General features: G+C 32.1%; 5 protein-coding genes and 1 pseudogene across 6 annotated transcripts; 4 read left to right on the plus strand and 2 right to left on the minus strand.

Moving 5' to 3' along the window:
• The first annotated feature begins 2,361 nt into the window (after positions 1-2,361).
• Positions 2,362-4,075, plus strand: LOC107629602 (uncharacterized). The gene is made up of 2 exons (XM_016332421.3): positions 2,362-3,173; positions 3,262-4,075. Exons 1-2 carry the CDS (start codon positions 3,035-3,037, stop codon positions 3,744-3,746), a joined length of 624 nt encoding a protein of 207 aa, XP_016187907.1. The 5' UTR covers positions 2,362-3,034; the 3' UTR covers positions 3,747-4,075.
• A 4,705-nt stretch (positions 4,076-8,780) lies between these two features.
• BHLH121 (basic helix-loop-helix (bHLH) DNA-binding superfamily protein) lies at positions 8,781-11,775 on the plus strand. Of its 2 annotated transcripts, none has more exons than XM_016332420.3 (5): positions 8,781-8,953; positions 9,952-10,067; positions 10,665-10,792; positions 10,873-11,346; positions 11,449-11,775. In XM_016332420.3, the coding sequence occupies exons 2-5, from the start codon at positions 9,968-9,970 to the stop codon at positions 11,584-11,586; spliced, it is 840 nt and encodes a 279-aa protein (XP_016187906.1). In that variant the 5' UTR covers positions 8,781-8,953; positions 9,952-9,967; the 3' UTR covers positions 11,587-11,775. The 2 variants fall into 2 exon arrangements, with proteins under 2 accessions (XP_016187906.1, XP_020973768.1); XM_021118109.2 differs by having other exon boundaries at positions 8,794-8,953; positions 9,952-10,071; positions 10,675-10,792.
• Positions 11,776-13,075: 1,300 nt separating this feature from the next.
• LOC110269358 (aquaporin NIP6-1-like) lies at positions 13,076-36,693 on the plus strand (annotated as a pseudogene).
• Positions 36,694-37,818: 1,125 nt separating this feature from the next.
• LOC148569819 (uncharacterized) lies at positions 37,819-39,531 on the plus strand. Its single transcript, XM_088506658.1, has 4 exons — positions 37,819-37,932; positions 38,331-38,562; positions 38,636-39,030; positions 39,103-39,531. Exons 1-4 carry the CDS (start codon positions 37,819-37,821, stop codon positions 39,529-39,531), a joined length of 1,170 nt encoding a protein of 389 aa, XP_088362784.1.
• A 4,334-nt stretch (positions 39,532-43,865) lies between these two features.
• LOC107632501 (uncharacterized) lies at positions 43,866-45,281 on the minus strand. The gene has a single exon (XM_016336172.1). The coding sequence runs from the start codon at positions 45,279-45,281 to the stop codon at positions 43,866-43,868; it is 1,416 nt and encodes a 471-aa protein (XP_016191658.1).
• Positions 45,282-63,838: 18,557 nt separating this feature from the next.
• Positions 63,839-64,662, minus strand: LOC107629604 (uncharacterized). Its single transcript, XM_016332423.3, has 2 exons — positions 64,522-64,662; positions 63,839-64,403 (listed from the first exon to the last, which is right to left on the minus strand). The coding sequence occupies exon 2, from the start codon at positions 64,333-64,335 to the stop codon at positions 63,952-63,954; it is 384 nt and encodes a 127-aa protein (XP_016187909.1). The 5' UTR covers positions 64,336-64,403; positions 64,522-64,662; the 3' UTR covers positions 63,839-63,951.
• Positions 64,663-72,089: the final 7,427 nt, after the last annotated feature.

Raw genomic sequence — 72,089 nt, forward strand, 5'->3', positions numbered from 1 at the left:
GAATATAATTCAATTGTTTAAGAAGAACAAATGCTGGTTTTAGCACTAAATCCAACGAATGAGTATAGAAAATGTCACGTGATACGATAAATCTTAAGGAACGTTAAATGCTCACTGTCACACAAATACACAACAAAATTCTTTGGTACATTCTGAATATGTTTATGTGGACTTTTATAAAATCATCATAGATAATTTAAACTTTCAAAGCCTTTATAAATATTTAAGATAGCTAACTAATAAATAGGTTATGTAAATACCATGGTGTTAGGAACTTTTATGATAGTTTATTATACTGTATTTGACATATATTTCTACTTAGTGATATAAATAAGTGACACAATTTGGCCATAAAATTAAAGTGTTACAAGATGATGCATTCTTAAATATAAATTCTAATTTTGTTTTATTTTTCTAAGTTACTTTTTTGTAAATAGTTTTGAGTGAAGCGAGTTTGGTTTAGGACAAGTACAACACAGTGCATTGGAGAGTGTTTAGCTTATGACAGCGAATTATGACTTATTTACTATATCAGTGACTCATCTTAATTTTAAAATGGCACTATTCGTGGTAATCATAATAGTAAATATACTTAATAAAAACCATAGTTTTAAATAGGGAATAAGTATTGTTTTGGTCCCAACGTTGAGGCTCCGAATCGAAACCGTTCCCATCGTAATTTTCGATTTAGAATCATTCTTAACGTTTTTTTTCGTATTAAAATCGTCCTTTTAATTTTTTTTTGGACAAAAATACCCTCACTACTACCAACACAATTACCTCCTCCACCACCATCACCAACACCAACAGCACCACCACAACCAACACTAACACCAACACCACAACCACCACCACCACCACCACCACAACCTCAACCACAACCACAACCACAACCACAACCACAACCACCACCACCAAACAGAAACAGAAACAACACCAAACAGAAACAGAAAGAACACCAAACAGAAGCAAGAAAGCAGAGGCGAGGCAGAGGCGGCGAGGCGGTGAGCAGAGACAGCGGCGAGCAGAGACGGCGAGACAGAGGCGGCGAGGCGACGAAGCAGAGGCGGCGATCTCCAACGACGACGGGACCACCACAGCGACGGCGGCTCCAAGCTTCGCCGTCGCCGTCCCCCTCCCCCTTTCCCCTTCCCCCTCCTCCTCCCCCTCTCCCCTTCCCCCCACCCCCACCCCACGTCCTTTCCCCTTCCCCCCACCTCGAACCTGCGTCCCCTTCATTTTCTTCCTCTTCTTCTCCAGCTTCTTCCACTTCCCCTCCTCTCTCTCTTCGACGCCGGAGCTGTTCCTCCTCCCCCTTCCCCTTCCCCCTTCCTCCTTTCCCTCCCCTCCCCCTTTGAATACCCTCCCTCCACCCCCACGCGTTTTCTTTTATTTTTTTAAAAATTTTATAATTTTTTTATAGGGGTAGTTTAGGAATAAATTAAAAAAATTTATTAGAAATGACGATTTTAAATTTAAATACGACTTTAAGGATGATTTTAAATAAAAATATACACCAGAGACAGTTTCGATTCTGACCCTCAATGTGAGAGACCAAAACAATACTTATCCCCTTTAAATAATTGCCTTTTATGTTTATTGATAATTTAATTTAATTAATTGAATGGAACCGTGTTAAATAGATAAATTAAGCCTAACTTTTCATGTATAAACTATATTAATATACTTATCTATATATAAAAAATAAGTCAAATCCGTTAAATAATAAAAAAAATTGTTTTAAATAAAAAAAGTTTTATAATAGAATAAAATTATATTAATATACTTATCTATATTATATATAAATTATAATTTATTAATATATTTAAATTATTTTTAAGAGAAAAAAAATCATTTAAATTAATTTTTAAAATTTTAATATATATCTTTATTAACAAAAATATTTTTTTTGAAACTAAAAAATAAGAGAGATGTGTTTTGAGATTTTAAAAAGAATAAATTTAAAAATTTTACAATCTCTATTAAATAAAGAGTAAAGATGTAATTTTGATATTATTGGTACATTTTCACTCTGTTTTCATGTATGTAGAAAAAACATTTAAATGTGCCACCATGAGGAACCACGGCAGCAAAATGATGAAACTAGATGAATGAGTCTGGGTTTCTGAGTGTATTCAGGTGTTTCTCGATCTGGGCCAGCCCATGGTCCCAGGTTTGACAGGAAAAAAAAAAAAGAAAACAAAATACAGATCATTGAATACAGCCCATGGTCCCAGGTTTCCAATTTTTCGTATGGGATTTCAGAGCATTGAATACGATCACTTTTTTTCTTTTCCTTTCTATTTTCCCTCCTAAAACCCAAACATGAAGTTGTAAGGACTCTTTCCCCAACACTCCAACAGTCCAACTACATGTACCACACTCCCTCCTAAGAAAGATGCATAGAAATATCTTCAATCTTTGCTTCTTTTTCAGCCAGGTTGTTACATTTCTCAAATCCAATCCTACTGCGTACTCCCTTCTAAAATCATTCTTCGTCTCCCAGCTTCGCTATCCTCATTCCCCCTCTCCGTTCCGAAAATTTTGGTACTAAGTGGGACTGGGTGGACCCTCAAGTCTTAAACACACAGTCCTCCAACCTCAACCCTTTCAACTTCCTTCAACCCACACTTGATCCCTCTACTGTTTCATTTCTACCTTGCACTCCCTCTGAGCGCGTTTGTTTCTCAACCCTTCATCTCCATGATCATAACCATGATTTCTTCTACCTCTATGAGATCATCTTCACCCACTTCGGTCTCAGACTTCCTTTCTCCGATTTCCAACTTCAATGTCGCTCCCACTCAACTTCACCCCGAAGCTTCGAGAATCTCTGTCAATCCTTTCGTCTTGCTCCCAGTGTTGCCGCTTTCTTCTACTTCTTTCAGGTAGTTAAAGATAAGGAAAAGATGAGTTGGGTTTCCATTCGTGCGCATGAAGGACAAACCAAAATCCTTGTTTTCGAACCAGTTCTTCCGAGTTGAAGGTAGAAGGTGAAAACAAGAAGCCAAAGTTTCCACTGTACTGGACTCGGATGATACAGTCTCCCAAACCACCTCAATGTTCAAGCTTGTCTCCTTGGGAGAAAGACTTGGTTGATAAACTCCAAAGATTGAAAGAACCACTCCAATGTGCCTTTTACTTTTCCCTTAACACCAAAATAAGCCCTTTGCGTAAGCGCATTTAAGTATTTCCGGTTCAAACTGTGATTATAACTTTATCTGCTTCGCTACCATATGGTCTAAGTGCTGTTTGTTGCAGATGTCCCTAACTCAAAACAGGTAGTTGAAGTGGCAGGGGGAGTTGAAAAGAGGAAGCAGTTTGTCACATCTACCCCTGAGCAGAGGAAAAATCAACGGGTGTTGGTGGAGAATAGTCCTACTCCTACTCCTCCTCATTTGTGTGGTTTTGAAGGGGACGGAGCAGGGCTTCCCTCCTGCGTCCAGGGTCACGCATTGGATTCCAATGGTCTCATCAGCCACAGCATGGGACACATGGATCTCTGTAGCTTTCTGCAGGGACTATTTCAGCAAGGCATCATGGGTGTTAAGTTATTCGTTGAGAAAATGGAAGTGATTCGGAAACAGGTGTCCGAACTTGAATCTGAGCTGAATGAGGAGAGAAGCGTCAGAAAGAAAGCTGAGGGGAAGGTAGCAGAAATGGAAAAGGAGCTTGCTCGGTGTGAAGGGGAGCCTGCCTCCGCAAGAAGAGATTGTGAAGCACTGATGAAATCCAGCAAGTCTTGACAAGATGGACTCCTACTACCACCACCAGTCAAAGAGATTAGAGGCCTAATGAAAAGCCTTATATCGTTATTTTGTAGAAAGACCATGGTTTTACTTATTTATTTTTGAAAGAAAGAATTGTTCAAAAATGATTTGATGGCAAGTATGGCCTGTCTGAATATGTAATATGTTAGTTGCCACATTCTAGTTGAGACATCTAATGCTGTTACTATGGAGGATTTGTATCATCTGTGGCATCTCGTGCTGGACAATGATGACAAATCGCTCCTAATATGTCGAGTTTTATTCCCTGCTTCGTTTTCAAATTGACATGCTCTGATGCAATTGAAGTTTGTGTCAATATAAGGTCTTGTGTTTTCTTGCAACTTATCACTTCAGATAGATAACATAACATCTCCTGCCCAGTCAAGTTTGCAGTACAATATCTGCACATACAAAACTTGCAAGATTTGGATATGCCTAATCCTTCAGCAAAAAACTTGTGTGAGCCTGTATATACCTTGACTTTGTGCAGTTTTTGTTCCTTCGTTTATCATGTTCTTGGTTAAATCAAGTTCCAAACTTGTCAATTTTTGGTCAACAATTGAGTTTCCAAGCTAAATGGCATTTGCCCAAATCTTAGTACCCATTCGTTTCGAGAGTACATATCATATTGTGCTACTTATCAAAGTCAAGTTTGCTGAGGTAATTGGCAAAATAATTTAAACAAAATGAAATTTTAAATCATCATTAAGGATATAGGCCAACAAGAGAATGTCACGTGATATGACAAATCTTAAGGAACATTAGATGCTCACTGTCACACAAATACACAACAAAATTCTTTGGTACATTCTGAATGTTTATGGTGGAATTTTATAAAATTATCATAGATAATTCAAAGCTTTTGTAAATATTTAAGATAGCTAACTACTAAAGAGGCTATGTAAATATCATGGTGTTAAACTGTTAGGAATTTCTATGATAGTTTATTATACTGCATTTGCATTTGGACATATATTTCTACTTAGTGATATAAATAAGTGACACAATTTGGCTATAAAATTAAAGTCTTAGAGCAACTCCAATGCTAAAAAATAGAGTTCCTCTTCTGACATATGGGGACTCAATTATCATTGGAGTGAAAAGAGAAGGAGGACTCTTCATGGGATCAAGGTTGAGAGTCCCTCTAAGCAGGGACTTGCAACAACCAATAAATAGTTCCTATTTATTAGTTATGATGCAAAATCTGATGTGGAGTCACTTTTTATGACAGGTGAAGGTGAGTCATAAATAGGGACTGAAATGAGCCATAAATAGAGACTGAAATGAGTCATTTACCAGTTACCACATGGCATGATTTTATTGGTTGTTAATAAAAAATATATATTAAATAAAAAATATATTAAATATATATATTAAATACTTATATATCTATTTAATTAATTATTTATATTAATTATTTAATAATTAGTTATATTAAATTATAATTAATATAAATAATTATTTTAAATCAATATCAAATATTATTTATATTGTTATATTAAATCATAATTAATTAAATTTATTTTACATAAAAAATAAATTTAATTTTTATATATTATAAAATAATTTTTAGTTGGATTATTTATTTTTATTTATAAAATTTAAAATACTAATCAAATTTAAGTTATTTATTTTAATATTTTATAATATTAAATTATTTTGAATTTATAAATTTAAATAATATTATTATAAAAAATAATAATTATATTAATTTTAATTATTTTAATTAATTAATTAAGTGAGACCACAATAGGGATTAAAGTTAGTTACTTCTAATGGAGAAGAGAGAGATTCTTTGAGTTTTTATTTATTGGTTATGACGCAAAATTTGATGTGGAGTTACTTTTTATGACAGGTGGACCATAAATAGGGATTGAAATAAGTTCTTTACTGGAGATGGTCTTAGAGCATCTCCAATGGAGAAGCCCAATTACTATTTTAGTAAGAGAAAAAAGGAATTGAACCGTTAGAGGAACTAAAGTGAGTTCCTTCACTTTTTTCAAGAAGAGAGAGAGAAGAGGGAGTCCCGACTCCCATTAACCAATATATAATTGCCAAGTGGCAAGTAAAATAAAAAATAAATAATTATATAAAATATTAATTAATTAAATAATTATATTAATTAATTAAATAATTATATTATATAATTAAATAATAAATAATTTAATAATAATTATAATGACTAATTAAATTAAATATTAATATTTTTATTTAATTAATAATTTCTATTAATTAATTAACTAATAATTAATTAAGTAATTAAGTTATAATTAATTTATTAATAATTATAATAATTAAATAATTAAATTTTTATTTAATTAATACTTTATATTAATTATTTATATCATAATTAATATTAAATATTATTTATATTTATATTATTATATTAATTTAGCCGTTGCAAAACTAGCTGTTGTAAAAATAGTCATTAGAAACTAGCCGTTACTATGTTACCGTTATTGTTAATAAATTAATATTTTGTTACTCTATATATACTACTTAGATATACTTCTATTCTCACATTATCTACTACTCTTCTTTATCTTCTTCCAAGTTTACGAAATCAAAGTTCTGCTACTATTATTTTTCTTCCAAGTTTAATTATATTTTTTTTTGTATTAAGTAATTTTACAAATTAGTGTAATCCCGAATTATTTATTGTGTATTATTGTTATATATGAATTTATTTAATATTAATATCTTTTAATAATGAATTATTTTTAAATTTAAATATTTAAATTACATTATTAAAAAAATTAATTACATTAATTACAAGTATTTTAATTAATTAATTAAGTGGGACCACAACAGGGACTAAAGTTAGTTCCTCCTAATGGAGAAGAGAGAGATGCTTTGAGTTCCTATTTACTGTTTATGACGCAAAAGCTGATGTGGAGTTACTTTTTATGACATGTGGACCATAAATAGAAATTGGGATAAGTTCTCTACTGGATTCAGACTTTGTATCTATGTTTGGAGGTACAGCAACAGTGTTACTTTCTTGATCAATCTTATCTGCTCCTCTGAAGGTAGTTCCATTATGAAATTGTCAAGGGAGACTTGCCCATCTCTATTTGGTTTCAACAACCAGTTTTGGGACCGGCTACTTCTGCCGCCGGTGACGACGAATTCAGAGAAGACGTGCAAGCACGACTGAGTGCGAGACGGTGACGATTGATGACACGAAAGTGACGGAGACCTTGGGTGCGAGACCCAAGGTGAGAGATGGAGAAAACTTGACATTGCAAGAGCTAATGAGCAAAGAGATGAGGAGCTCGAGCTTCCGCTAGAAAGGGAGAAGAAAGAGACGCTAGAGCTAGGACAGTTTTTTTTTTTTTTTTTTGTGAAAACTCAGGTGGTCGACTTCATGTGAAGTTATCTGAGAGCTATTAGATAAAAATTTAATCAAATCAGTCAAATTATCTAATGGCTCTCAGGTATCAACTTCACGTGAAGTCGACCGCACCTAAGTTTCCACTATTTTTTTTCTAGAGACCTAATTATATTTTTAATTTTTTAGAGATTTAAATGTCTGCAAAACAAAAGTTATGGATATATTTATCTTTTTATCAAAAAATTTAAACATAATTCGATTTAAATTGTATAAATTGATTATTGTTGCTATAATAAATTAATTTTGTTCTGATTTATTAAAAAATAAATTATTAACTGATTTAATAAAAATGTCTAATAATATTATAACATATGTAAACGACTAAAAAAAATATCTTTAGTGTTTTTATCAAAATAGTCACCTTATTCAAATAGTATAGTAAAATTGTAATTCTATTAGTTCATTTTTTTTGGGTCAAACATAGTTTCAATCAAACATGCATGGCAACTCAACTTGAAACAAAGAATATATATGTATAAAGTATTAAGCATATTAATAATCGAAAAATAAAAATAAAAGAAAAGAAAACTTGATGCTTATCATTCATCCTGTACTTTAATATATAACCATCATGGCATCAATCCATCAACTTACAAATAAAGAAAAAAGAACGAATAGAATAACTCATGCTGGAATCTAATGACACAAGATCTTCCCTTCTATACATTTAGAAAGTACCAATAATGAAACAAGATTATCATTTTCTTTGAAAAAGGAACCTTATCACTATCAATGTATATATCATCACAATTCCAAAGTCAAATACTTCGTTTACCATTTCACAATATAATATATACTACAAAAATACAAGTGATAAGACTTCTTTTTTAAGTTTGTTGTCAACATGCAAATTATTTTAGTGTGTCGTTTATAAAATAATGTACCTTTACAAATACAACGATAATATATAATAAAAGCATACTCTAAATCGCTAATTATATTTTAGAGAACCGATATTAAATCTATATAAATCATGTGTATAAACAAAATTTACATTTTTATCATATAGGAAGCAAGCTAAGTTCACTAGTCACAACAAATTTTAGACGAGTAATCGTTCATATATCCTTTTAGCAATTATTTAAAAAATATTAATTAAAATAAATAAACAATGTGAAAAAAGAAAACAGTTCTATACACTTTGTAGAGTAATAATATTTCAAAATAAGAATAAAAGATAAATAAGTAATATAAGAAAAAGTTTCTCAATCAAAAATTTCTTTTATAATCAAGTACGTGAAATTATTTGAAAATTTTTAATTATATAGTCAACTAGTTGAAAAATAAGCTAGTTATATATAAAAAAAATTAAAACAACTTTCTATTACTCTAATTTTTCAAATTTTAAAATTAAAAAAAAATTAACTGAGTTGGTTTATATTATATTTAATTTTCTAAAATTTTTTATAATTATTAACACAATTAATATAAAAATAATTATTTTTACTCACATAATATTATATAATTAGATACATTTATAAAATTATTTATACGGAAAATACATTAAAATTAAATTTTTATTTTTATCTGAATACATCCTATTAATAAACACCTAATTGAAATTATTAATGGTTCTTTTTTCTATATACGACGTCACAAAACCGTCGTTTGTTCCTATCCACTCACAAAACGACCTACCGTTTCACTCTTCTCTCTCTCTCTCTTTCTTTGAAGGTCACAACTCACAACTCGGACCAACAAAAGACCAGAATACGACGATTTCATTTTGGGCAAAAAATTGTAGATAAGAATCCCAACACACCGTAGCACCCTCTTCCCTGTAATCCAGGTAAATTCTCTCAGCAACACCTTTTCTTATTCATGCTGCTTCTATATTTGTTGTTCCTTCATCAACAAGACATTCTTTTTTACCATTTGATCACGAAAATTTTCTAAACACTTGAATAGTTTTGATTCCATCCAATACCCAATTCTGCATGCAAAATTATTGTCTTACTGTTTCAAGTTCCAATCTTTATGGATTAATTGAAATGGGTTTTGGTGCTGTTCCTATGTTAATTTTCATTTTTGCTTGATCCTAGCTCATTGTTAGTTCGGCAAATTGGTTCTGGGTTTGAAAATTTGAGCTTTGTGCTTTAAAAATACTAGAGTTGAAGCCCTAGAGTCGCTTAAATTCCATGTAAGTTAGGTTTTGTGTGTGACCCATTGGTCAATGGAGTAAAATTGATGATCTATTTAATCCTAAATTTGTATTGTGATTAGCTACTTGATTTTACATTGTTAGACATATTGAAGCTTTGCAAGTAACTGCATGAATGTGCTTTGTTGTAAAGGGTTTTTGAATTGATGACATGGTATTCGAGATTGAAATCAAATAAGTTTTTAACTCAGGAGTCAGAAAAATTAGATCTTGACCTTTTCCTGCTTGATAGCTTTAGTAGATTATCTTGTTACTAGAAATTGTTGATTTTTTGTGGCCCTCACCAGTAATAGATTTCATTGAGATGTTCCTGTGTCTATTGCTTAAAAATCATAGACCAGAACACTGCAAACGGTTTTAAATGGGAGAAAAAAAAAATCTTGAGAGGGTTGTAAATACAGCTGATTATAACTGAATAAACTGATAAGCGCCACATGACCGAGTTACTTTGAGTTTAGGTTATAATTCTGTGAAACTAAATTTTGTTATCTAGAATGTGTTCAGATGTGGCTAAAATTGATGCTTGAACTGTAATTTGATTATTATGGTTTGTCTCCTCCAAAGTAGAACCAAATAATGTAACCTTTGGTTAATTTACTTCATTTTTCAATCTTATGTATCTGCAGCATCTAATTTGAACCAATGGATGGTACAGCTGCAAGAAAGTCTCAAAAGGCTGACCGAGAAAAAATAAGGAGGGATCGACTCAATGAACAATTTGTAGAACTCGGCAGCATTTTGGGTAGGTACCTCCACCATCTTACTTCTGAAAATAAGAAAAATTGAGTAGACTACCAAAACTTCCATGGCTTCTTGGCATATTCTGTTAATTTGTTGCTATTCTTCCTGACTTTCTAATGATTTACATAGGGACTCCTTCATTAAATAATCTACTAATAGCGAAAGCCTCACATTAGTTTGGATTTTGTTGAAAGCACTCGCAATTATTCACTTGTTCAGAATTCTCCACGTATTTTTTTCTATAAAATACTTTCCTTCTTTGAACCCTGCTTTCTGTATATGAATTAGAAATTTAGTTGTTTTGTTTTACTTTTCTCTCGGTACTGGTTTTCCCATGAAGAACTTTAGTGTACCTGTTGTATGTTTTAGGAACAATGAATTTTGCTTGTGTTTTCAAATTTGTATAATGTTAGTAATACTTTGTAAAGAAATAAGTTGGAATTTATTATTTTCAACTTGACATCACAGAAATTATATGCTGATGAATGGATCAGAATTTGTTGCACGTGGTTTCTTTATAATTTATTCATATGCTAGTCATTTGATGCTAAGAACAGATGAGACGGCACTTCTCTTAAAATCACTATCTAAATTTCAGACCCTGATAGGCCTAAAAATGACAAAGCAACCATTCTTGGTGATACAATTCAATTGCTGAAGGATCTTACTTCTCAAGTTGGTAAACTCAAAGATGAATATGCTGCACTAAATGAAGAATCTCGTGAAGTAATATTTCCTCTTCTAGATTTGATGCATTCATTACCTGAAAACAATAAAGGAATAATTTTATCATATTCAATTTTCAGTTGGCTCAAGAGAAAAACGATCTCAGGGAAGAGAAGGCTTCTCTTAAAACAGATATTGAAAACTTGAATAATCAGTATCAGCAGCGACTGAGGAACATGTTTCCTTGGACTGCAATGGATCATTCAGTTATGATGGCTCCACCATCATACCCATACCCAATGCCAATGGCTGTCCCTCCGGGTTCAATTCCCTTGCAACCATACCCATTCTTTGCTAATCAAAATCCGTCTGTCATCCCTAACCCCTGTTCAACATTTGTTCCTTATTTAGCACCAAATACCCTTGTTGAACAACAATCTGCCCAGTATGTATCTCCACCGTCTCATCCAGGTACTCGGTCCCATTTGTCAAGTAAACATGACACCAGAAACAAACCACCCAGGGATAGGGAGAGCAAAGCAGAAAAAAGTGAGGCTTCAAATGATGTCACCACAAACCTTGAGTTGAAGACTCCTGGATCTTCTGCAGATCAGGTTAGCGTTGTTTTCTCAATATGGTAACTATTAACTAATGGCTGTTATTGAACAAGTACTGTATTCAAGTGGTGTTTTGTGCTTGAATTTCGGGTTTTGCAGGATTTATCGTCAGGAAAAAGGAAATGCAGCAAGCCATTGAGGTCAGAAGGGAGTTCATTAGGTAGGTGTTCATCGTCACATAGTGTTCAGGACAGCTCATCAAGTAGTGTCGATGGTAGCAGAAAGGCTAACGAATGAGAACGGACTTATTTATGCCTCCCTATAATCCCTTTGGAATTTTTCATTGTTCACCTGCTGGAACAACCCTGAGTTGGTTTTTGTTCTCAGCAGGGTGTAATGTAAATGTAAATACTACCTAATTGATGTACCAAGAGAACATATATTACCCAATTCAATGAATCTTAAAGTTTCTCTTGTTGGAGAAAAGAGATTGGCAGGTCTTGTTGCTGTGTTTCTATTTTATTGTTGTTGTATGAGGAAATTTACCACTGGTTAATCCCAATAGCAAGAGAAGGAGACTCCATCTATTTCAAAACGTTTAAGGGAATAATTTATATAATTGTAAAATGGTGGCCTATGGTCATAAAAAGGACCAACTGAACAAGCAAAAGAATGGTGGGTCATAAAGCCAAAGACACACTTGTTCAGGCATCTTGCAAGGGTTGTGAGCTCTTAGTTATACAAGAAATTATGCATATATAATAAGCCTAATTTTGGATGATGTTTAAATGATCATTTATATATATATAATAAGCTAGATCAAGATAGGCCTAAGTATTGGTGGTTGTGCTTTTGTGTTACCCTTTCTAATTCACTATTCAAAATTTCTTGGGAGTATAAAGCCTCAATCTTGAAGGTAACTGAAGAGTCCCTTTTTTGACCTCCAAGTGTGTGATTGTTCTCATCCTTCTCAATCAAGAAACTACTCTTGGAAGATGCAACCATTGTACAAAGCAAAACCCTGTTGGTAGGACACAACAGAAGTTACACTCAAAGAATATATGCCAAATCCAACCATCAGAAGCAAACTAAAAGTCCAATCACCTCTTATATAATAAACCTCAGATTACATGCACTGGTGTGCTTATGAGTGAGTGACAAAAAAGAAAAAAATGGGGTGGTTCTACACAAAGAAGAAAAAGCACAAGAGTGCAGAATGGAAGCAGGAACGCACTGTTTCTTTTTCTCCAACTCTCCATTTGCTCATGCTACTTGCCATTGTCATTAGCTTGTTATGGCTTTCCCATTTCAGGGATTTCATTTTCAACCAGTAGAATAACAAGCTGCAATGTCTCCGTTGAATGCAGGCATTTTGCACATATGTTGCTTTTGTTGATTTATTATCGTAAATGCTTTGAAGTTTGAACCACTCTTGACCCCAGAAAAGTATAAATCTTTCTGAGTATCACTAAATATAATAATACAATAACACTAAATTCATGTAATTTAATCCAGTATTACTATAATTCAAGGAGATTATCCCATATATCAAGCACACTCTAATTATTTTATTAGAATATTCAAAAATTTCTCTTGAAAGGGTAACTTCCTATTTAGTATATGAGGCCTACATTCATGCATAACTCATAAATTGCAATCAGACTGTTTTTTATCAATTCAGAGAGAAGGCTCTATTCACACCAAAGAACAGAACAAGAACTACTTGAATAATCAGCTAAAGAACAGAACAAAACAATTATTAAAGAGATTGAGAGGAGTAATAATAATGGAGAATTATAATAATGAGGAAATCCCATCAGCGCCATCAACACGAGCCACACGAGGGACTCCAGGTGCACCTCTCTTCGGAGGTTTCAGATCCATCAACAATAATGGTGGGGTCTTAGTAAAAAATCACTCCTTTCATAACTAACTTTTCTTGTAACTGTTTCCTCAACTAATTTCAAATTTGTATGATTAGGTAGGAGCAGACTTCGTTGGCACATTTATGCTGATGTTCGCCGGAACAACGGCGGCAATAACAAACGAGAAGACCAATGGATTGGAAAGTCTGATGGGCTGCGCTGTCGTCTTGCGGTGACGGTGATCATCCTGTCCACCGGACACATATCCGGTGCTCATCTGAACCCCGCTGTCACCGTATCATTTGCTGCCTTAAAGCACTTCCCTTGGAAGAAGGTAAGAACTCAGTGATCTATCTATATATGGAATGCATGTGAATGTTCACTAAAATATATATGGCATGCATGCAGGCACAGATATTGGCATCAGTGTGTGCCGCATTTGCACTGAAGGGAGTGTATCATCCATTCATTGGGGGGTGGAGGATATGGCCAAGCTTTTGCTTTAGAATTCATCATCATTCATCAGCTTTAATCTCATGTTTGTTGTCACTGCTTTCAATATTATATATCACGAGTTCTTACATTCTTTCATGGGAAGTGCTTCAAAGCAGCAAAGGAAATGGTGACAGCAGGGTTGAGATGAGCACCGGATATGTGTCCGGTGGAGAGGATGATCACCGCCACTGCAAGCCGGTGATGACAGCGCAGCCCATCAGACTTTCCAATCCATTGGTCTTCTCGTTAATTATTGCCACCGCTGTTCTGGCGAACATCAGCATAAAGGTGCGAACCAACTCTGCTCCTACCTAATCATACAAATTTGAAATTAGTTAAGCGAGGAAACAGTTACAAGAAAAGTTAGTTATAAAAGGAGTTGAGAGATAGTTAGAGATGTGGCTTATATCTTTTTGGCAAGAGGAACAGAAGGAAATGGCAAATAACAAGAGACTTTGAGTAAGAACACTTCATTATAATTACTCTTCTTGCTCTCTTTAATAATTGTTTTGAGAGAGAGATAAAGAACTTGAGATATACGGAGAAGTGTAAATGAATGGAGAAGATATATGGAGAAGTGTGAATGATTGGAGAAAGAAGGGTAAAGAATTATAGGGAAGTGTGAAGTCTTAGCCTTTATATAGACTTATAGAGAAAGGGGAAGGAGTGATGAAATAGTACATACTTTATTTCTTATTATATGTACGCTTTTTTTTTTTTTTATCAATTTTTCCTCGGCAAGACCTTTAATTTGCTATTATGAGAGCAACAGTGAGAAAGAACAACAAAAAAGGATTTTAAAATGGATTTAACTATATAAATTTTGTTTATAAGATGATCCTTATCCTTTTTAATGTTATAATTGTTGTTGTATTTAGATGATAAGGTTGATCAAATAATTATTTTAGTTGTTTTAAAAGTAAGCTAAAATTTATATTTAAGCATATCTTAACAAAAAAAATTAAAATATTGATTCAGGTAACATTTGCAAGAAGGGTGTTAACAGATTCAGATTTAAGAATAGCTTATAATTAAGCCTTTTTTCTTTTCAGTTATGTTAGTAGTTGGTAGCGTTAAGGATATAGATATTATGGTTTAGATTTATGTATATTTTAGCTTTCTTTTTACCTTATTGGCAATAATATTCAGTTCCTTCAGCTATTTAGCATTTATTCAAGTAATTATTATAAACTTTAGGTATATTTTAATTTGTTTGATAATTCTCAAATAGTATATATCTCAATAGCATATAACGAATGAAATTTGTTTGATGGAAAGATTTTGAAATTTTGAAAAAGAAAGTGAAAGGATGGAAGGTCAAGGTGTTAGGACTCATCAAGAAGGTATTTTTTTTATTTGAATACCAATCTATTGTTATTTTATTTTATTGTGATTGTCTACTTACAAAATTAGTTAAGTGAGGAAACAGTTACAAGAAAAGTTAGTCATAAAAAGAGTGATTTTTTACTAAGATTCCCACCATTATTGTTGGTGGATCTGAAACCTCCGAAAAGAGGTGCACCTGAAGTTCCTCGTGTGGGTCGTGTTGATGGTGCTGATGGTGTAGAATAAGTAGACTATCTTATAACAATAAATTCAATATATACATGCTTTGTTTATTTGGGTAAGGAATAATATCAGGACAATGAAATTATGAACATCACATGGGTCAAGGGACCCTGTTTCTGACTACATATTACACAGAGAAAAAAAAAGACATTGTTAAAGTACATGTATAGCAATTTCCTCGCAAAGCAAATGGAATGACCTTTCATTGAATGCGTTATGAATATTCAAGGATACAGCTAACTTTCAACCTACTTTAATGGTCTCTAATAAATGCATTTCGTCACTTGTTTAGTAAATAGTGTTCAATGGGTTGATTATGCTTTCTTGTACTATTCACAAGTGAAAAAGGCTGATTTATTTTACTCTCAACTGGAAACATAGTAAGAAATTAATTAAGACGGCAAACACTTTATCTTTTAAATAAAAGTGCTTTTGTTTATAAGCACGGATATTCAGATAAGGACAGAAGAGATATAGTTGTATTTAAGTAAGTGATATATAGGCTAATATATTATATTTTGAAATACTTAATTAAACATTACTAAAAGAGATAACTACTTTTTTTTTTCATTGTTTTTTAATTAATTTTTTACAATTATATTTTTTATCATTATATCTTTTTCTTCTAAATTTTGTACGAAGAAAAATGATAATAAATTGAATGTTTCATAAATTATTCTATCTTAAAACCTAAAATAAAAATTACATTTAACTATTATTGGGTACTTTGACTTGAGTTTATATTTAATAATGGAAATGTTTAGTACAAAAAAAATTAATAAAATATTATAAAAAATTGTCTTATTTAAAACGGAAAGAGATGACAAAGAGCAAGAGAGTTTCATATCCTAATTATAAAAGAAAGAGAAGTTACAGAAAGAGAGGTTACAATAATGCTTGAGTAGTTGAGCTTGGATAATGATATATCCCTAGAGCTTGAGCAGTTGAGCTTGAGCAGTTCTTTAAATATGCAGAGGGCGTACAACCCGTACCTCTTTCTTATGCTTGATTTCATACATGATTTATAAAAATAAAATACACCATAATTAAATTAATTAATTAATAATGCAACATAGGATATATTAGTATGACACCATATGAAATTCTTTGTGTTTCAAAAGAAGTAGAACTTACTGTCAAATATTATTAATTTTTTTTATTATGAACTTTTTTACTACTACCTACATGATAGTTGTAGAGTAGTAGAGTACCATCAAATATAGGAAAGTGAAATCCTATACATTATTATCCTTGTCACATTGTGTCTATTCACATGGTTTTTGGAACAATATATATAGACAGTCATTATTAGTTATTTTTTAGTTGACATCAATTAAATCACAACATTCAATTTTAAAAATTATATTGGTTATATTAATTAGTCATTATAATGTCATGATATTATTTAATTATTATTATATAAAAATTGTGAATAAAAATTCACCTAAAATTCACTTAAATATTAATTAATATGGATCACATTATTTTAAAGTATGGATCTTATTAATGAATTATTTTTTAATTAAATTGACTTATCCACTAATTTTAAAACCTAAAATAAAAATTACATTTAATTATTATTGGATACTTTGACTTGAGCTTATATTTAATAATGGAAATGTTTAGTACAAAAAAAATTAATAAAATATTATCAAAAATTGTCTTATTTAAAACGGAAGGAGATGACAAAGAGCAAGAGAGTTTCATATTCTAATTGTAAAAGAAATAGAAGTTACAGAAAGAGAGGTTACAATAATGCTTGAGTAGTTGAGCTTGGGTAATGATATATCCCTAGAGCTTGCGCAGTTGAGCTTGAGTAGTTCTTTAAATATGAAGAGGGGGTACAATCCGTACCTCTTTCTTATGCTTTATTTCATACATGATTTATAAAAATAAAATACGCCATAATTGAATTAATTAATTAATAATGCAACATATGATATATTAGTATGACACCATATGAGATTCTTTGTGTTTCAAAAGAAGTAGAACTTCCTGTCAAATCTTATTAATTTTTTTTTATTATGAACTTTTTTACTACTACCTACATGATAGTTGTAGAGTAGTAGAGTACCATCAAATATAGGAAAGTGTAATCCTATACATTATTATCCTTGTCACATTGTGTCTATTCACATGGTTTTTGGAACAATATATATAGACAGCCTTTATTAGTTATTTTTTAGTTCACATCAATTAAATCACAACATTCAATTTTAAAAATTATATTGATTATATTAATTAGTCATTATAATGTCATGATGTTATTTAATTATTATTATATAAAAATCGTGAATAAAAATTCACCTAAAATTCACTTAAATATTAATTAATATGGGTCACATTATTTTAAAGTAGAAATTTTATTAATAAATTATTTTTTAATTAAATTGACTTATCCACTAATTTTAAAACCTAAAATAAAAATGACATTTAACTATTATTGGGTGCTTTGACTTGAATTTATATTTAATATTGAAAATGTTTAGTACGAAAAAAATAATAAAAAATTATAAAAAATTGTGTTATTTAAAACGGAAGGAGATCACAAAGAGCAAGAGAGTTTCATATTCTAATATTTAAAAAGAAAGAGAAGTTACAGAAAGAGAGGTTACAATAATGCTTGAGTAGTTGAGCTTGGGTAATAATATATCCATAGAGCTTGAGCAGTTCTTTAAATATGCAGAGGGGGTACAATCCGTACGTCTTTCTTATGCTTTATTTCATACATGATTTATAAAAATAAAATACACCATAATTGAATTAATTAATTAATAATGCAACATAGGATATACTAGTATGACACCATATGAAATTCTTTGTGTGGTGAATGCTATGGTGCCTAAGTCATGTTGCCTAACTTACTAAAAAAGCAAAGAAATAACATTTAATAAATTTTAAATATTTTATTTTTATTTTATACATTTTATTTTTTACTTATAAAAGCAAGTTAGGCAATTTAGGCACAATAATAAAAGGCACCATAGAATTCACCTCTTTGTGTTTCAAAAGAAGTAGAACTTCCTGTCAAATCTTATTAATTTTTTTTTATTATGAACTTTTTTACTACTACCTACATTATAGTTGTAGTCTTGTAGAGTAGTAGAGTACCATCAAATATAGGAAAGTGGAATCCTATACATTATTATCCTTGTTACATTGGTAGCGTTTAGTGGAGAGACAGAAATGGAAAGACTGAGATTGAGAGATAGAGATTAAGAGATAGAGATTGAAATAAATCTCATTATTCTGTTTGGTGCAAAGTGAGTGACAAAAATTGAAACAAAAATAAAACTCTAATTTAATTTATACAAAAGGTAAAATTGGAATTAATTAATTGAAATGAGGATATTTTAAGTATAAAATGTTATAAAAGTTTCAGTCTCTATTTCTAAAAATTTTAGTCTCCTGTGTCCCTGCTTTTTGGAGGTACTAAAATACTAAAATTTTAGAGACAGAGACACAAATTTTAGTACCAGTCTCTCAACCAACAAACATAATATTGAGTTTCAGTCTCTCAATCTCTGTCTTAATACCTCAAAACAAACACTACCATTGTGTCTATTCACATGATTTTTGGAACAATATATATAGACGGACTTTATTAGTTATTTTTTAGTTGACATCAATTAAATCACAACATTCAATTTTAAAAATTTTATTGATTATGTTAATTAGTCATTATAATGTCATGATATTATTTAATTATTATTATATAAAAATCGTGAATAAAAATTCACCTAAAATTCACTTAAATATTAATTAATATGGGTCACATTATTTTAAAGTTGAGATCTTATTAATGAATCGTTTTTTAATTAAATTGACTTATTCACTAATTTTAAAACCTAAAATAAAAATTACATTTAAGTATTATTGGGTGCTTTGACTTGAGCTTATATTAATAATGAAAATATTTAGTACAAAAAAAATTAATAAAATATTATCAAAAATTGTGTCAAATCTTATTATTTTTTTTATTATGAATTTTTTGAATATTACCTATACGAAAGTTGTAGAGTAGTAGAGTACTATCAATTACTGGACAGTGGAATCCTATTCATTATTATCCTTGTAATTTTTATTCCCATTCTGTCTATTCACATGGTTTTTGAAACAATATATAGAAAGAGCGTTCATTAATTATTTTTCAGTTGACACTAATTAAATCACAAGATTCAATTTTGAAAATTATATCGACTATGTCAATTAGCCATTATAATGTCATGATGTTATTTAATTATTATTATTATATAAAAATCGTGAATAAAAATTCACCTAAAATTCACTTAAATATTAATATGGCTCACATTATTTTAAAGTTGAGATCTTAATGAATATTTTTTAATCAAATTGATTTGTCCACTAATTTTAAAACCTAAAATGAAAATTACATCTAACTATTATTGGGTGCTTTAATTTGAGCTTATATTTAATAACGGAAATGTTTAATAATAAAAAAATTAATAAAATATTATAAAAAATTGTCTTATTTAATATTTATTAATTGTAATAAATACTAAATAAGATCGTTTTTGTTTTTCTTCCTAACATTACCGATTTAATAAATGTCGTTCATAATAGGAGAGTTGAACTACTTAATAAATTAATTTAAGACTATAAATAGCATAAACAAATTTAAATTATTTATTAAAAAGTGATCGCCACTTCCATAGAATTATTCACTGAAAATTAGTAACACGATATAATTTTATTTCTATAATTGATAAAGCTCTACTACCTTATAACTATCATATAAGTATTCAAAAAAGTTCATAATAAAAAGATGGATCATAATTATCGCAACTGCAAATATCTACTAAATATCTAAATTGATGTACTTAGCAACTGAAAATAAGTATTAAATAAAAAAATTTCCATCGTTAACAACACCACATATTCTTTTCATTCTGTGTTTTCACTAATAACCATAAAAACGCGTAACCTCTTCTTCAATTTTTTATTTCAATAATTTATCCTTTTCAATTTTTTTTAATTCTCTTCATTGAATGTTCTTCTCTATATATAACAATTATTTGGATGAATTTTTATGGTTTTATGAACTAAACAACGATAATGCCAAATGTTGATTTTTGATGCCAAATATAAAAAGAGGAAAAGAATAATTAGCAGTGATCAATATTTTTTTATAGATCTTATCATTTTATTTTGGATATATTCTATATGTGAGTACTTTATACCAAGAGTTTGATCTCATTCTTCTGTTATTAATTTTTTTTATCTCATTATTGGATTCGTAGTTCTTTTACTCTCACCACAAGATGCACTTTTCTATATTTTTACTATTTCCATCATTCTCCTTCTTTTAACATCGTGATTGTATTGCCTCCATTCACTACAATTACAAATTATTACCTTTATTTTAGTTAAATCTCAATTTTTAAATTTTTTTTGTATTGAATGATATTATTTTTTTATTTTTAAAATTATTGATTATGTAAAGTATTGTGATTAAAATTTGAGTACATAAATATTTATTTTTAAATTAAATTAAATAAATTATATAACAAAAAATTTAATGATTTTGTATTCCATAATATTGTTTGGTATATAACCCTGATTATTTGATGAGTTTAATTTTGATAGCGTTGTGTAATTAGATTCATGTCAAACTATTTTACACTAATAGAATATCAAAATTAAATTCTTATTTGATTAACATTGAAAAGAGGCAAAAAAAAAAATTACACCTACCAATAATTTGTTAAAATATTAATATGTTTATTTCCTAAACAATTAATGATGTAGAGTACTGATATTCAAGTACATGCAAATTCGTTCATAATTAAATTAAAATAAATAACTTATATTGCAAAAAAAAAATTATTAATTTAATATTATTCATTTGACATATGGTACTAATTATTTGATTGGCATATAAAAGACGCAAAAAAAATATGTACCTATATGGTAAAGTAAAAAAATTCTCATGGATATTTTGTTAATTCTTTTTTGAATTTTTAATCAATTTTATGTTAGTTAATATTATTTTTTTTTACTGAATATTAGATAACATATAACATTGAACATGTGGTAGGATAAAAATATTTATTAATTAATTTTTTATAATAACCTGATAACACAATAAACATCGATCTAAATTTTCTATTATATATTTTTTAACGTTTCAACTTTTACGATATTATACAGCCTAATCTAGATAGCCAAAACACAGTAAAATGAGTAACAAAAAGATATAAAATTTTACTTTTTGTTATGTGGTACAAAGATGATATAATAATATAATAAATTGTAATAAAAATAAAATAAAATAAATAAAAACAAGAAGATATAAAATTTTATTTTTTGTTATGTGGTATAAAGATAAAATAATAATATAATAAACTGTAATATTCTAATACAAAAGAATATATCAAGAGCCTTTTATTTTTTTATTTTAATTTTGTTAAAAATACTAATATCATTTACTTTTAACTTTTAACTTTTAAAATAAATGCAAAGATGTGACCTTTTGTATATTAGATAATTTAAAAAATTTATTATAGAAGAAGTTAAGAATACGAGTGAGAGACAGAGGGAATTTTTTAACATATTAAATTTGCGTTATATCAAGTGATGATTAAGAAACAAATTAAAACTCTAGATTCAAAAAAATGTCTCTCTTTTTACAATGTTTCACCTTAAGTAATTATTTTTTTATAGATAGTATTTAAGTAACAAACAAAATAATAAAAAGGTTCGTATTAGACTATGAAAACTAATGTCATCTTTATACTATGAAAACTAATGTCATCTTTAGAGTATGATCGCATTATTTCAAAACATGCAAAATATTATAATAAAATATAGTTTAATTAATATAGTTTAAACAAACGTACAACTTATATAAAAGTAGTCAAATATAAGAAATAATAACTTTCTTTTATTCTAAGGGCTTATATTAAATTGCAACTTAAATTTATAATTATTAGTTAAAAATTTACAATAATGTACTATTTTTATTAAATTAGTTAAAAATAATATATTTTGATATTATTTTTATAAATTATTAACATCAAATTTTAATAATTTGAGCAAAAATTTTGAATATTTTATGTCGTACATCTTTTTTAATAGAATAATAAGACAATTTAAAATACACATCAAGAAAAAACTATTATTTTTATACATCTAGATATTCAAAAGACACAAAAATAAATTCTTTTAACAACACTTTAACGACTGATAAAAGTTAACACACTAAATGATTATAGATCAAAGTGATAGACAATATTAAAAGTTGCGATAATAGTACTTGATGATCATTAATTACGATCGGGTGAAGAGAATGTGGGAAGAGACAAAGAAAATGAGAAGGAGAACAAGACAATAATAGTGTGTGATATAAAAAATAATAGTAAGAGAGAATAATTGTGTGTGATACAATAAGAATATATAATAAAAGTATAAATTAATAATTAAAAAATAATAAAATTAAAGATAATTTAATAAATTAAAAATAAAATTTAAAAAATAAAATATTTTTTATCTATTAGAATTATAAATATAAAATTAAAAAAATACTTTAAATATAAATTTTTATCTTTACTTCAAATTAAACACTTTTAAAAAAATAAATAAATAAATTTTATAATATTTATAAATAATTACTTTATAAATATTTATCTTAATTTTATTTCACATAATAACAACATGATAAATTTTTTAATATCTTATTTAATTTAAATTTTTAAATTTTAACGTCCTAAAAGTTAAATAACTTATAAAATTTTTATATTTATTTTTAAATATTTTTTATTTTTAATTTTAAATTATTTTATCAAATCTATAATTAATTGAATTCATCCCTATAATAAGAAATCAATTTAATTGAATAATCTTGGAGCATTTATATAGTTATTTCTATGGTCAATAAATCCGACAGTTTTTCAAGATTCAAAAAGTTATTGATAAGAAAATGTAGGATGAATTACGAAAATTTTTCTCAAGTACATAATTTTTATATTCTTTTATTTTGTTTATTAATTATTTTTATAGTTTGATATTTAAAAACGAAAAAAATAAGCATTTTATTTCTTCTGTTTTTTTATTATTTATAGAAAAATGAAGGCCTCTTTAGATTTAGATCCATATTTTGGCCTATCACTTAAAAAAGATAGAGTCAAATATAAATATCTATAAAATTTAAATAAAAATGGTCTTTTGTAAATAATTAATATGTATTTTGGTTTATATATAATCTTTTTGAATTAGGATAATATTATTATTATCATTATTCGTTGAACTATGTTGTTTCTGATGTTTTATATATATATATATATATATATATATATATATATATATATATATATATATATATATATATATATTTTATTGTGTGTTTTTATAATTTAATATTTTAAAGATTTTTTTATAATAATTTTAATTTTAACAAAATATAATATAAATAAAGTCACGTTAATATTAAAATAATAAAAAAATATTTATTTAATAAATTTTAAAAATAAATAATATATTAATAAAAAATTAAAAATAATTTCTTAAAAAACAATAAAAAAGCGGCTGAACAGTCGTGCCTGTTGAGCCGTTAGTTAATTATAACGAGAAAAAACATCTTATAGATTAATCTTTATTTTTTATTTAATTTCACTCTTCAAAATAAAAAGTTTTGTATATTATTTCTTATATATATATATATGAATTAATTTTTGTAAGATAATTTGTCTATTCTATTTAACTACTTTTAGTATTTAGTTTTTTATAAGAGTAATTAATCAATAATTTAATTGTTTTCGATGATTTAAAATTCAGTGTTATTATTGCTAACTGTTGACATATAATAGAGAATCAGCATATTTGATGTATAAACAATTTAAATTAAAATGATTTTTATTATATGATAAAAATTTTAAAATTTAAAATTATTGTCATTAATTAAATTTTGATATTGGTCAAGTGAAATTTAAAATTATTTTATATAAGATAATAATAAAAATAAAATAAAAATTTTATATTTATTTAATTATAAATTAAATATAAGATAGAATAATTTATAAAACATTCAATTTATTATATTTTTCCGTACAAAGTTTAGAAAAAAAGATATAATGATAAAAAAAATATAATTGTAAAAAATTAATAATGCACCGTTTCATTTTTATTAAAAAGCTGCTGATTCATATATCATAATTCATAACACAATAACAATATTATCAAATTGAAAGGAGTGGTATGACACCATGCATACGCTACTATATTATTATTATTATTATTATTATTATTATTATTATTATTATTATCTATCATTGCAACTATCTAGCTTAATGAAATAAAAATATGTGGTTAATGTGTTTTTCATGAGAATTCTTAATTATTAGTTCTCTCAAACTTGAAAAAATCTAATTAAGTGAGATTCCTTGTGTTTCGGAAGATATATAATTCTTTGACAAATTTTATTAATTTTTTAATTTTATTATGAACTTTTTGAATACCACCTATATGATAGTTATAGAATAGTAGAATGTTATAGAATATTAGAACATTATCAATTTTAGAATAATAGAGTCTTATTTATTATTGTCTATTCACATCATTTTTGCTATTATATATACTTAAAATAAATAAGTTTTCAAATTAATTATTCTTAAAAGATATATATTAAAATACATATATACAAATTAAATATGCCAATAAAACTTATAAATTTATGTGCTTATAAAATACGGCTTAATCCATCTCTTTTTATTATTATTATTTTTTTAATATTTTTAGGTTATGTTAACAAAATTAAGATAACACAACTTTCTTTATATAAATTTACATGTGTCCTATGTAAAAAAGACTAAAAGTGTGTTTAGTTTGTATTTACTTTTAGTGTTTTATTTTTTTAAAATTTTATGAAAAAGATATATATAAAAAATACAAACCACAAGCACAATAAATGTTTAAAATATTTTCATATAATTCATGCGAATTTATGCATAATTGATTGTGTAAAATAACTTATAAATTCTTACCTTATTACAAATATTTTAAAGTAATATATATTATAAGTTGAAACTCTAAATTATTATAAGTTCATTTTATTATTTTGTGGGGATCAGATTGAATAATATATCATTTTTGGTTTTATTTATTGATTATTATATGATTGGGTGCATTTATTAGTAGTCAGACATCCGAAGTTGTACATGTTTAATCTGCAAACTGCAAAGGACAAGAGTGAATGAAAAAAAATATATTAAAAATGGGTGCATATGCGTCTGCAATAATTATAGTTTCCAATGAAGTGAAGTATATATTATATAAAACACAATAAAATTTTCAAGTTGCCTCTGCAAATGGATCGGATACTCTGATTTGAAAATTTTTCATGGGATTATTATGTATGTGATAAATTTTATAATTAATTAGTTATTTTTGTAAGTTTTATATTTGATCTCACTTTTTTAAACTTTAGTAAACATGAATACTATTCTATTCATTTGTTCTTTATTATCTTCTAATTAGTTTAAATTTTTTAAAAAAATTTAATATTACTCAATAATAATGCTTATTTACTAGATACATTTAGAAAAAATTAAATATATCTTGAATAAAGGGCATTAATTTGCTGTGTGTTGCACTATTAATCAGATAAATAAAATAAAATATTTTTTTTCAGTATGTATATGGCCATATGGGTAATTAAGAAACTTTGTGAATAAGTGAGCCAAATAATTGGTTGTATATATCTCTTTATTATTATTGAAAAAGAGTTAACCCAGAGAAGCAGGCTTGGTGGTAAGGCGGTGCCAATAAAATCCAAGTTAAAATGCTATGGACTATGGTTGCTATATTTGAGTCAATGAATATAGAAATAATAATGTTTGAAAATATATCCATCTATATTAGAAGAATTTGTACCTGGTCCCAATAATTCAACTTGCATGAATATAGGTTTGTTTATATGTGTGACATGAATATGTTTTGGCAGTGAGATATACCGCTGTAAAATCTTACATTTTTTAAATAATAATAATAATAATAATAATAATTGAGATGAGATTTTGGAATTTTTGTTTGTTTATTATTGCACCATGAACGTAAGCTTGCTTATAATATTGATGAAGTTGTTTATGGTGATAAATAAAGGCTATTGGAGAGTTAGCGGGAATCGCGGTGAGAGCCACTGTCATGCGCAACATTCTCATAGTCCGGTATATCCTTCTATCAAATCTACCTTCACTTTTATATTATTATATAAATAATTAATTTTTAATTTATTATAATAGGATCTATTTATGAAATTTGGTAAATATAACTATTTATATTGTCTTTTTTTATCAATTTAAATTTATAGAACGAGTAATTTTATGATATGATATTAGAATTTTATACTCTAAAAATCTAAAATTCAATTCTGGATAAATAGGTTTCCAAATTTCGTAAAGTGCCCTTGAGGTTTAAAGTGCTCTGCTAGGGTTTAGCAGAGAAATTTTACTATCTATAATTTTCTGTGATCAATCGATCATTTCGAGTAATCTAGTGTCATTGTGTCAACTTGATCAACATGGCAGCAAACGCTGCTACCGCTGCTAGCAATCCGAGACTGCAACCTGAAGAAGAAAACACAATAATCAGTTTTGATGAGAAAGACGTGCAAGTTGGGATTGAACGTTGTGCAAGAAGTTTAGTTGGGAGACTTTTGGCGGATAAACCATTCTCAAGCGGTACTGTGGAGGCTGCTATGTACTCTATATGGAGGCAACCGGAGGGTTTTAAAGTGGTAGATCATGGAGGAAACATATTTCAATTCTTCTTTGGAGATGAGAAGGATATGCTTCGTATTGAGAGGGGTGCCCCTTGGCTATTCAAAAACTACATCCTGAATCTTAGGAGATAGAAGGAGGGTGAGAATAATGTAGAAATATATTTCACTCACGTGCCAATATGGATACAAATTTGGGGTTTGCCAGAACAATTCAAGACTAAAGAACTAGGAAGGAAGATAGGAGGCTCATTTGGAGAGGTGCTGGATGTGATATCTTCCACGTTCAAGGCAAGGAGCATAGCATTGTTAAAATATAGGTAAACTTGGATGTAACAAAACCTCTCAGAAGATATGTCAAGCTTGTTAGTCCCAAAAACCAACAACTTGAAGTGGCATTAAAGTATGAACAGATCGGCACTTTTTGCAATTATTGTGGATTCATTGGACATGAGACAAGAGCTTGCAGTTTTCAAATTGAAGATTCGTTGAAGGGAGAGGTGGGAGAAGAAAAGTGGTGGGATTGGTTGAAAGCCGACCAGACGGGAAGAAGAGAGGGTGCTACAAAGGATAATCCTAATACTAATCTGCCTAAAGGGCAAGACAGCTCACACAACAGGGCCAAAAAGCCAACTCCAGTAAACTTAATTAAGGGACTGGCTAATCTATCAATGTAGTCTCAAGGAAGAGAGGGAAGAAGTGAGGAAGAAGAAGTTATGAGCAATGCTATCGTTTAAAAGAAGATACAAACAGCAAACTATCCTCCACAAATCAATACCGGATCAGCAATAGAAAGAAACAATGCTAAAGGAAGAGACGAAAAGGAATATTCAAAGGGGATTGAAGCAACGACGTGCTTTGTGTTTGGAGAACAAGGGCTGCAGCTCACAAAATCTACTAGCAAGAGACAAAACTTAAAGCAGCTAGCAAGGAAACCTACTACAGTGTCTGGAGTTAAAAGGAGTTCACATGGAGAAAGGGTTCCACTCAATAAGAAGAAATTATGTTCAGAAGAAAAAATGCAAGCGGAAGAGGGAGAGGGTGCCACCCCACAATGTGCACCCAGTGACCAATGAAGATGATGATGTGGAACTGTCGGGGTATGGGGAATCCCCTGACAGTTCACAACATACAAGGGATCTCTAGATCTCATTCTCCCGATGTAATGTTTTTATGTGAAATAAGAATATTACCACGAATGTTACAACTCAATGCAACAAAGCGGGTTTTCAGCAGGCATATTATGTGGATCCTAGGGGTCAATCTGGTGGGCTAGTGCTGGCATGGAAGGATAATGCAGTTGTCTCAATTCTTTCTAGCGATGACTTCTTTATTTTCTTTGAGTGGACAGACCCTACCAAACAAAGGAAATGGGAAGTAGCTGTTGTTCACCTACATTGTGATGACAACATTCGGTTTAATCAATTCCGAAGAATTATGGAGATCAAAATGACAGTCAGCCCCTATTTTCTTGTGATAGGCGACTTTAATGCCATCTCCGCCTATCATGAGAAAGAGGGAGGAAGAATAAAGTCGGCCTCATCAATAGAGGCTTTCAATAAATTCATTAGTGATGGTGAGCTGGTGGACTTGGGTTACGAAGGGAGAAAATTCACTTGGAGCAATAGACGATACGGTGACAACCTAATCATGGAACGGCTGGATAAATGCCTCTCTACACATCATTTCAGAGCAAATTATTCGCAAGCAACAATACTACATTTAGATGATACAGGCTCTGACCATTGCCCTTTGATGATACTGGTGGACAGGGAGGAGCACAAGGCAAAAAGAAGATTTCGATTTCAGGAAAGATGGTGTGACAATGTGGAAGTTCTTAATATGGTGAAAGAAACATGGAGGACTGAATTTGATGGCTCTCCAATGTTCAAGCTGTTCTCTAAACTGAAAAAATGCAGGCATGTATTGGTAGAATGGCAAAAATCTGGCTCTAGCGATTCGCAACACCTAATTTTGGACTTGGAAAATCAATTGAAGCTGGAAAAATTAAAGGGGACAGAAGCAACAAGATCAACTATTTTACAACTGGAGGAAGAATTAGCTGAAGTTTACTTACAAGAGGAGAGATATTGGAAGGAAAAAGCTAGATTTCAATGGCTAAAATGGGGTGACCAAAACACAAAATTCTTTCATGCTAAATTCCAAAGTCGAAATCGAAAAAACAAGATTTTCAGACTACAAGACAGCTCGGGTAATTTCAGCACAGATCCTGGAGGTATTGCCCGAATTGCCACTGAATACTTTAAGGAGCTGTTCACTTCCTGTAACCCCTGTACTGCCTCGGCAGAACTGCAATCTCTGGAGAGGAAAATTGATGATGCTACTAATAGAAAACTTACTAGAAGCGTTTCCGAGGAAGAGATCAAGAAAGCTACATTCTCCATTAACCCGTTCTCAGCCCCAGGAGATGATGGATTCACTGGAAAATTTTACCAACATTATTGGGAGATTATTAAAGGTGATTTATGTAGTGCTATTAAAAGTTTTTTCTCTGGAGGTCGGATGTTAAGGGCATTCAATCATACCCATATTTGCCTAATTCCGAAGATGCAAGGCACAGAAACCATGAGCCAGGTTCGCCCCATTAGCCTCAGCACGGTCCTCTATAAGATTATATCTAAGATTCTTGTCCACAGAATGCAAGATATTTTGGATAAAATCATAAGTGCTAATCAGAGTGCATTTATTAAAGGTCGCCTGATCAGTGATAATATACTAATAGCTCATGAGCTTATGCATTTTTTGAAAAACAAGAACCATGGGGATCATGAGATGGCAGTGAAGTTTGACATGAGTAAGGCTTACGATCGGATTGAATGGTGCTTTGTTTGGGAAGTCATGGAGAAGTTGGGCTTTTGTTCTAAATGGATTGACTGGATCAAGGAATGTGTTACCACTGTGTCATACTCTGTTACTGTGGATGGTCAACCTCATGGTTACTTTAAACCATGCAGGGGATTGAGGCAAGGCGATCCCCTTTCCCCCCTATCTTTTTATTCTTTGTGCAGAAGGACTTTCCCATCTGCTCCACAGAGGAGAACAGAGGAGAGAGATCTCAGGTCTACGACTCAACGGTAGATGTCCTACGATTAGTCATTTATTCTTTGCAGACGACTCAATCCTATTTTGCAAAGCTAATGAGCAGGAGTGCCAGAGACTATTAAAGATTTTGGAAGATTATAAGAACGCTAGTGGGCAACTTATTAACTTCTCTAAGTCTTCAGTATTCTTTAGCAAAAACACCCCAATACAGATTAGAGATGCCCTAGCTGAATCTCTACAAATTTCACATGTGGGCAGACAGAATAACTACTTGGGACTCCCAGCAGTAGTACATCGATCTAAGAGGCAGACGTTCAATTTCATTAAGGAAAAGGTGGAAAGGAAGCTGCAAACATGGAAGAGATCTCTACTATCCGTTAGTGGTAGAGAAGTTTTGGTGAAGGCGGTAGCTACAGCTGTACCTATCTATACATTGAGCTGCTTCAAGCTCCCTGATTCATTGCTTGAGGAAATACAAAAGAAGATTCTGAGTTTCTGGTGGGGTCAGAGAGGCTCTGAAAGGAGGCTACAGTGGGTGAGATGGAATATAATTTGTAGGGAGAAGAAGTATGGGGGACTAGGTTTTAAGGACCTTAAAGCGTTCAATTTAGCTATGCTAGCCAAGCAAAGCTGGAGGATTCTTACTAAGCCTGAGTCCCTAATAAGCAAAATTTACAAGAGCATATATTTCAAATATTCTTCCTTTTTACAAGCCCCAACAGGTCAGCAGCCATCATGGGCCTGGAGAAGTCTACTAGACGGAAGGAGAATTCTGGAGGCAGGGATCGAATGGAGGGTAGGAAGAGGCAATCGGATTAGGATATTTGAAGACCCATGGCTAAGGAAGTTTAATCCTATTTCAGACTACCAGCAAAACAATTACAATCCAGACATGGTATGGGTAAACCAACTCATCAACAATTTCAGATAGTGGCAAGAAGAACTAGTTAAAAGCATATTTAGAGCCGATATTGCTACTGAGATTCTACAAACAACTATCTCAGAAGATGGGGAAGATAGCATTACCTGGAAGTGGGAACGAAACGGATACTACTCGGTGGCTTCTGGGTACCGTATTGCTTTTAGACTTTCTCACCCTCCAATCCAACAGCTCCCGGAAGTGTGCAGAGAGAAGAGAGTTTGGAATAGCTTGTGGGACTTGCAATGCCCACCAAAGGTCAAAGTCTTCCTTTGGAAAGCCCTCCACGGTGGTTTACCTGTCCGAAACCGATTACACAATAGGATGCAGACGATCGAAGATATATGTCCGATGTGCCATGAATTAGGGGAATCAGTAAATCATTGCATATTTGACTGTAAGCATGCAAAGGAAATCTGGAGAAAAGTTGAATTTGAAAATTTTGTTACCTTCAACAGCTCTGAAGATTTTTGGAGGCGATGGATAAAGCTTATAGAGGTGCTGAGGAGAAGACCCAATTGGAAGACAAACTGTGCTCTTACTGCAATTCTCGCTTGAAAGATCTGGCTAGCACGAAACCTTAAAATTTTTGAAGCTAAAGACTCTGTCATTGATGTGCTCTATTCATCTGCCGTGGAACTCCTTGAAGAATTTGGGAAGAGAAATGTAAGGTAGTGACTACAGTAGATAGATTCAAGAAATTCAGGTTGTCATATTTTGATTCTTGTAATGGGTTAGTAGTGTAATGGGTTAATGGATAATCTTTTATTTTATTGGCTGTCCAGATTGGACCCTTATCTTTGTATATTCATTTTACAAATTTAAATGGATATATAATTAATTTTGAAAAAAAAAATTCTGGATAAATAAAAAAATAATATAAGACAAATAAAAAAAAGTCTATATAAAAGTTAAATAAATAAATAAATTTTTATTTAAAAAAATGTTAGAGATATAATCATTTATGTTATTTTTTTATTAATTTAAATTTTTAAAATGAGTAATTTTATGACAAAATTAACTATTTTTAGTTAGAAAAATAATTTAATATAAATATTTTTTTTTAAGATGACAAAATAGAGGAGAAAAAAATAAATTAAAGATAGCAAAAGAAAGAGAGAAGGATTTTTTTTTTTGGTTATTTTTAATCATAATAATAAGGGCATGCATGCATGACTCACTAGCTAGGAGGTAGGAATGAACAACAATAAGCTTGATCATACATTATTGTCCTTGTGTACAAGAACAATTGCATAGACAGATTAATTAATTCTTTTAGGAAAACTTCTGTCTCGAAGAGAAGATTATTAATTATTATTGTTGATATATAGTGGATATCTAGAGTTTCCAAATGTCAATTCAATTAATAACTAATTCTTAATTAGAATATAGAAATTGAAATAAATTCTGAAAATTGTTGTATATTTTTGTGGTAATTCGTAGCACATACATGCATGTTGGGGTATGGACCGTATTATGGTTATACCAAAGCAAGTAAATTTGTTCTTCAAGATGGACTTGAATAAATTCTTTATAGGGGGCTATATAATTTTCATGTCTCAATATATATGGTTCCCATTATTAACAACAACAACAATAATAATAATAATAATAATAATAATAATTAGAGAATATATTTTTTGAATAAACTTGAATAAAAATTGTATAATGAGTGTGGATCTTAATTTGGCTAAACTTTCATATCCTAATTGTAAAATTTTTATGCAGATATATGGATTCTAACTGGGTCTGGAGACGAACAATCAAGAATTTATGTGAAATGATATTGTCAAAGAAAGAGATCTTTTAAATTATGAACTTTTTGAATACTACTTATATGATAGTTATAGAATAGTAGAACTCTATCAATTATAAGAATAGAGGATAGTACTTCAATTCAGTAACATTTGAACCACTAAATTAAAGTACTATCTTCTATTCTTTGTTCCCTCTAAATCATATTAATTTTAATAAAAAAAATTTATTAGCTTATTTAATTTGTATATATGTATTTTAATATATATCTTTCAAGAATAACTAATTTAAAAACTTATTTTAAGTATATAGAATTGTAAAAATCATGTGAATATATGGAGGGTGTGTCTTTGGAAGTGAGTGGCGGGACCAGTGGTGGAGCTTAGTTCAGACAAGGGGTGGCCATGGCCCCCCCAAACTTTTATAAAAAACTTAGTAGTACTTTTTTAAAAGATAAAAAATAGTTCACTTGACTTAAATACTTTACTATGATTTAAAGTATCTAATAAGTTCAATAAACAACACTCTCTCTATCTTTAGGTTCAAATATAAAAAATTAGATATCTTTTATTTATTTAATTTAATATTATTTTATATTTTACTATTTATTTAATTTAATTTTTTATATGATAAAAAATAATAGAATATTCAATAAGTATTAATATTATTGTATTTGTATAAATTGATAAAAAAATTCAATAAATATTATAAATTTTAATATTTGTCCTTCTAACTTCTTCTTTATATATTTTACAAGATATATATTCAAATTTTTATATAAAATAATAATGAAAAATCAAAGAATTGATACATTTTTTAAGAGGAAAGCTAATATTTAAGAAGGAGAACATATAACTTTTACAATATCAACACATGTAGATAGTTCTTCTACTTTAATGAATCACGAAGAAAGTGAGATATAACCTTCAAAAGTTCAAAAAGTTATATCTGATGACTTTAATTTTAACTTTTTGGAACGAGATCTTGAAAAAGGGCTTTAAATTTGGCAGTATCACCCAAATCAAAGAGATGAGATTAGACAAGCTTATCTTAAATGAGGTCCATATAAAAAAATATTTTGACAATTATTTTCTATTTGGCCCCTCCAAAATTTTATTTCAAGTTCCGCTATTGGCGGGGACATTCATGAAGGGAGAAAGAGAGAGAACCTTCAGTGTTTGATGGACTCTTGGAGTAAGTAAGGACTAAGGACTTTTCTCTCTAACTTAAATCTTTTGTCAAAATAACACTACATATATATTTGGTGAAAATCTAGTCGCAATTAATTTTATATGAAGTTAATAATAAAAATTGTTAGATAATAATTTAATTAAATTTATTAAATTATTTAATAATTTTAATTATTAATTTTATATAAAATTAATTATATTTGAGTTTTTACTATTAAAAAATAAAATGACTACTTATGAGCAATTGAACATATCTTTCACACAAAAATAATAATAATCATAATATTATTAAGTAATTTAATTAAAGAATTTAATTTAAAATGGTTTTATATGTGTATTCAATTACATAACGATATATTTAAAATTGTATTAGTTCAATTTTCTCACATTAGTTAACATTAGTAAAAATTAGTGTATTTGTTTATTATATTAGAATTTGTTAAATTGTATTAGTTTAATTTTCATCATACCAGTGGCATTAGTTAGCATTAGTTCATTTATGCATCAAGTTAGCATTAGTTTACTTGTGCATCATTCATGTATTAAGTTAGCATTAATGCAAATGTGTATTATATTAAAACTAGTATTTTTATCCGTAATAACATTACGGGAATAAAATTTTTTTAAAATTATAGTTCACTTTATTCTGACAGTATAAATTATGCATGGCACAAAAGATTTATAAAATTAAACTATTTTTACAAAAAAGTTGTAAATTGACAAAAGTATCTGACTAAGAAGACCAAGATATCTGTAGATAAAAAATTAAATAATAAGATTTTTAGTTATTATTTTTATATGAAAAAGTCTAATTTTTATTAATAATTAATTTTATAAATAATAAGATTTTTAGTTATTATTTTTAGTTACTATCGATCGGATGACATATTTTGATTTGTCAAATTACTAATATAAAATATAAATTATATATAAAGTAAAAATAGTAGAGAGAAATAGAAAAATGGAGAGAGGTAGATGAGAGAATTTAGGAAGAAAATTTATTAATTTAAAAAAATATATATTTTCTCTCAATTTTAATAAGATTGTCATGTGACACATTTGATTATTAAATTAGATAGTAATATATGATACATAATATAGGTATATTTCAATTAGATAGTAATATATGATACATATAGAAGCATAATGAACTAAATTCTCAAGGACCTATTTGTCTTTCGAACTTTATTTGTAAAATAACGTCAAGGACTTATTTGTCCTTCGAATTTTATTCTCCTTCCAGCGTGGCACCGTAACGAACACATGGACACCGTTTCAGACGGAAGAATTAAATTGTCCTCCATTTATTAAAATCAATGACTTTTTTATATTTAAATTTTGTTCAGAGATGTATTTATCAAAAATTTAAAAAATCAGGCCCTTTTCCCAAATAATAATGATGTGGTGCAACGAAATAGGCAGATAAACAAAAATTTCACTACTATGGTATCAGTATAAATTATAACTTGCGTTTTACTATTTTCAATAGTTTTTTTTATTTTTTTTGTTCATCAAAATAATAAAAGGCAACTTCCATTTTATTGTTTTCGCTTTTTTAATTTTTTTTTATTTTCTTTTGGTTCAAACGCATCCTGCGTTTTATGCGTTTTACGGATGGGTAATATTTTAAGTTTTTTACCTTTTTTTTTAAACAACAAAACGTTGTATTATTTTAAATGGACACTTCATCTTTTTTATTATTTAAAATAGACTATTTATCTTTTTTATTATTTAAAATTATTCATCTTCTCTACTATTTGAAACGTTTCATTTTTAAGAGTTTAGTCCAATTTAAATTATTAATATTTTTTATTATTTTTAAAAAATATATTTAATTATTTATAAATACATATATCTCTCGTTTACAAATATATGAAAATTGAAAAAATACACTTATCTCATTTACACCGTAAACGAGATACGTGCAAACTTATTTCGTTTACACTAATGCGATGTAAATTGGTAAACACACTACCAATTATTTTTTGATAATTAAAATAATTAAATTATTTATTTAAAAAAAACCTTCTTTTTAATGTTATAATTGTTGTTGTATTTAGATAATAAAGTTGACCAAATAAGTGAATAACTATTTTAGTTGTTTTAAAAGTAAGCTAAAATTTATATCTAAATATATCTTAATGAAAAAAATCAAAATGTTGATTCAGATAGTATTTACAAGATAGACCAATTTATAATCACAAATAATTGCACAAATGTCTGAATATAAATAAATAAATAAATAAAAAGATAGACTAAGAAAAATACTAAATACTTATGGTTATTATAGTTGCATGCATTGTTTTCTTAAACTAATTAATAAGGTGATATTATTTAATTATTCTTTTTAAATCTTGATATATATAATTCTCTTAAAAAATAATACCTGTTGATTGTTAAGAAAATGTTTATGTCAAAATAGTATTTATTATATATAAAAAAAAGTTATGCATAGTAATTAAGATTGATGAAAATCTAATTTCTAAAAAAATACGATATCTATACACACAAAATTAAATGTAAAAGAATTTCATTGCCTAAATAGTTAAACATAAATTAATTATTATAATGATATTATTAATTTACAGGCCAGCATCAAGGGGATGAATGAACCCAGCAAGAACATTAGGTTCAGCAATTACAGCAAACAATTACAAAGCAATTTAAGTTTATTTGACAGCTCCAATTCTTGGTGCACTTAGTGGTGCCGTGCTTATTTTGCTAATTAAACTTCCTAATGAAGTTGAAAACCCTGAACTCTCTAGACTCCTTCAAATCCTGGTGGAAGCTTCAGAAGGTGATTATTACAATCATTGATTATTAGAATCAATCAACCACACAAGATATATATAAACTTATATGTATCATATATATAATAAATAATATATGTAAAAAAAAGTATATATTGTGGAAATTAGCAATTGAGAATAATAATAATGTTTGCTATGTGGTTCGTCCGAACACTAGGGAGGCCGAGCTTAAGTGCTTCCGAGTGAGTTGACACTAAAGAGGAAGAGCTTTACGTCGGCCGGAAGTCAAACACCGCGGCTGGAATACCTGCACAAGATACTCCGACGCTCAAGTCAGTGATGATTTTCAGTGAGTGAGTATTAAGTAAAGAGTAGAAGAACGAGAGTGATAGAACCTGAGACCTATCCGAGCATATTAGCCAGGTTTTATAGGAGTTGGTTTCTACCCGTTAGTGGATAAGTCCTAGTTTGTAGGTTGGTTATGATCTTCTGTTTTGTTGAGCACGTTTCCTATTTCTTCGGATGGGCGAAGCCGAGCTTATCTGCTCACGTGCCGAGTATTCTGGGCGGCTGGTACGGGGCCGAGCTTTATGATGCACGTGTCTTTTTATTCGAACAGGTGAGGCCGAGCTTACCTGCTCTTGTTTCGAGTTTGTTTGATGTGATGCCAGCCTCAGATATTTGCGTGCCGAGCTTTGCGGTTGACCGAGGATAAGGGTGACGTATCACAGCCCCCAAGCTTGCCTTGGTTTGGACAGAATAGAGGCGAGCTTTTTTCTCGGTAGTGTCTTATTCCTCGGTCAAGGATTTTGGTTGTACGTCCATGCCCCTCAGCCCCCAAGCTCGTCTTAGTTCATCAGGTGAATTTGAAAACGTTTTCAGCATTAAATGCTTGCTTCGTCTTTCGCGCTTTTAATGAGTGACTGATGTGATTAGTGCTGCGTTTTCCAAGGCGCCCCTGGCCGTGTGATTGGTGTGGTTTTTGATCGTGGGTATTTGAGTGGCTCAGATTGGAAGGTAACGCTTCATATGTAACTCCCTCTTTTGTAAAAAGCCTGTTTGCCTTTTGATTTCTCATTGTTTCTTTTTCTTTTTTGGGGATTCTGCGATTCGGAGAGAATGAGCAAAAAAGGTGAGTGCTGATTTGCATTTTCGTTCCTTCTTCCTTTCTCATTTTTGCATGGAAGAAAAAATGGCTGATGCTGTTGGGGATGATCTCTATGGTTGGGTTGACACTAAGGTTAGGGGTTATGCTTCTCAGTTTAGTGATGGGGAGTCTGTTGAAATTTTGGGTTCTAACATTTGGGTTAGAAGTGGTAGTAAAATTAAGATAGAGATACTGCCTTGTGATTCTGATGACCGTGTCTTCCATTGTCGTAGTGACTGGGCATTTTTCTATATGTATAGTTGCTTGTTTACCGAACTAGGAGTTAGACTTCCCTTCACTGAGTTTGAATGTGGCGTTTTATACTGGTTAAATTGTGCCCCGAGTCAGCTTCATCCTAATTCATGGGGGTTCGTTAGGGCGTTCGAGATTTTGATGGAGTTTCTGGAATGTCCTCCGTCTCTTAGGCTATTCTTCTCATTGTTTCAAGCTAAGGGGTTGGTCGTGGGTTGTGGATTAACTTAAATAGTTATCCTCGTCGTGCCATCTTCGGTCTTTATAAATCTTCCTTTAAAGATTTCAAAACCATGTTCGTTAAGGTTAGGAGCGTTCCGGAGGAGTTCCCCTTCTATTTGAATGAGCATCTTGTTGAGAAACTTCCTTTGTCATGGTGTTCGGAGCCTATGCAAGTCTTGGATGTGGATGATAGGTCGGTTGATGATCAAATTTTAATGGAATTTTTGTTTGAGAAATTGGGTCCGAAAGGTTTGTTGTTTGTGTCCGAGTTGTTGAAGTGGGATGTCGATAGGCCAGCTGTTCTGAGCTATCTAGGTAATGCGGATTTTAGCTGTTTTGGTATTGTATTGTATTTGGTTTATTTTCATATTTCCTCTGTTATGTGTAGGTGACAAGGCTCCTACCATTACTACTGCTGGACTGAAGTTATTTTTTAGTCAACGAAAAAGGGTGGAGAAGGAAAGTTCGGCAACCAATGCTGAGAAGGATCCTGCATATCAGCCTGAGGGGACCTCCAAACCGAAGCGGAAGAGAGGTTATGTAAAGGAAAAGGTTACTGAAACTTTTTTGGAAAAAGGGGAGTCGTCTCAAGAATTGCAGAGAGTGGAGTCAGCCTATGAATCCCAAAAAAAGCTACATGGTTATGTGGAAGATGTTCACGCCCGGTCTCTCTGGGCTAAATTATATCCTTTTTCTGTTATGGCTGACGAGCTCTGTTGTTTTCCTGATGATTTGAAGATGATTGACAGTGTTGGTCATGTTGGTATAAGCCGTTTTCTTCAGGTGGGTTTTTGCTTGTGTTTATGATTTTTGTCTGTGTTTTACGTTGTTTTGACCCTTCTGCTTGTGTTCCAGGTAATTGGGGCTCGTATTGTTGCTGTTGGGCGGGCTCAGGAACTTGCTCTGGAGAGGGAGAGTAAAGCTGCTGTAGATGCTGTCAAGTTATCCATGGCTCTGGAGGAGAAGGAGAAGACCATTACAGAGCTGTCTTCTGAGTTGGCCGAGGAGAAACGTCTTCGGCTTTCATCTACAGAGGAGGTGAAGACTACTAAGGCTGAAAATGTTTCCTTGGGGTCAAGGGTCAAGGAGTTGCAGACCGAAGTCTATGAGGCTTTTGCACAAGGATTTGAGCGTGCCGTTTCTCAAGTGCGGGTTCTGTTTCCTGAATCGGATGTGGAAAAGCTTGATGCGACCAAGGTGGTTGTGAGTGGGCAGCTTGTTGATGATGAAGCTGTCGCTGTCAATGAGGGCGAAGGATCCAGCATTGGTGACAAGATCGAGTAGGCTCTTAGTTGGATAAGCATCATATGTAGTGTTTGTAGCTTTTTAGAACTTTCTTGTTATGTCTTTTTGGATAACTCCGGTCTTTGTTATTGGTTGTGATACTTTGGCTTCCGAGCATATGGCTCGGCTTAAGAATGACTTTATTTTGTAAAAGTTGATATTTTGGAGAAATTTATGATTATCTGTTGGAAACAATCGTATATATGTATTGAAGACGGCCGAAGCCGTTCTCTATTTAAGTGAATTTGTTTGACAATAAGAGTAGGCTCTCTGACGTAGCATTTGTGAATAGAAGCGCTTTGAGATTTGTTTTGAGTGACTTGATGATAGTGTTTGTTTGTACTTCTCCGAGTAGGGTGTTCGGCATTCGTATGTTATTTTCCGAGTATGAAGCTCGGATTAGTGTTTTTATTGGAAAAAACTTTGACTTATTTTTATGGTGGAAGTTTTTCAAGGGATATGCTCGGCTCATGATGTTAGGGTTCCGAGGATAATGCTCGTATAATTCGGAGTGTTTATTAATTGGAATGTATGATAACTGTCAGGACGAGAACTGTTATGATTGCACAGTGAGTTGTATGGGTACAATGATTTGTTGCGTCCGGCCTCGTTAAAACCCTCCCCGAGTAAAACCCATGTGTTTTGGGAAAAAACCTTCGGAGGGGAAAAAGAGTACCATCATTCGCTATTTTTACAGGCTATGTTATGACTGATATTTCCTTAGAGAGGATACGTTCCATGTTCCTGGAAGTTGCTCTCCTCTAAGGGTTTCTAATTTGTAAGCCCCCTTTCCGAGGTTTTGAAGAACTCGGAAAGGACCTTCCCAATTTGCCGCTAATTTGCCATGTGCTGGTGGTTTTCGTGCATCTTCTGTTCGTCTGAGTACAAGGTCTCCATTGTTGAAGGACCTGTGAACTACTCTTTTGTGGTGTCTTTGCTCTAGGTATCATTTTCTGGCTCGCTGCTTTATGGCGGAGATGTCTCTGTCTTCTTCCACGAGGTCCAGTTCGGCTGTCCGAGCTTGTTGATTGTTTGGTTGATTATAGAGCTCGGTCCTTAACGTTGGGACGCTGACCTCTACTGGAATGAGCGCTTCTGCGCCATATACCAATTTGAAGGGAGTTTCCCCTGTGGCAGATTGAATGCTAGTGTTGTAACTCTATAGAATTTCTGGAATGAGGTCGGCCCACTCCCCTTTAGCTTCGCCGAGCTTTTTCTTTAATCCCTGCAAGATAATTCTGTTAGCTGATTCAACTTGTCCGTTAGTCTGCGGGTGCTCTACTGAGCTGAAGTGATGTTTGATGTTAAAATTTGTCAGAAAGGTGGTGAGCTTATGGTCTGTAAATTGTCTTCCGTTATTCGAGATTATTTCTCTTGGGATACCGAATCTGCATATGATATTTTTCCATAGAAAAGATCACACTTTTCTGATGTTATGTGCGCTAGTGGTTGTGCTTCTATCCACTTAGAGAAATAATCAATTGACACTAAGAGGAACTTTACCTGGCCTGGCGCTTTCGGAAAGGGTCCGAGGATATCCAATCCCCACCTATCGAAAGGCCAGCTTACCTCTATGGTATGGAGCTCCTCGGCCGGGGTCTCTGAGAGGGTGGCGTGCTTTTGACAATTATCGCATGCTTTTACTTTATTGATGCAGTCCCGTTTTATCGTCGGCCAATAATATCCTGTTCGCAGAATCTTTGCTGCTAATGCTCGGCCGCCGATATGGTTGCCACAGACTCCTTCATGCGTTTCAGCCATAACTTCCGCGGCTTCCTCGTTGCTGATGCACCTGAGCAATGGTTGTGAGTGTCCTCGCCTGTATAGGGTGTTTCCGAGCACTGTATAGAAGCTTGCTCTTCTTCGGAAGAGCGGCAAGCTCGGCTCATCATTTGGAATGGTGCCTGTATTAATGTAATCGAAAAAAGGTGTTCACCAATCTGGGACCTGTGTAATACTCAAAATTGTATCTTGCTCAAAACTTGGTTTGTCAAGTGTTAGCTGGGACAGTGCCGATGTGTTTTTGGCTTGCCGTGTTGTGGCTAACTTAGATAACACATCGGCCCTGGTGTTTTGTTCTCGGTTTACATGGATAATATCAAATTCTTTAAATTTTGAAATTAGATCCTTTGTTATGAGCCAATATTTCTCTAACAAAGGATCTTTTACCTGAAATTCGCCCTTTATTTGATGTACCACCAAGGAAGAGTCGCAGTAGGCTGTTATTCGGGGTATTTGTAGTTGTAGGGCGAGCTTTAGCCCAGCAAGTAGGGCCTCATATTCTGCCTGATTGTTGCTTGCGTTGAAGCGGAACTGTAGTGACTGTTCGGCCACCACTTTGTCTCCTTCTTTTAGTAGTATCCCTGCCCTACTGCCTTCTTTGTTTGACGCTCCGTCCACATGGATGCTCCAACTGACCTCTATATTATGTGTGTCATTAGTCATCTCCGATATAAAGTCGGCCAGCACTTGTGACTTCAGTGTTTTCCTTGATTCGTACTGGATGTCGAACTCGGAGAGCTCGACCGACCATTTTATCAATCTGCCGGCGAGCTCGGGTCTGGTTAATATCTGCCTTAGCGGTTGGTTCGTCCGTACTATGATTGTGTGGCTCTGAAAATAGTGCCGCAGTCTTCTTGCTGTGGTGATTAGTGCTAGCGCCAGTTGTTCTATCTTCGGGTACCTTGTTTCTGTTGGTTGTAGCACCCTACTGATGAAGTATACTGGGCTTTGCTTTCTTTCTGTTTCTGTTACTAAAACCGAGCTTATAGCATGGTTAGATACTGATAGGTATAAATACAGTGGGTTACCTGTCTCTGGTCTTTGGAGGATTGGTGGTGATGTTAAGTGTTGTTTAAGTTCGGTAAAAGCATTTTCGTATTCGTCTATCCAGTTGAACTTCCTGCCTTTAGAGAATGTCTAGAAAAAGTGATAAGATCGGTTTGCCACTGCAGGTAGGAAACGTGACAGGGCAGCTATTCGTCCTGCAAGTTGCTGGACTTCCTTTACCGTTTTTGGGCTTGTCATGTTCAGCACGGCCCTGCACTTTTCTGGGTTGGCCTCGATGCCTCGAGATGTTAACATGAATCCCAGGAACTTCCCTCCTTGTACTCCGAACGCACATTTGTCTGGATTGAGTCTCATGTTATATGCTTGGAGTTGTCTGAAGATTTCTACTAGGTCGTCACAATGTGACCCCTGCATAGGTGTTTTTGCTACCATGTCATCTACGTAGACCTCCATATTGCGGCCTATCTGTTGTTGGAATACCTTGTCCATTAGCCTTTGATATGTCGCACCTGCATTCTTTAGGCCGAAGGGCATTACCTTGTAACAAAAATTCCCATGTTCTGTTATAAAAGCTGTTTTGCTTTGGTCTTCTGGGTGCATTAGAATCTGGTTATAGCCAGAGTATGCATCCATAAAACTCAAAGCTTTGAAACCAGAGGCGTTATCAACTAATTTATCAATGCAAGGCAGTGAATATGCATCTTTAGGGCAAGCTTTATTTAAGTTTGTAAAGTCGACGCACATGCGCCATTTACCTGAGCTCTTCCTTACCATTACCACGTTGGACAACCATGTGGTGAAGCAAATTTCTCTGATGAAGCCTGCATTGAGGAGCTTCTGGGTTTCTTCGAGTGCTGCTTGTTTTTTCTCTTCTCCGAGGTTCCTTTTCTTCTGTGCAACTGGTCGGATTGTTTTGTCGATTGCTAGCTTGTGGCAGATGACTTCTGGGTTGATTCCGGGCATGTCATCTGGTGTCCATGCAAAAAGGTCGGCGTTCTGACGCAGTATGTGAATGAGTTTTGCTTGGTCTGCCCCTTCTAGTGCTTCTCCAACATATGTGCATTGTTTGTCGTCTGATGTCAGTGTTACCTGTTGAAGATTGTCCATTGGTCGAGGTCTTTCGCCGAGGTCTTCCCTTGGGTCGAGATCGGCTAGTGTCGCTGTGTTGGTAGTTGTGTGGATTGATTGGACCAGTAGCCGAGCTTCCTGTTTTGTTTGTACTGGTTTTAGACCAGCGTTATAGCATTGCCGAGCTTCTTGATGGTCGGCATACACCGTAGCGATCTTGTTTTCCTGCACTGGAAACTTGACACACAGATGTAATGTGGAAACCACTGCCCTGGATATATTCAGGGCAGGTCTCCCGAGTATAATATTGTAAGGGCTGTAACAGTTTACTATTAGGTATTGAATATCAATTGACTTTGACATAGGGATTTCTCCCATTGTAGTCTTTAGCCATATGTGTCCCATGATGGAGACTCTCTCTCCGGAGAACCCAACTAGCTCTCCGGAGGAGGGTTGTATCAATTTTTCTAATAATTTCATTTTTGTAAAAGTAGAGTAAAATAAAACATCAGCACTACTACCTGGATTGAAATTACCACGGGATCGTCGAGGTTAGGGCTTGCCGATTTGAAGTATGTTTGGTTGAAGGATATTGTGACATCTGGTTCTTTGTCCTTCTTTGGTTGTATAGTTCCTTCGATTGCCAGCATTGCTCTATAGCTTCGTTTTCTGGCCGAGCTTGTTTCTCCTCCGCCTGCGAATCCCCCTGATATGTGGTTAATGACACCTCTTGGCGGATCAGGAGTCGTCCTCTCTTTTTTGTCGTCGGCGATTGCTTGTTTATGTTCTACCCTGTCCGAGTTTCCTCCTCTGCCTTTCCGGGTCTCGATGTATTTGTCCAGGAGCCCTTGGCGTGCCAGCCTTTCCAGGAGGTCCTTCGCAACGATGCAGTCATCCGTAGTGTGACCGAACTTCCGGTGGAAGGCACAATGCTTCGTCTTGTCCACGAACCGTTGATCATGGTAGTTCCCTGCTCGGGCTGGTGGCTTTATGATTTTGGCGTTGAGGATTTCTCTGATGATGTTCTCTCTTCTGGTGTTGAATCTGGTGTATGTGTTGTACTTTGACGCGGGCTTAGAAGGTTTCTTAGTGTCCCTGTTACCTGGCGATCTGAAAGTCCTTTCCTCATCTCTCCGATGTGGTTGTTTGTCCGACTTTTGGGCTTCTCGGAGTTCTTCGATCTCCATTTGACCTGCCGCCCTTTCTCGGAATTCCTCTAGCGTCTTCGGCTTTGTTATGGCAATGGTCTCCCGAAATTTGCCAGGCCTAAGGCCGGCTTTGAGAGCGTGCAGGTGAACGGCCGGGTCCAAGTCTTGGATCTCCATAGTGGCGTCAGCGAATTTGGTCATGTAGTCTTTCAGGCTCTCGTGCTGGCCTTGTTTGATGGTGCCGAGATAGTCCGAGCCATGTACGTAGATTCTTGAGGCAGCAAAATAATCAATGAATGATCTGGCGAGGTCTTCAAAGGAGGAAATCGAACCTGCAGAAAGTTTGGAAAACCAAAGTAGCGCAGCACCATCCAGGTATATGGGGAATGCTCGGCATAGAATGGGCTCATTGTTAGGGCCGTTGAAAAACATCATTGATTGGAACTTCTTCACATGGGCCCGAGGGTCGCCGAACCCCTTGTATGGTTCTAGCGCGATGGGCAGCGTGAAGTTTTTCGGCATCTGGTAGTTTGTGATCTCCTCGGAGAAAGAGTTGTCAAGGGTGAGCTTCTCCTTTGGCGGGACGATGTTTAAAGGGTCCGCCGCACTTTGAGCCGAGCCTTTGGAGTTCTCTCCATTGTTCTGTGTTGAGAGCTCGGCTATTCTGCGTACCTCCGCCTGAAGCTCAGCGATTTGAGCCAGGAGGTCGTCCTGTGAGAGTTGTGGATTTTCCTTGTCAGCCATGTCCGAGGATCGGGAATCCTGCAAAATAAAGTAGAAGACTAAACGAAGGAAAAAAATGGGGTTAGATGTACTCCGGGCCCCACGGTGGGCGCCAAGTGGTTCGTCCGAACACTAGGGAGGCCGAGCTTAAGTGCTTCCGAGTGAGTTGACACCAAAGAGGAAGAGCTTTACGTCGGCCGGAAGTCAAACACCGCGGCGGGAATACCTGCACAAGATACTCCGACGCTCAAGTCAGTGATGATTCTCAGTGAGTGAGTATTAAGTAAAGAGTAGAAGAACGAGAGTGATAGAACCTGAGACCTATCCGAGCATATTAGCCAAGTTTTATAGGAGTTGGTTTCTACCCGTTAGTGGATAAGTCCTAGTTTGTAGGTTGGTTATGATCTTCTGTTTTGTTGAGCACGTTTCCTATTTCTTCGGATGGGCGAAGCCGAGCTTATCTGCTCACGTGCCGAGTATTCTGGGTGGCTGGTACGGGGCCGAGCTTTATGATGCATGTGTCTTTTTATTCAAACAGGTGAGGCCGAGCTTACCTGCTCTTGTTTCGAGTTTGTTTGATGTGATGCCAGCCTCAGATATTTGCGTGCCGAGCTTTGCGGTTGACCGAGGATAAAGGTGACGTATCACTATGTATGCATATATATTATATATTGGAATGTAATGGTGTTTAGATATATATTGATAGGATTGGTTGGGTGAATATATCCAAGAAAAAAAGTGAGTATAAATTTGGCTCTCTATTGGTTAAGTTTTGATTAAACAAAGAATTTTAATTAGGATGGACAGTGGATTTATACTTTTTTTTCCCTTAATTTTTTTAGTAAACATGTAATCTTTTACATATTTTATTTATAATTTTTTTGCTCAATTTTTGTGGTTTTTTTAATCAGGTCTTTTTAATTTTGAGTAATTTTTTGAAATAATTACGTTATCATGTAATCATTTAATGTTTTTTAACGATGAACATTCATGTATAGTTATTTTTATATAAAGTTAAAAGTTAAAAATGATTAAAAAATAATTTATCTAAATATATCAAATCATTTAATCATTTTTAACTAATAAACATAAAGATAATTATATATGAATTTCTACCATTTTTAATATGTCAAATTTTTTATTCACTCTTTCTAAAATTACTCTCTTAATATAGAATAGTTGCTCGAAATTTCATATATTACCAATTTATCATATACATTCGTTTTTTTATATATATAAGTAATAATGAATGATAATATTTGAATCTTATTTAAAAACGATAGTCAAGTTTAATACTCAATATAATTTGGCCTTAAATATAATTGCTTTGAATAATGAACAAAACAATTACTACTTACAAATTACAATCCCAAAAAAGAAGACTAGCATGACTTATTGCACTTGGGAAAAAAAAAAAAAGAAACAAAAGGAACAATAATAAAGACAAAGAGAAGAACACAAAAAATGATTAGTAAGTTAAGTTATGAGTGAAGTGATGAGTATTATTATATCTATTCTAGGGCCTCAAGTTAAGATAGTTTATGGTGCTTTATTTCTAATTCATTTCGAAGGGTCTCTTTCTATCGTGCACTTGAGGCCCTTAACTCAAGTACTCGATAGAAAGAGACTCTTCAAAATGAATTAGAAATAAAGCAGCATAAAATTAACTTTTTTTTCAAAGGCCTTTAGTCAGAGACACGATCTTTCTGAAATCAATGTGACTGCTTAATTTATCCTATTTTTTTTTTCTTTACTTTTTTTATTAATACCAATATACCATAAAAAATTAACGTGGCATAGAAGAGATATTTATTTAGGAATGAAAACAGGTCAGACTAGATCAATTTTTATTTTTAATAGATCTAATTTGTCATATAATTAATTGGTTTGAATTTGATCTGTAGTAGTCACTACTACATAATTAACTTTTCTTAACATTTAAAAAATGTTACAAAATCATATTAAAATGTTATTAATGAATATTAGTAATATTTTAACAAATATTAAATATATCTTATATTACTAAAAAATTTTATTAACATTTTTTTTAAATTTAATAATATTTAATAAAAATATTATAAAAAAGTATTCTATAATAATATTATAAAAAATATTACAATAGACATATTTTTTATAAAATGAGCAATACAAAAAAATTGATGCGAAGAGCCATGTGATCAAAATAGTTGTCTTGTTTCCACATCAATCTCTTTGTGTTGCTCATTTTGCATGAAAGATTAATAAAGTATGACAATGTGGGAATAGAATAGGATGTAATGTGCTAGAGTTATTGGTTGTATTATTTGCCTCGGATACGATTCATTTTGTTCTACATTATTTTGGTTTTTCTTTCTTAGCCATAAACATTATTATTAAATGTGGGTAAACATTAATCTGTTGTTAATGTGTTTCTTCTGCAAAATCTATAAAAGGGAGTGCTATATTAATTGTTATGTAAGGAAGTTGTATATCTTCTGAAACACGAGGAATTTTGGAAAAAAAAGTCCTCTAAAGTGATAATATTAGTAAAATAGTAATATAATACTTTAATTATTTTTAAATTTATAATATTTATTATTTATGAATTTCATTATTTTAATCCAATAGTGATTAATAATGTATTTTTTTTTAAAGTGACAATATAACTTATTTAGAGGAGTCGAATCCAAGAATCTCAATTAGATTTTCCCAAGTTTGAGATAATTAATAATTCTCATGAAAAACACATTAATCACATATTTTGATTTCATTAAGCTAGATAGTTGCAATCATAGATAATAGGTTTAATTATTCTGTTGTTCTTTATAGTTTTGTAAAATTTTTAATTAGGTCTTTATACTTTTTTCTTTTAATTGCGTTGCAGCACTAATTTTTTTTTTTAATTAGGACCCTAATTAGCTTAATTTTATAGGGAATCAACTAAAAAAAGAAAAATTTGGTGTAGGAATCCAAATAAAAGAAAAAAAAAATGTAGGGACTTAATTAAAAAAATTTAGTATAAAGACTCAATTAAATAAAAAAATATAAAAATTTAATTAAAAATTTTGTAAAACTATAAAGATTAATAAAATAATTAAACATAAATAATAATATACTAATATAGTAGCCTATGCATGGTGTCATACCACTCCTTTTAATTTGATAATATTGTTAAGGAAATTATATGGTACAGATCTAAATCTGTACAGATTTAAAGATTTGTTTCCTTAAACCACACTTTCTAAAGCCACACTTTTCATTTAAAACCGTAGCTCTTCACAAAGAAAAAACGTCACCTAATGGAAAAAAGTAAATTAGAAGATTTAAGAGAAGAAATAATTAAGTTATCGAAATTAATAGATCAAAAATTAATGATTTTAACTAATGTTAACTGTAATGACACCGAATTCTTAAAATCAATACAAAATGATTTTTCTCAAAATCTTTATTTTACTATAAGTTTTATTGAAGGACTTCAAAAACCTGAAAAAACTTATTTTTCACACGGAATTTCTAAGAAATGTTACCATGGAAATGATTTCCCACATCTTTATCATACTTTTAACCCACAATTAAATTCTACAGTAGATATGCTTGAAGAAATATTAGTATCTATAAAATTTCAAAGAAATAAGGAAAAAGAAAATCCCAAAGAAGAAAAATTTCAAAATATAATCAACATAACAGATTTAAAAGTAAAACCACCACTAAAATTATGAATATTGAAGAAAAATTAGAAGAAGTTACAATGCTTTTTAAACAATTAAAAATGGCTCAAGAAAATAATATTATGGAACAGGGATTTCAGATAGAAGAAGAATTAGTAAATTCTGAAAATATAGAAAATGAAGAACACATCCTAGATTATTCAAGTGACGAAGAACCAGTAATTCCAATACAAGTAAAAAATGAAGCTGGAACATCTAGGGATAATCAATCTCAATTTAAATGGGAAACAGGTTTTGATAATTATGCTTTTAAAAAAGGATTTATAAATAAAGATTCAAAATATACAAAAACACCATCAAAATACGTTCCTAAAATTCAGGAAATGGAAGGAGAAAGAATGCTCGATTTAGACTGTAAAAAGAATGAAAAAGAAATTTTCGAAAACTGGTTGAATTCCTTCTTATTAGAAGCCTTTACTAATCCAAAACTTAACGAATTATCTGGAAGAGATATTTGGAATTACATAGGATTTCATACTAAAGGAGCTATAAGAGATTATATGACATCAATAGAAAACCAAATAATAGAAGAATTAGCAACAAAAACAACAGCTTATGATAAGATATTATATATAATGATGATTCTATATAAAGAATTTTTTGGAAAAAATATTATAGATCATAAACAAGAAGTCTATAATAAAGAATATCAAGAAGCAAAAAATCATCTAGCTAACATTCAGATATATGATCTATGTAATGTGGAGTCTTATATATGTGAATATAGAATACATTATTACAAATTAAAAGAAGAAGATAAAAATCATTATCTTAGTATGTATATAACAAAACTTCCATATCCTGCTAATGAATTTATTATGGGAAGATTTATAAGAGAAATAAATAGAGGAACAATTGAAAATAATTTTGGCGGAGCAACCTCTGCAATAAGAGAGGAAATAAAAGAATGTTGTATGCAAGAAGCAACTCAAAAAAGATTTGCAAATATAATTAGAATTTGCTGTCAGGATAATGAAGAGATACCTCAAAAATATGGTCTTAATAAAAATTTTCAAAAGAAAAAGAAAATATCAATTTAGAAAAAGAAAATATTATCCAAATTGGAGAAAAAAGAGGTATTTTAGAAAAAGAAATAACAATAAAAACAAAAGACAAAAAAGTGATTATTGCCCAAATAAAAAAGAAAATTGTAAGTGTTGGTATTGCCAAGAAGAAGGTCACTATGCAAATGAATGTCCGAAAAAGAAGGATAAAAAGGATCTTACTAAACAAATAGAAATTGCTAAGTCCTGTTTTATGGAACCATTAGAAGAATCTGATGATAACTTAGACTATATTTTTGAATATGTCTCGGAAACAGACTCAGAGACTGAGTAATAATGCTACATTTATTACTATAAAAACAACAGAAAAGTTTATAAATGCTTTCATAGATTCTGGAGCAACGCAATGCTTTGCTAGTTCAAACATAAAACTTGATTGGAAAAAATTAAAGAAACCATTAAGAGTTAGAATAGCTGACAAATCAATACATAAAATTAACCAAAAAGCAGAGATGGTTGAAATTTTTATTCAAAATTATAGGTTCATTGTTCCATCTATATATATGTTAGACTCTAGAATGGATTTTATCATAGGAAATAATTTTTTAAAGCTATATCATCCATTCATTCAAGAATTAACATATATAGTTTTAAAAGCACCACACGATTCTTCAATAAATCAAAAATCAAAACGTATAAAAATACCAACTACCACTATAGATAAGATCTTAAAATTTAAAATATTTTCTATATTAGAGACATGTTATTTAAATCTATACTTTCAGATAAATATCCCAAAAAATAGTCTTGAAATAAAGATAGAAGAACTTTTGGATGAAATTTGTGCTGAAAATCCTTTAGATGTTAAAAATACAAATAATGAATTAGTAAGTATTAAATTAAAAGATCCTACAAAAGAGATAAATGTTCCAAATAAAATTCCTTATTCCGCAAGAGATAGAGAAGAGTTTTCATTAGAATGTAGAGATCTTTTGGAAAAAGGAATTATAAGATTAAGTAAAAGTCCTCATGCGGCTCCAGCCTTTTATGTCGAAAATAATAATGAAATTAAAAGGGGAAAACGAAGAATGGTTATTAACTATAAGAAGATGAATGAAGCAACTATTGGTGATGCTCATAAACTTCCAAGAAAAGATTCTATTTTAGAAAAAATCAAAGGAGCAACTTGGTTTTCATCTCTTGATGCAAAATCAGGATATTGGCAGCTTCGTTTAGACGAAGAAACAAAGAAATTAACTGCTTTTACTTGCCCAACAAAAGAATCAACAAGTGTGTTACTCTATGAATGGAATGTATTACCATTCGAATTAAAACAAGCCCCAGGTATTTACCAAAGATTTATGGAAGAAAATCTAAAAGAGTTAAATGAATTTGTTTTAGTGTATATTGATGATATACTAATTTTTACAAAACAGGATAGAGAAGATCATCTTCAAAAATTATTAATAGTTTTAGAAAGATGTAAAGAAAAAGGATTAGTTCTTAGCAAAAAGAAAGCAAGAATAGCAAAACAAGAAATAGAGTTTCTTGGATTAATTCTATCTACTCAAGGAAAGCTAAAACTTCAACCAAATGTCCTAGAAAAGGTAAATTTATTTCCTAATAAAATAGAAGATAGAAAACAATTACAAAGATTTTTAGGATGTATAAATTATATTTCAGATCAAGGATTTTTAAAGAATATAACAGAATACACTAAAAGCTTATTTCCAAAAATAAGTACTAAAAAAGAATGGAAATGGGATGAAAAAGATAGTATGCAAATTCAAAGGATTAAAGAATTATGTGAAAAACTTCCAGAACTTTATATTCCAGAAGAAAATGACTACTTAATAGTAGAAACAGATGCTTCAGACATAACCTGGTCAGGATGTCTAAAAGCTAAGAAAGCTATAAAAAGTTTGGAACAAGGAAAAGAATCACTAGATTCTAAAGATTCCCTAAAGGAATTACTTTGCAGGTATATTTCAGGGACTTTTACTCCAACAGAACAGAGATATACGACTCATGAAAAGGAAACTCTAGCAGCAATTAAATCTCTTAAGAAATGGAAAATTGATTTACTACCAAGAGAATTTACATTAAGGACAGATTCAAGCTACCTAACAGGTTTCATACGATATAATTTAAAAGTTGATTATAATCATGGACGATTGGTAAGATGGCAATTATTTTTGTTACAATATCCAATAAAAATTGAATATATTAAGGGTGACAAAAATGTTATTGCAGATACATTAACAAGAGAATGGAGTTCGTCTACAACGCATTAGATCAAGAAATTCAGAAATACGAACAAGAACTCGAAAAATGCAAGCATTGTCAGCAAATAAGGACACAGATCCAATCCCTCAAAAAGGCCATCGAAGCAATGAAATCAACACAACAACCAAAACCATCAGAGCTCAGCCAGCTAAGCGTGGTGGACAAATCAGGTGAAGAAAAAATTCCAGAAAATAAAACAATTGCTGAAATTATCAAAAAATCCACCCAAGATAAAAAATATTATGTAATTTATAATGGCCCCATGAAAGGAGTTTATGATGCCTGGGAAAAAGCAGCACCATTTACACATCAATCAAGGATAATTCATAAAGGAGGGTTTTTAACACTGGAAGAAGCAAAGGAATCTTTCAGGGAATATGAAGCTCTTCATTCAGAGCAAACCCTAAAAAGAGCAGATAAAGCTCCAATTCAAACCCAGAGAACAGGGATAATAAGAAACATTCCTACAAGGGCTGAAATCAAAGAAAAGAAAAGGGTCTGTAGATCAAATCTCAGGGAAACCCTTAATATAGTCCTAAACTGGACTGAAGAAAAAAGAGCAATTTTGGGATATTATCCTATTGCCAAAGAACAGCTAACAAAGCTGGTTATATTTCCAGATGCATCCCCATCGGACACCTATCAGTTTTTCCAGTATGGATTAATTGATACAATTTTAATTTTTAATGATCTAAAAATTATTAGTGAGTTTCCTGCAGGATTCGTTGATGCAGTAAAGAGATTTAAAAATATGATTGACAACGTAAATCCAAGGGATATATCCCTAAAATTTACGAACAGTCAACCTATTTTTAATGAAGAAGAAGAATGCTTGGTTCCAGCACACCAAGTAATATTCATGTCCGTCTTCCCAGGAAATTTTCAACCAATTGATCAAGTTCAAGATTTAACAATCTACAGTCATGAAGGAAGGCTAGCCAGCACACTAGCAAGGGTCTTCGAAAGAACTCAAAAGATAACAAGGGAATCTCACACAAGAATTAATTATAAAAGCAGAAATACTTTGCTTGTGTCTAGTAAAAGGAATGAAATTGAAGAAAGAGAGATGAGACTCTTAGTGGAATTTGAATCAGCATTCTACAGCTTATCTGGACTCTTAGAAAAGCTCCCTGAAGGGATAAAAAGGAATCTCTGCTATTTGATAAAAGACAGAGAAGACCACAAGTGCCAGCTATGCGTCTCAGAGTTATCTGAAGAAAGCAATAATAAAACGGAATCAACCCACATGATAAAGGAAGAAGACAACGCATCTGAAGGTCACATAATGAAAGAGGAAGACAGCACATCTGAAGCATCTCTCAACATTATTGCATAATGACGTAAGCGCTTAGGTCATAGAGCACCAACAATGTAGCTGGTGCAAGATAATAAACAATGACGTAAGCAATGACGTCATAAGAAGGGTAAGGATGGGAATTGTCCATCAGACCCAACCATTATAAATAGGTTGCTTAGGCAATTGTAGAAGGCATCAGAAAATAGAAAGCAGGAGGCTAAGAGTACTCATATGCTAGGAGAGCAAGGAGGAAGCAGCCGAGGCGATTCTATAGTCTGAGGAAGAATCCCCTTAGGGAAAAATAGTTCTAAACTCCCCTCTGGAGTTAGTATATACAATCTCCCCTCTGGAGATAAAAACCTCTTATGTAAAATATACTGAATAAAGGAAGTTTTTCTCCAGAAAGGTACATCTTCATTCTAGTCTTTCAGTTATGAATTATTTAGAAAGTTTAGAATTAACAGAAGAATCTGATTATTATAGATTAACTGCTTTATTAGATAATGAAAAGCAAGCTGTTCTAAAAACAGAATTAAATCTCAAATCAAATGAAAATTTTAATAAACAAAATCTTTTAAAAGAAGTTTTTAACAGAAAAAATATAATATACTATGGAAAAATTCAACTTGAAGCTCCTATAAAAATAAAATCTGCCAATGGAGAACTTGAAATAGCTTTGATAAATAATGAAGAATTGAGTAAACAGATTGAGAAAATTAAAGATCAACAAAAAAGATCTAAAATTGGATGGATTCATATTAGTACTATACAAGTTTTAATTAAATCTACATATATGAAAGGAATTAATTCACCAATAAGTTTAGCAATCTGTGACAAAAGAATTACTGATGACCCAATAGATCAAATAATTGGAATTGTTCATGGAAATTTGGCAAACGTAAATGTTAAATTTAATGCCCATCTTGGATATGCTATACCTTTATCAACTGAAAATCTTGGAAGATCTGTAAGTTTGGCTTATAAATTTCATAGAAAGAATCTAATGGAACAAGATGATGAACCATTTTCAATTACATATGCAATAAATTATGCTTTAACAAATAGCCATCATAGTATAATATTTAAAAACAGAGAAAGAATTTATGTCGATGAATTATTTCAGAAAATTGTAAAAACAGAAATACCAAAAATTCAGTTCTATTACTAAAAGAACCATCAGGAAAATTGGTTTCATCAAATTTTCAAATAAGAGAATCTAAAATTAATAGTCCTTTAAGTTTATCTAAGTTAAAGATTAAAGAAGAAAATTCTGAAATAAAAGAACTAACAAAAAAGGTCGAAAAATTAAATGAAACCCTAAATACTAAATTATGACAATAAATAAAGAAGAAATATATGTAACTTATCAAGATAAGAAACAAGAGCTCTTTGAAAGAGAAAATCGTTTGAATTATTTGCAATTTTCTGAAATAAATCAAAGAGCATTTGAAGCTCTAAAAACAATCTATGAAAAGTTAAAAAAAGAAGTTGAAGAGTTAGAAAAATTAATAGAATCTCTAGAAAATAGTGATGAAGCGATGATAGAATTTGCAGAAATTCTAAAATAAATAATGAAGCATGCAAAGATTGAAAGACCAGAAAATAAAATAAAAAGAAAAAGAGCGAAAAATCTAAAAAGTAAAATAAAGGAGTATAAAAGGGAATTGAATAATCTTCAGATCGAAATTGATGACCTCATAATAAAAAGGATAGAAATAAGAATAAATATAAACAAGTTGGAGTTAAACTTAAAAAATTTATAAATGCCTGGAAAACCATATTATGACTTAAAAGAATTAAAGCTGTTAAAAGAAAAAATGGAAAATGAGGTTGAAAAATTAAAAAGATATTTAGAAACAACAGAAAGTATAGAAATAAAAGAAGTTGTTGAAGATTTGAGAAAATATATTCAAGAAAAAGACAAACAAATAAAAAATTTTATAAACAATAAACCATGCAAAAAAGACTATTATAAACTAAAACAAGATTGAAAAACTATAAAAATCAGAATTATAAAAGTAACATTTTCAATTCTATACAAATTATAAACTTATTCGAAGTAAAAGTAAAAATTGGTATCAGAGCCAAGTTAACGATTAAGGGTAACACTTTCTCTTTAAGCAACACTTTTAGTGATACGCTTTTAAACCAAATAAAAACAAAAATCTGTAAATCTGTACCAAAATGCATCTGTACACTAGATGGACCCATATTGTTATTGTGTTATGAATTATGATATATGAATTAGCAGCTTTTTGAAAAAAAGACACAACTTTCTTTCCACCCCCTCAATTTATTAATGAGAGATATTTATATTCTCGCTAAGCTACCAAAAACACAGATGGGAGGGAAGGATTATGTGATGCACGAGTATACCGTGGACACACGTCAACGATGCATGCCCCACCATTTCGCGATCAACGTCCCTAAAGCACAGTGTATATTCAATCCAACGGTTTAAACGGATTCTTCTTTACTGTATAGTGTAGAGTAGCGTATTTGTTTCATGTGTACACCATGACCCATGATTTAGCATCACACTGGGACAGGTTTTTAGTGGGACGAGTTCTTGAGCGGAGCAAAACAGAATCGGGTTTAGATGCTATCCGTCTTTACTCATCCTAGTATATATATATATACACCATGACCCATGATTCAGCATCACACTGGGATAGGTTTTTAGTGGGACGAATTCTTGAGCGGAGTGAAACAGGACCGGGTTTAGATGCTATCCGTCTTTACTCATCCTAGTGTATATATATATATATATATATATATATATATATATATATATATATTTGAAAACAAAAGAGCTCAACATAGTAGAGTGAAGCAAACAGAAAAAGATATCTAAAACAGACAAGCCACTCTAGAAAGTAACACAAAACAAAAAACTCCCCCTGTCCTTTCCGGCATAGCCATCAACAACATGAAGAGAGTGTACTCCTCCACTCGTCGCAGTTAAACATGGACATATTGATGATTTTCTCAACACCTCTGCTTTTATTCTGAAATATCCTCCTATCCTTTCCATCCAAATGTTCCAAATGATCGCACAAAAGCACCTTAACCGCTGCTTCCAGTCCTCCTTCTTGCGCGGCTCTTTTGTCCAACTTAAAAAATGGTCCTTCATAACTTCCGGAAGAGACCATAGTCGGCCAAACACAGATATCCAAGCACTCCATACCTGCCAAGCAAAATCGCAGCCAAGAAACAAGTGGTGGACCTGCTCAACATCCTTGTTACATAGAACACAACTCTTATCATCCTGATTGAGTATCCCAAGCCGGCTTAGCCTCTCCTTGGTATTCACCCTGCCTGTCAAGACAAACCAAGTGAACAGCTCCACTCTTGATGGGACTAAACCTTTCCAATGGTGTTAGTGAAGCTGTAACTGGTGATATCCTCTGATAGAATTCCTTCTTGTACCACCTGCACAAAAAAGTTAGTCGAAAAAATACAAAGTCTATCATATTTCCACACCACTCTATCCTCTCTATTAGATACTAGTCTTACAGGTCTCAAAGCCTCATGTAACTGACTCAGAAGATCCAACTCCCACTGAAACAGCTCCCGCCTCCATAGAAAGTTCCAAACCCACTCTAACCCATCCCAAAACTCACAATCTCCAATAACCGAACCACACTGGTTTGAAACAGAGAAGAGCCTGGGGAACCGATCTTTCAGAGCTCCACCATGTAACCATACATCCTCCCAAAACCTAGTCCGACGACCCTCACCAATCTCCATGGACAAACTTGTAATCATCTTATCTCTTATATTTTGCTCCTTTATCTGTTGTTGGCATATATCTCCTTCCAAGGTCCTCCTTTAGTAGGTAATACTTGAGCGGACAATAATTCATTCGCCTTCAGATTATTACAAGAACAGACCACCTTTTTTCACAGTGGGCACTCTTCCTTCGCGAATTGCCACCACCACTTAAACAACAGGGCGGTGTTCCGAAGCATAGCGTCTCCAACTCCCAACCCTCCTAGCCTCTTTGGAGCCTGCACCAATTCCCATCTTACCAGAGCCATCCCATTCCTCCCATCCTCCTTGCTCCATAGGAATCTTCTCTGTAAGGAAATCAACTTCTCAGCAACAGCCTTCGGCATCTTATACAAGCTCAGATAATACACCGGCAGGCTATTTAGAACTGATTTGATAAGCACCAACTTCTCAGCTTTGTTAAGCACCTTAGCTTTCCAAAGGCTTAGTTTCTCCTCTACCTTGTCGATTATAGGCTTCCAAGTCTTTACTAGCCTTGGGTTTGCTCCTAAGGGGACCCCAAGGTATCTAACTGGGAGAGTACCTGACTTACAACCCCACAAGCTACACATACGTTGAACCCATTGCTCATCACAATTGATTGGAGTCAGACTGGACTTATCAAAATTAATACTGAGCCCGGACATCAACTCAAACCATCGTAGCAGCCGCTTGTAGTTCTTCATGGTCTCATCTTCCGGCGGGCAAAACAGGATAGTGTCATCCGCAAACTGAAGGTGTGAAAGCTCCACCCTGTCTCTACCAACCATCAATGGAGAGATACGCCTGTTCCTGACTACCTCCCCAACCATCCTATGCAGGACATCCACAACCAGCACAAACAAGAAAGGAAAGAGGGGGTCTCCTTGTCTCAAACCCCTTCCCATTTTGAATGGTATAAACGGCGAGCCATTTATCAAGACTGACATAGAAGCTGTGGTTACACACTCCATAACCCATGTCCTCCACCTGCATCCAAACCCCATGTTTTCTAACACAATATCCACAAAGCTCCACTTGACTCAGTCGTAAGATTTTTGGAAATCCAGCTTGATTATGGCTGCCTCCTTATTCCTCCTTTTAAGCCAGTGAACCATTTCGCACGCTATTAGAGCCCCATTATGAATCTTTCTGCCCTTTACAAAAGCACTCTGAGTCTCCCCTACTAACCTCGGCATTACTGATCTCATCCTCCTAACTAACACCTTCGAGATAACCTTGTACACACACCCAACCATACTAATGGGTCTCAGGTCTTTAATCTCCTTCGCACCAATAAACTTAGGTGCCAATGCTACCCAAGTTATATTTGACTCCGCCAGTAACCTAGACGTCTGAAAGAATCCCATTACCGCTGTCGTAAAGTCAGACCCAATCTCATTCCAACATCTCTTAATAAAATTCATGTTGTATCCATCACAACCTGGCGCCTTAGAAGACTCACAATCCCATACCGCCGCTCTAATCTCTTCGGTCGAAGGCAATGTCTCCAAGGTTACAGAGTCTACCTCCTCTATCCTCTCTACTGGACCATCTCTGAACCCCAACACCATAGAATCTTCCTGATAATAAAGTTCTTTGTAAAACTCTCTAATAGCTATTTTTATTCTCATTTGGTTCCTTACCAGTCTGCCATTAACGACCAAAGAATCAATCCTGTTATTTCTTCTTCTTGCCGACGTCATATTGTGGAAATACCTTTTGTTCTTGTCCATATCCTTCGCATGCCGAGACCGAGACATCTGCTTCCAGTGAATTTCATTCCTCACATACCACCTCTCATAGCAAGTAATTCACTACAAGAAACATCGTTAAAATCGACGGCCAAATCGACGGCTAGGCCGTCGATAATATTAAAAATCGACGGCAAAATAGACGGCAAAGATGGTCGCTATTAAGTTTGTCGATTTTTTAAAATTCTAATAAAATCGACGGCTTGTCCAGCCGTCGATAATAATTTAATAAAATTGACAACATTTCCGTCTATAATATGAGTTTGGAAATTTTACCTTCTTACTAAAATCGACAACGTTTCTGTCGATATTTGATTCATAGGAAAGTTATAACTAGCGCTTTTCTCTTAGCCTCCATAGTTCCATCATACACTCCATTACCTACCAAATCATCCACCTTCTTGATTTCTTCCTCCAGCTTCAGAATCTTGTTGTTCATCTTCCCAAAATTGACCTTATGCCATCTCCCCAAAGGACCCGTCAACGCCTTCAATTTATCTGTGAACTGCATCTCCCCTAAACATCTCCATTCCTCCTTGACCATTCTAAGAAAACCTTCGTGTGTAAATCATGAATCAAGGCTACGGAAAGGCCTAGGACCTCGACGCATCGTTTTATCTTCCACTATTATAGGGCAGTGATCTGACAAACCCCTTGGACCGCCCCTTAACCGAGTCTCAGGAAACTCTTCTAGCCATTCCACACTCACCATAGCTCTATTTATATGACTGCATGATCGGCCACAAAACCAAGTATACTTGCGATCAGTGAGTGGCAGATCCACTAGGTGCATATCCTGTATCCAAATCTTGAACTCTTCCGTAGCCAGATATAGACTAGTAGCATCTTTTCGTTCTTCCACATTCACAATTTTATTAAAGTCTCCTATAAAACAGGAAGGAACCTGACATAAGCCAGCTATGTAGTTCAACTCCTCCCACACATGACTCTTCTTCTCTCTACTATATAATTTAATATATAATATGTGTAATATATATAAAATAATTAGTAAAATGATTGATAATATTGTATCATATTAAAAATTTTACTTTAATTTATGTTATATATGTGATGATGGTTATATAAATTTTGAAATTTAATTTTATTTATTAGATTTTAATAATTATAGGGGCGGGTAGGGGCAGAGCGGTACCCGCAGGAACAGGTTAGGATTTAACTTTTTACTACCCACGAATAAGAGCGGGATAAATTTTATGTGAGTTATTGTAGGGCGGGACAAGATCGGATAGAGAAAAAACCCGCCCCTACCCACTCCGTTGCCACTCCTACCAATATGATGTCAACATAATGGTTATCCTATCCCATGTTGCATTATTAATTTTTTACAGTTATATTTTTTTATCATTATATTTTTTTTTCTAAACTTTGAACGAAGAAAAATGATAATAAATTAAATGTTTCATAAATTATTCTATCTAATTTATTATCAAATAAATATAAAATTTTCATTTTATTTTTATCATTTATCTTATATAAAATAATTTTGAATTTCACTTTACTAGTATCAAAATTTAATTAATGACAATAACTTTAGACTTTAGAATTTTTATCAAAGAATAAAAGTAATTAATGACAATAATTTTAGACTTTAGAATTTTTATCAAAGAATAAAAGTCATTTCAATTTAAAATGCCTATACATTAAATATGCTGGTTCTCTATTATATGTCAACAATTAGCAATAATAACACTAGATTTTAAATCATCGAAAATAATTAAATTGTTGATTAATTACTCTTGTGAAAAACTAAATACTAAAAGTAGTTAGGTAGAATAGGTAGATTATCATACAAGAATTAATTCATACATATATTATATATATATATATATATGGTTTGTTTATTTATCAATTTAGTTATATAAAAAATAATATACAAAAATGTTTATTTGAAGAGTGAAGTTAAATAAAAAATAAAGATTAATCTATAAGATGTTTTTTCTCGTTATAATTAATAATGGCCACTATTTCAGTTTCTAGGTACATCAATTTGGATATTTGCTAGACATTTACTGTTGCGATTATTATGATCTATCATTTTATTATAAACTTTTTTAAATACCTATATAATAGTTATAGAATAGTAGAGCTTTATTAAATTATAGAAATAAAATTATATTGTGTTACTAATGTCCAGCGAATTATTCTATAGAAGTGGCTACCACTTTTTAATAAATAATCTAAACTTATTTATGCTATTTATAGTCTTAAATTAATTTGTTAAGTAGCTCAAGGCTTTAGCTTTGTCACCTTAGCAAGGAACCTATAATAACCAAGCATGCAAGTGCTAACAATATCTAACATGCATTACGTTTCAAAACAATGCTGGTTATCACTTTTCTCCTCTTGTTCCTTCACTGGTTCCACACCCTCCTTTATGCAAAAATTTATCATCTTAAATTCAAGAAAGGAAATAACAATAGGCCCAAAATTTCTTATTGGAGACAACATACCCTTCTAATGGCTCAGTCAAAACTTCTATTTTGTAAGTAGAGAGTCTCAATAAAATAAAATAATAATAGATTGGTATTTAAATTAAAAAAAAATACCTCCTTAATGAGCTGCTCAATTTCCTTCCCCTTCTTTGACCTTCCATCCCTTCACTTTCTTTCTCAAAATTCCAAAATCTTTCCATCAAACAAATTTCATTCATTATATGCTATTGAAATATATACTATTTGAGAATTATCAAACAAAATATACCTAAAGTTTATAACAATTGCTTGAATAAATGCTAAATAGCTGAAGGAACTGAATATTATTGGCAATAAGATAAAAGGAATACGTAAACCTAAACCATAACATCTATATCCCTAACGCTACTAACTATTAACATAACTGAAAAAAAAAAAGGCCTAACTATGAGATATCCTTAAATTTGAGTCTTTCAGCACCCTTCTTGTAAATGCTATTTGAATCAACATTTTGATTTTTCTCATTAAGATATGCTAAATATAAATTTTAGCTTATTTTTAAAACAACTAAAATGGTTATTTGGTCAACTTTATCATATAAATACAATAACAATTATAGCATTAAAAAGGATAAGGATCACCTTATGAACAAAATTTATATAGTTAAATTCATTTTAAAATCTTTTTTTGTTGTTCTTTCTCACTGTTGCTCTCATAATAGCAAATAAAAGGCTTTGTGAAAAAAAAAAATAATAAAAAACAAAAGAAAAAAGCATACATATAATAAGAAACAAAGTATTTACTATTTAGTGATTTTGTGTCTGTTTTGCAATTAGGATGTCGGTTTAATGTTTTTAGTTGTGGGTCTAGTTTGAGGAACATTTGTAAATGTACAGTTAGTTTTAGAAATACTATAGAATCAAATTTTATATGTTCATTTTTTTTAAGGAGATTAAACATCAATATAATAAAAAAATTAATTAATTAATCTATTTATATACTAAGTAAATTAACTCCTCATAAATATGTATTAAATTTTTTATAAATAAACTATACATAAATACAATAAAATAGATAATGTACACAATCCGAGCTTTACACTAGTGTATATATATATATATATAAAATAAGGTAGATCAAGATAGGCCTAAGTATTGGTGGTTGTGCTTGTGTGTTACCCTTTCTAATTCACTATTCAAAATTTCTTGGGAGTATAAAGCCTCAATCTTGAAGGTAACTGAAGAGTCCCTTTTTTGACCTTGAAGTGTGTTGAACTTGTGAAATGGTAATTCATTGTTCTCATCCTTCTCAATCAAGAAACTACTCTTGGAAGATGCAACCATTGTACAAAGCAAAACCCTGTTGGTAGGACACAACAGAAGTTACACTCAAAGAATATATGCCAAATCCAACCATCAGAAGCAAACTAAAAGTCCAATCACCTCTTATATAATAAACCTCAGATTACATGCACTGGTGTGCTTATGAGTGAGTGACAAAAAAGAAAAAAATGGGGTGGTTCTACACAAAGAAGAAAAAGCACAAGAGTGCAGAATGGAAGCAGGAACGCACTGTTTCTTTTTCTCCAACTCTCCATTTGCTCATGCTACTTGCCATTGTCATTAGCTTGTTATGGCTTTCCCATTTCAGGGATTTCATTTTCAACCAGTAGAATAACAAGCTGCAATGTCTCCTTTGAATGCAGGCATTTTGCACATGATGTTGCTTTTGTTGATTTATTATAGTAAATGCTTTGAAGTTTGAACCACTCTTAACCCCACAAAATTCTTATGTTACTCTACTACACAAACTAGAATTCTAGCTTTGGATTCAACTTTTGTTGGGAATTTTCTCTTCTTGTTTACTATACTACACTTGTGGAAGGTTGGAAAATGAACTCCATGTAAAAGAACATTGTTCATATGAAGGGAGGTTTAACTACCTAACAAGTCAATGCTTTGTTCTTGCTTTTTGTTCCTGTAATCTTGTTGGATCAATAAGTTCAAGTGAGAAGTTTTGCAAATTCATAGAATGACTGAAGTAAGTCTCACTCTATGATCTCAGATTATTTTATTGCATCCTTTTATCACTTTTAAGTTTTTTCACCTTAAAAGAAGCAAACCCATGTTACTATGTTAGGAAGGACAAACAATATGAATATTTTGGGAATTGAAAACTCTAATTTTCTTTATCACCAATCACTCGGTGTTCTTCATAATAATTTCCAATAACTTCAGACTGAACTAGTGAAGAATATACATACAAAAGCACCTTCTACACTATCCATATAACAAAACAAAATACAACCTCCTAAAAAAAAAAAAAAAAAAAAAAAAACAAGCATCTAAAGTAGGAGTTCCAAATCAAACTAACCAACCAACCAAGATAGTTGGTTCAAGTAATAATAATATATGTATGCTTGATTCCCCTTGAATTGTCTTTAAGTGGTTTGGACTTAAAATCAAACAAACCAGTTATCATGAAAGATGGATTGATATTGCATCAATATAAGCAACACAACAATCAAGGCAGCCACACCCCATGGCGAGCTCCCCTCCGAGGATCCCTGGGTGGTTCTCCGGCGTCTGTCCCAACCGGAGAACCACTCAGTGTTTTCCATTGATGACAACCAACGAACTATGAGTATAAGCACAACTGGAGTGTCAAATTGTAACCACCCCAATTGCACTTGAGCACTTTCAACAACTTCTTCATATGAAAAGTACCATGAAACTCCAAGGAAGATTAGGATCAGTGCTAGGATCAGCAGAACAGGATATGGCAGGGGGTTCAGAGTGAACCCATCAAAAACAGAGGATCCTCTGTTTCTATCACCATAAGCCATTGAAATTTTTATGACCCTTTTGAGTATATTACACTTCAGAACTTGAAAAAGTTAACAGCTTGCAAAATCTGCATCAAATATTAGAGGATGTTAGCAGTTGATGGCACTTATTTATTTATTTATTTAACATCTTTTACCAACAGAAGAACCAAATATATGACTTTTGTGATTTGGTACGTTACTTACTTTTTGAGCTGAATTTGTGCTCTATGATACTCCAATCTTCACTGTCTGATCTTTGGAACCAGAAATGCTGTTTGTGTTTGTCTTTAGCAGAAAACTTAGTTGGTAGTTCATATAAATATTAGGAAGGAAATTAGTATTCTAAATAAAGTTATTAACTTTTGTTGTACAAATAATATTACTCCTAAGTTCTTAGGAGTATGATTATTTTTTCAATACATGGGAGATTGTAAAGAGGTACAGCCGTACAGCATGCAAAACAAGGGTGATAAGGTTGATGTGGGTATATATTAAATAAATCAGTGTTACTGATTTATTGAATTGATTTTGACTTGGTCGGTTTGAAATTTGAATACCAATGTTTTTAATTATGAGAGTTGCCCCTGCCTCTATGCTAAAATGAAGACCAGTTTCAAGTCACATGAAATTGACATGGACAAAAATGACAATAGCATGTATTAAGAGGTTAGTTGAATAGTTCACTTGGTCAAGATATTTATTTTTTTGTGGGGGTCACCGGTCACAGCATCCTATGAAATTATCACTTTCTTTCTTCCTTCCCTCTTTTCGTTTGGTGTACTGGTTCAAGAATTAATTTTTATTATCATCAATATTATTTTTAGGAATATAATATTTAGAAATGAAATTATTTAGTATATAAAATTTTTATATTTGATTGTAAAATTTAATGTTTTAAAATATTATGTGATAATTTTAAGAATGACTAAATTTTTGTTTAGTTGAATTTAAATTTTTGATCATATTATATAATATGTCAAAATTATTTTTAAGTATTTAAATTAAAATATTAATGACTAAAAATTAAATATAAATTTAATTAAATATTATTTTTTGAATTTATAAAATATTTTTAATAATAAATTTATTAAAATATTTCTATTAATAAATATTTATTTAAAATTATTATTAATTCTAATTTTTTTAAATTTATTATTTTTAATAACAAATATCTTTAGCTGAAATTTACTAAAATATCCTTAATAACAAATATTTTTAATTAAATTATTATTGATTCTAAATTTTTTTTAAAATTTATTACAATATTTCTAATATTAAATATCTTTATTTAAATTATTATTGATTCTTAATTTTTTAAAATATACTAAAATATCCCTAATAACAAATATCTTTAGTTAAAATTATTATTGATTCTATATTTTTTAAATTTATTAAAATACTCCTAATATTAAATATCTTTAGTTAAATTATTATTGATTCTAAAATTTTTTAAATTTACTAAAATATCCTTAATAATAAATATCTTTAGTTAAAATTATTATTGATTCTAATTTTTTTTAAATTTACTAAAATACCCCTAATATTAAATATATTTAATTAAAATGAACACAAAATAGTTATCTAAATTTTTTAAAATCCCATAATTCATAATTCCTCTCATAATCCATAATTGAACTTATATAAAACACATCTCAACGATTCTAACCACATATGTATTAAAAAGTTTTACTATTATCCAAATTAAAGTTACAAAGAAGTCTCAAAAGTTAAAATTTACTAGCAAGACATACATGCACAACTCTTGTGCAAGAACTCAAACACATCAATAAAATGAAATAAATATTACAATAGACAGCCTCATACATAGAAAAATCAAACAGGCAATAACTCTCATATTCTATTTAGAATTCATTTTGTCAAACAACAAAAAGAAAACATTAAAATATTTAACTAAAAGACATTCAAATTTTGTAAATCAATTCAAGTATGCAATACATATTATTAATCAAAACTAAGCCAATAGATATAAACAATCAACCATATAAAATAACATAGTATTTAACGATATTTATCAAAAGAAACAGAGTATCTACCACACCTAAAACTTGAGATTCACCTTAATAATAACATTTATTATATACATAGAAAACGGGATTGACAGAAAAAAAAAGCAGTGGATAAGAAATGGGCACATCAATTTTTCCCTACAATCCATGCTATGAAGCTCGTCAAGGATTCATTTGGACTTTTACTTCTATATTATAATTCTTTTAATTTAATAGTAATAAAAAGTTAATCTAAGATAGTAGTCAGATACAACAGCCAAAATCAGAAGTTAACAACTTATTGATTCTAGTTTTTTGAAATGAATGCAAATCATCATCATCATTATTGTTTGAAATGAAATGAACTCCCTTCCCTTTTATTTTAATATGAAAATAACTCAGTTTTTTCAGTGTCCTGTTTGCTTTTAAAAAATGTTCATGAACTTAACCATTTAACAAGTAACAGAAAAGTAATTATCCTATATCTAAAACTAAAGATAATAATAAAAGAAGGCAGAAAAATAGAACAAGAATTAGCATGTTTTTGAAGAGATTGATTTCAGGCATAAATGAAAACGAAGTAGCAATTAGGAACTTTACTACTACTACTATTATGCAAATATACGACATAAAAAAAAGAAAAAAAAAATCAATAAACAGTGTATAAATTAAGGACACAAATATACTTGAGGAATATGTGCTATATCATGAATAGAATCAGGAATGGTCTTTATATTTAGCTCACAAAGTTCTAAATACCTCTAAGAGACCTAAAATTTGAAAGATTTTGTGCATAAAACTCGAGGAGAATTGTTTGATGGATTAAAAGCAGAATATTTGAAAGACCACTTGCCCTTCTGCTTTCATATATGAATTTTCGCTTGCCCTATAAATTAAATTCCAAGTTATTTGGCCTTGGCCATAAAGATAGCAGTGCAGTGCAGTGCAACAAGAATATTATGCCGGTGCTAATATCATAAGTTCCTAAACAACAACTACTTCATTTCAACCAACATAAAATCGAATAAGATCTTTAATATGCAACAAGATAAGAAATGAATTTAAATGCTTTACAAGTTATATAAGAAGCTTCTAAATAAGAAAAAGAGTGAACTCAATCCTCCGTTGACATCAAAAGTAATAAATGAAAAATTCAAAACTTCAATACTTATATAACATAAAAGGTAACAGATCAAGTTATATTATACACAAAAAAACAAATTAATATTTGTTATAGTTATAGAGAAAAACGAACTAGGAAAGATGAAGCCTTAAATAGAGGAGGCAGCAGAGCAGCAGACCCAGTGGAGATGAAGAAGATTGAGCAGTCTTTTCAAGCTAAATTAATCATGTAAAAATATGTTTTTGTCAGATTCAAGAAAAGAAGCCATAAGCTTAAACTCTTTATTGAAGCAAATTAAGCATGTAAAAATATGTTTTTGTCATATTCAAACCAAATTAAACATGTTAGAAACAAGAGACTGAGAGAGTAATCTGAAAGGTGTATTATTGAGTTGTGATCGAAAGTACAATATACAAGAGGTATTTATAGCTGCTAAATGAATCAGAGTAATAAAGGCATAGAATCCTATAATTAATATACAGATATACTACATAAATATAGACGATACTAATTGATCCTAATTGATGCTAATGATTCTCTAACATCCCCCCTCAAACTCAAGTGGGAGCTAAGGATACCAACTTGAGTTTGGATAACAAAGTCCGAAAGCGAGTCGGGTGATGAGCTTTCGTGAAGATATCAGCAGTCTGATCCAGTGTCCCAACGGCGATGAGACGAACAGCATCAATAAGGATACGTTGTCGAACAAAGTGACAATCAATCTCAATGTGTTTGGTGCGTTCATGAAACACATCATTATGGGCAATCTGAATAGCACTGCGGTTATCACAAAAAACATCAGTAGGAGACGACTGAGGAGCACCCAGATCTTCGAGAAGCCAACGAACCGAGATAACCTCAGCAGTGGTGTCAGCGAGGGCACGGTACTCAGCTTCTGTGCTTGAGCGAGCAGTGAATGTTTGCTTCTTAGCACGCCAAGAGATGAGAGCGTCGCCAAGAAACAAACAGTAACCAGTAGTAGAACGACGATCAGTGGGATCACCAGCCCAATCAGCATCAGAGTATGCCTGAAGGGTCAAAGAGGAATGGGCAGAAAAATGAAGGCCATGAAATAGAGTGCATTTGACATACCGAAGAATGCGAAGAACTGCCGCATAGTGAGTAGTACGAGGAGCTAACAAGAACTGGCTGAGGACATGAACCGGATAGGCAATGTCTGGTCGGGTGACAGTCAAGTAGACGAGACCTCCAACTAACTGGCGATAAAGTGTCGGATTATCCAAAACAGTGCCATCCATAGGGGTAAATCGAACATTAGGCTCAAGAGGAGTAGACTCAGTGCGACTATCTGTAATCCCAGCGCGAGCAAGAAGATCTGAAGCATACTTAGCCTGAGAGAGATAGATGCCATCATCGGTGGAGATGACCTCAAGACCAAGAAAATACCTGAGAGAACCAAGATCTTTCATCTCAAAGGTACGGTGAAGTGAGGCCTTGAGAGCAGAGATACCATCAACATCATCCCCAGTGATTATCATGTCATCAACATACAAAAGTAGAAGAACAACTCCACGTTCGCTTTTACGAATGAAGAGCGCATTCTCATGAGGGCTAGAAGTAAAACCAAGACTGCATATGGTAGTGCTGAACTTGTCAAACCATTCACGAGGAGCTTGCTTAAGTCCATAAAGTGCCTTGCGAAGGAGACAAACCTTATCAGAAGGACAAGGATATCCCGGAGGTGGTTTCATATAGACTGTCTTTTTTAAATCCCCATTAAGAAATGCATTCTTCACATCCATCTGACTGAGAGACCATTTTTTAACCGCGGCAATGGCAAGAAGAGCTCGAACATACGTAAGGCGAGCGACAGGGGCAAAAGTCTCTTCATAATCAATACCATACTCTTGCGTACAACCTTGAGCAACCAAGCGGGCCTTATAACGGTCAATAGAGCCATCAGAGCGAGTCTTGATCTTGTATACCCATCTACTGCCCACAACTTCCTGATCAGAAGGAGGATCAACCAGATCCCAAGTGTGTGCTTTTTCAAGTGCCTGTAATTCTTCTTGCATTGTTGGTTGCCAATTTGGGTTTGAGGAGGCTTCTCTGAATGTCTTAGGTTCATGTTGATGAAGAATAGTAGAAAATCAATGGTAATCAAGAAGATGAGGAGGTAGATTCCTTACCCTAGAAGAACGAGCGGGAGGAGGAGGCATGACGGTAGGAGCAGGATCATCGTCCGGTCTGGAATCATCGGGAGATGGAGAAGGCGGAGGAACAGGAGGCTGTGGAGGGTCACTCGAGATAGAACCTGTAGAATCATCACTAGGAAAAAGATCAACATTGGGGTTAGTAAACAAAGGTGACTGAGTAGTAGGAATCGACTCAAAGGATGAGAACCGACAAAACATGTGGTGCTCCCAAAAGACAACATGACGAGATATACGAATACGTTTAGAAAGAGGATCCCAACAACGATAACCCTTGTGTTCAATGCCCTAACCAAGAAAACAACACATACGAGCCCGAGGTTCAAGTTTACTATGTTCATGAGGCTGAAGAAGAACAAAACATACACAACCGAAAACTCAAAGAGAACTGTAATTTGGGGGGGTATGAAAAAGACGCTCAAAGGGAGTAACATTACCAAGAACAGAAGAAGGGAGTCTATTGATAACATGAACAGCAGTAAGAACAGCTTCACCCCAAGTACGCTCAGGACACGAAGAGGAAAGGAGCATTGCACGGACGGAGTCAAGAATGTGACGGTGTTTGCGTTCAGCTCTACCATTTTGTTGAGACGTACCAGGACAAGAAAATTCAGACAGAGTACCCTGTTCTGCAAGAAAGGCTAAGAGTTTGGAATCACGGTATTCCATAGCATTATCACGTCGGAAAACCTTAATGGCCTTGGAAAACTGAGTTTTAATCATGGTAGCAAAGTTGATATAGATCTGAGGTAACTCATGGCGATTAGTCATCAAATAAACCCAAGTAAAACGGGAATAATCATCAATGAAAACAACAAAGTATCGAGCTCCGCCCATAGAGGCAGTGGGAGCGGGGGCCCAAACATCAGAGTGAATGAGATCAAAAGGAGAGCAAGCAAGAGATGAATTATTGTGAAAAGATAAAGCAAGTTGTTTGGCAGTTTGGCAAGAAATGCAGTCAAAAGATTCATTCGGAACCTGACCTAAAACACCCTGAGATACAAGAGGATGCAGTTTTCCTAAGGAGGTGTGGGCAAGACGTTGATGCCATAAGTGAAGGGTAGAGGGAGAAGAAGCAGCACAGAGATTTGGTACAGTGACAAACCCCAATTTGACGGTTTGTTTTGTATTGATTTTTGGGGATTTTATCACCTTTTACCCATATTTATTCAAGAAATAGCATGGTTTTGTATATTCTCCTTTAATTGTGCTTGAATGTGAAAACATGCTTTTTAGGACTCAAAATAGCTAAATTTAATTCACCTTGATTCTATTAGATGCCTTGATATGTTTGTTAAGTGATTTAAGGTTTAGAAGGCAAAGATTGGATCAAGGGAATGAAGAAAGAAAGCATGAAAAGTTGGAGAACTCATGAAGAAATGGAAGAACCGGAAAGCTCTCAAGCCGACCTCTTCGCACTTAATTGGCCATAACTTGAGCTACAGAGGTCCAAATGATGCGGTTCCAGTTGGGTTGGAAAGCTAACATCCGGGGCTTCGAAACGATATAAGATTTGCTATGGTTGAACTGCGCATGGTGACGCGTACGCGCATAGTACACGCACGCGCCGTTGCTGCCACCTGGTTCACTTAAAACAAAACGTGGCCAGCGAATTCTAAAGCCTTGTGGGCCCAATCCAACTCATTTCTGATGCTATTTAAGCCAAGGATTGAAGGGGAAATGAAGATACTTTTCATACTTTAGAAGTTAGTTATCATTAGTTTAGTTTTAGCTTAGTTTAGTAATGAGAGTTAGTTTCTAGAGAGAGAAGCTCTCACTTCTCTCTAGAATTAGGATTAGGTTTAGTTCAATAACCTTAGATCTAGATTTTAATCTTTGCTTTCTTCTACTTCTACCTCTCAATTCTTTGTTGTTACATTCATTCTTCTTCCATTCTTTTGTTGTAATTTCCTTTATGTTGTTCTTATGTTTTGTTATAGATCTACTATTGTTCATTACATTTTCTTTCAATTCAATAAGAGGTAATTCATGTAGATCTTGTTTCCTTTAATTGTTGTTGTTAATTCTTTACATTTGATTGTAGTTAGAATTAATTCTTGTTGTTGATTTACTATGTTTTTCTTTTGTGCCTTCCAAGTGTTTGATGAAATGCTTGGTTGGATTTTAGAGTAGAGTTTTATGTTCTTGGCTTGGAAAGGTAACTTAGGAACTCTTGAGTTACTAATGTCCAAGTAATTGATGATTGGGATTCATTGACTCTAGTTCTCACTAATTGAATTAGTGGAGAGTTAAGACTTATGGACTAGGATTGATATAGCTCATTTGACTTTCCTTTACTACTAGTTAGAGGATGATTTAATGAGATTAATCCTTGCCAATTCTCATATTGTGGTTAGTGATTAGGATAGAGATCTTTGACCACCAACCCTTGCCAAGACCTTTTTAGCCATTAGTTTACTTTCTTACCATTTATCTTTCATGCTTCATATCAAAACCCCAAATATAACT

This window comes from Arachis ipaensis, chromosome B3 (genome assembly GCF_059453495.1).
Source record: "Arachis ipaensis isolate K30076 ecotype BB chromosome B3, ASM5945349v1, whole genome shotgun sequence".
NCBI lineage: Eukaryota > Viridiplantae > Streptophyta > Magnoliopsida > Fabales > Fabaceae > Arachis > Arachis ipaensis.

Bases quoted from the DNA above. Each gene is read 5' to 3' on its own strand.
- LOC107629604 (XM_016332423.3), bottom strand. From the start codon at position 64,335: ATGGCTTATGGTGATAGAAACAGAGGATCCTCTGTTTTTGATGGGTTC.
- LOC148569819 (XM_088506658.1), top strand. From the start codon at position 37,819: ATGGCTGATGCTGTTGGGGATGATCTCTATGGTTGGGTTGACACTAAG. The intron at 37,933-38,330 runs GTTAGAAGTGGT...ATGTTCGTTAAG, and splicing joins TTTTGGGTTCTAACATTTGG to GTTAGGAGCGTTCCGGAGGA. The intron at 39,031-39,102 runs GTGGGTTTTTGC...CTTGTGTTCCAG, and splicing joins GTATAAGCCGTTTTCTTCAG to GTAATTGGGGCTCGTATTGT.
- LOC107629602 (XM_016332421.3), top strand. From the start codon at position 3,035: ATGATACAGTCTCCCAAACCACCTCAATGTTCAAGCTTGTCTCCTTGG. The intron at 3,174-3,261 runs GTAAGCGCATTT...TGTTTGTTGCAG, and splicing joins CACCAAAATAAGCCCTTTGC to ATGTCCCTAACTCAAAACAG.
- LOC107632501 (XM_016336172.1), bottom strand. From the start codon at position 45,281: ATGGCTGACAAGGAAAATCCACAACTCTCACAGGACGACCTCCTGGCT.
- BHLH121 (XM_016332420.3), top strand. From the start codon at position 9,968: ATGGATGGTACAGCTGCAAGAAAGTCTCAAAAGGCTGACCGAGAAAAA. The intron at 10,068-10,664 runs GTAGGTACCTCC...TCTAAATTTCAG, and splicing joins AGAACTCGGCAGCATTTTGG to ACCCTGATAGGCCTAAAAAT. The intron at 11,347-11,448 runs GTTAGCGTTGTT...CGGGTTTTGCAG, and splicing joins CTGGATCTTCTGCAGATCAG to GATTTATCGTCAGGAAAAAG.